The following is a 72,089-nucleotide window of genomic DNA, read 5'->3' as shown; positions in this document are numbered from 1 at the left end:
GGTTAGGAGAATGAGACCCATCATTGTTACTGGTATTTGGCATATTGAGTACGACACGGGAAGTTTGCCAGACTCTGCTGTGCAGGATCAAACAGTGGCTAAAACAAAATTTAACGATAAATATTAAAAATTTTTTATATTCAAATTGCTGTCTCCATTAATTGGTCATTTTACAACATGCTGACTTAACTATATCTAGTATTATTCCTTGTACTGAAATCCACTGTGTCTATTTCAGATTTTTTTAGGTGGGTGGTGTTGGGTTCACTCCCAACTTGCTTAGGTGGTACTCCTGGCTCTGTGCTCGGGAGCACTCTCCAGGGAGCATATGTGGTGCCTGGGAATAAACATCAGCTGGTGACATGCCAGGCAAATGTCTAAACCCTTGTTTGCATTTCCAGCCTGACTTCAGGGATTTGAAAGACAGTGTTTGCTTTTTCCACCCCCCAAATGCAGAGCTGTTCAGGCTTTCTGGTGCTGGGGACCACCAGGCCACCCCTAGATTGCTCTAGTGCTCTTGGGGCCTCCAGCATCTCACCTTGAGGTGGTCAGGGGACTCTTAAGTCTATTTAGCTCCCAGTGTTGAGGGAGGTGGATGCAGTGCTGACATCAAAGTCAGGTTCAGCACCTGCGAAATATGCACCACGGACCAATGAGCTATCATTGATTAAGAACCTAAGAAATAAGGGTCATGCTAATCCAGTTAACATCTATTGAAAATTAGGGTACCAAATAAATAAGGCCTCTAATAAAGTATTTTCTGTCCAGTCCCAATCTTTAGGAGCAGTGGCCACCAGCTGTGTACTAGCAGCAGAGCTAATGCCCACCAGCAACAGCCAAACTCAGTGTCAGCTCACTGCACAGAGGGAACAGACTCTGACCTCTGCTCAACGCGGCATTCCTTGGCTTCTGCACTGCTGGCCAGATAGTCCCCAGGATGTGACTGGGGTAGCACTAGAACTTCTCAGTCACCTGGAAATCCTCAGGAGTAGCTTCCTCAACCTGAGTGGTGAGTCTGCTGGGTTTCCTTGAAGTAAACCTGCTAAGACACACTCACACACTTGGTGAATGCAAGCTCTAAATATGACAAAAATTGGGAAATGACTGAAACATTGCTTTCTCTTCTCCTCTACTAGTAATTCACTAAACAATCCACAAAATAACGGGTTATGTTTACTTCTGATAAATATTGCCACTTATTTTGCATAAACACAGTAAGAAAGACACAAATTCCTTTCATCTAAAACTTAAACAGGGTAAAAGTTTAGAGCAGGGTGATTTTTTCTGGGGACATCCCGTCATATTCCCATACAACAGACCTACAGGTCGGCTTTGTTTAAGCTTTTCCTGTCCCATAAAGTCTTATCACTTGTTTCCTTTGAGTCAGAATCTGTTCCATGATTGTGCTCTTGACAAATTATATTTCTTCGACGACAAGTGTTCAGAAGACAAGAGTTCTCATGACAGACGACGAAGCAGTAGTAGAGAGAGAATAAAAGCAGTTGTAGAGAGAGAATCAACTATCAGTTATCTGGGAATAAAAATAACCAAGTTACTTGGGAATAAAAATATCTCCACTTTCATCGGCCACCGCCAGATCCCACGGCTGCTTCTCCCGAAAGGGAGCATAACATAAGGCCCCCATAACCGTGCCACTGGACTCCGTGCCAGGCTATTTCACACGGAGTGCCTCAGAGCGGGGCAGGTGAGAGCCCTCCCCGCCCCAAGAGACCCAGCTCCGGCAGCCAAAAAGCTCCACAACCCTACTGCCACCACGCTCAAGGTTGTTCCCTACGTGCTCAGGCGGAGACTCACATATGAGTGAACATATTCCTGTACACATCAAAAGACACCCCCTACCCAGTCTCCATAATTACCACACCACATTTGATGGGGTAGGCAACAAATCATAGCGGGAAATATATATATATATATATATATATATATATATAGTAAGGCAACAAATAGGCTACAAATAGTAGGCACATAGTAGGCAACAAATCATAGAGGGAAATATATGTATATATATATATATATTGTAAGGCGAACGCCCTACCGCTGTGCTATGAAATATATTATTTCAGTTGTGTTTGGGACAGAGATCGGGGCTTGGGATAGAAACATCCTGAATTTGGTGGTGGTACGATGTAATGGTTGTGGGAAGGGTGTTTAAATATTAAATGTAACCAAATATTGTATACTAACTTATAAAATAAAAAAAATTTAAAAAATATCTCCACTTTCTTACTGAATACCTTTAGCAAGGACTAAATTATGTACCATTGTATTTCTAACATAAAAGCTCTGTCTTAATTTTTTTATCCATGTAAACTATTTTCTCAAGTATAAAACTACAAGTACCATGAGAATAATTTTTGCAGATATTTGTAAGAATCTATTTTAGCTCTGTAAAAATACTTGCTGTTGCCAAGGGTTTCTTGTGCTCTACACTACATAGAAATTCTACACTAGAATTTTGTAGAAAATAATTATTTCTTGTGGGTGAGTAGGCCATCTCTTGTCGAAGACAGCGTAGCATAATGCTTGCTACAGGACAATGCTGTGTCTCCTTCTATTCATGCAATGCAACCTCTTCCACAAGGAGCGCATGCAATGGTGTTATGAAATAACATGAAAACCTGGTCACAAGGCCTCTCATGCCATTTACCAGATATTTGACATCATAGTTCTAATAGTAGAATAATAAATGTATTTAGAAACCTGCTTTAAGAATCACCTTTTCTCAAATTCTAACACATGCACAGACAAGACAACATTGTGGTAAATCAAGAGACAAAACCAAGTTTACAATGTGACAAAGCTTAAATCTTAAACACGGGCACAATAAATTTTGCAAATGATCAATGATTTTTACTTACAATTAAATATCTTATGATACAGAGTAAACTAGGCATAAAGTTTGCTCTGTATTGTAAATTCACCGGGATACACTCTGCAGCCTTCAAAGTTTAATTTCTAGGAAGACAAATATTGAAGGGTTTAACATTCACTTAGATAATTATAAACAAGCAAGAATTTTGGGCCGGAGCTCTAGTACAGCAATAGGACATTTACCTTGCATGTGGCTGACCCGGGTTTGAGACATTGGTGGTGGAAGATGTGCATTGGTGGAGGGATGGATGTCTGATCATTGTATGATAGAAACTCAAACAGGGAAGCTTTGTAACTCTATCTCACAGTGATTCCATAAAAAATTTTTTTTTAAAAAACAATACACATGTTCCCATCAATAAGTAAGAGATGGAGTCCAGAAAGATAGCAAACCCGGTAGGCTTGCACATGACTAATCTGTTTGATCCCTGTACCCCATATGGTCTGCTTAGTCAGCCAGGATTGTTCACTGCATACAGAGTCAGAGTAAGCCCAGAGCACCAGTGGATGTGGTCCACAAACAAATAAAAAAGAGGTTATAGAAAAGAAAATTTTTAAATAATTAAATGTTAGCTATTTAACTGACAACAGAAGAGAAACAATCACTGGATTATAGAATTTATAGAAGGACAGTAAAGAGACAAATGCAATAGTATAGAGGGTTAGGTTCTTTCTTGCATGAGGCTGACTTGGATCCAATATTCAACACCAGACAGGGTCCCCCAAGTCCACCAGGAGTGACCTCTGTGTACAGAGCCAGGAGTAAGCCCTGAGCACTGCTGGTATAGACCCCAAAGAAAAAATTAAAATAAAAAAAATCAGCAACAAACCTCCCCAAACAAAAGTACAGATCCAGAATGGATTCAGTAACATGCAACCAACCCAAATCTTCAGCACCCATATGTTTTCCCAAGCCCCAAGGTTGTCACTCACGATCACTGAGCCAGCAGGAAGACCTGAGCTCCTCTGGGAGTGACGCAAAAAAAACTAATAACCTAGAAATCAACCTAATATTCACAACAAATGTAAAAAACCTACACGAGTATTATCAGTCATTTTACAAATGAAAAGAAGAGAAATCCTGAAAATGGGAAAATATTACATGTTTCTGGATTTGAAAAAATAACATTGCCCAAATGATAATACCCAAATTATACATATTTAATGCAGTTGTTCAAGATTCTGATGACATTCATCAATGATTTAGAAATTTTTTTCCTGAAATTAATACAGTATCATAAAACTCCCTGAGAACTAAAAGCAATTCTAAGAAAAAAGGAGGTAAGTATTGCATTTCCTGACTTAACATTGTACTATAGTAAATTTTCTCATTATAGAATGTATGGTTCTCAGTGAAACCCCAGCAATACCTGAAGGGGCCAGGGGTGAAAATTAGTTAACTGGAGGAGATGGTGGTGGGGATAGCATGAGACTATAGGGTTAACCAATAAGATAGGGAGATACAGGAAGAATCAAGATTGGAAGGGGGCACATTAAAGAAAAGGTCAAAAACAATGTTGCAAAGCATAGTGATCAAAATTGTGATCCACTGAAAGAAAAACAAACTCTCAGGGCAATGGTGTAGAATTGACAACACACAGATATAACTCACATACTTATTGAAAATCTGTGACAAAGTTGCTGGGTACATAAAGTGGGGCAGGCAAGTCCTCTTCAACTAACATGTTGGGAAAACTGAAAAATAAAATGTAAAAAAATAACAAAGAAATATGTATCTCATATCCCCATAAACTTAATTCAAAGTGGATTATATGTTGAGATTGGATCGGAATCCATACAATACATTCATGAAAGCATACGCAGACCTGTCTGGGAAAGGAACCTCATGGGTGTCTGCAATAGTTTGACTTCACTGGTAAAAGAAATAAAAATACAAAGGTGATGAAAGCAAATGTACAAGTGATTACTTAGCAAAAGAAACGTGGGCTAAAATTTTAAAACTGCCATACTGAGCAGGAGAAAATATTTTCAAACATAAATCAAATGAAGGACTAATATTAAAATGTATAAAGAAAGCAAAAGCTCAACAAAACACCAATATCACATCACAAAATGAGAGGTGAGACCCATCCACAAAGAGGACATACAAATGATCAATAAGTGTATGAAAACATGTTCAGTATCAACTATTACCAGGAAATTGCAAATGAAAACAATGAGATATTATCACACACCAGTGAGAATGGCATATGTCACAAAGAGTAGAAACAACCACTGTTGGCAGGAATGTGAAAAAGGATCCCTCACTGGGGATACGATCTAGTTCAACTTCTAGGGAAAACACTCCAGAGATTTCACCAAAATGGGTAGCACGGTCCTCCCACTGTTCATCGATTTGCTCGAGCGGGCCCAGTAACATCTCCAATGTGAGACTTGTTGTGACTGTGTTTGGCATATCAAATACGTCACGGGTAGCTTGCCAGGCTTTGCTGTGCAGGAGAGACAGCTTGCCGGGCTCTCCAAGAGGGGCGGAGGAATTGGACCCAAGTCAGCCAGGTCGGCCGTGTGCAAATCAAACGCCCTACCCACTGTGCTATCGCTCCAGCCCCTATTTATAACAATATTAGTTAATTCCAAAGTGTTGGATGCCATATGTTAAGTAGTGCCAGAAATAAATATTGCCGAATCTAAGGTCACAGCTGATATTACCTGAGAAATAGATGATGTCCGCAAGTCACACGTGAAACACCATGGAAATGGGTTCAAGTATAGGTGTGCTCCATTGGGTCCTTGCATCCTAACTATGACGCTTACCCTGCCACTCTACGTGGTCCGTGGGGAAATTATTCCACTTTATTCCACTTTGTCAAAAAGTGCAATAAAATATAATTTCCATATGATTCAGAGATTTCACTTGTTGGCATTGCCCCCCTAAAACCAAAAAATATTAATTTAAAAAAGTATATGTATACCTGTGTTCATTGAAACACTAATTAGAATAGCCAGGATATGGAGACAACGCAAACGTCAATGTTGGATGAATAAAGAAGTTAGGACATACGTGCACAAAGGCAGACATACACAATGGAATTTTACTAAGCTATTAAAAAATAATGAAATCTGTGACTGGAGCTGAAATAAGTAAGAGGGATTAAGACAAAAATCACACAATCTCACTCATCTGTGATACTGGGAGTCAGAAAACAAGGAAATAGAGAGTGTCAAATAATGGCACCCTCTTGACCTTGAATTGCAAACCTGAGATTACCATGCACTTGGGGGAGGATTGGGACGAAACAAGAGGTGAAGCTGGAAGTAGCACATGGATAGTGGTGGTAAGTCTTGAGCATTTTGGTGGGATGAATTGCAATAACTGTAATAATAAACACTGTTCCCCCAACAAAGTAGTGGTTAGAACTGTTGGTTATTAATTCTATGTTAACAGGGAAGGCACACATGATCTGCAAAGATTTAAGTTAGACCTGTCACTCATCATCCTCACTTATGAGGACTTGAAATGTTACGGACTGAAGTAGTGATGGTTTCCAATGAGAAAAATTCTCTCTTGCTTTCACATGACTCACACTATGCACACAGGCTTATTATTTTAACCATCTTAGACATCCATAAACTCCTTTGGTGTTCAACCCACTTGGGAGCTAGATTTCAGTGGGTGCTGGTCTCCTGGTGTATTTAGGACACATTCAAGCCTGGAATGGGCAGAAGGGAACACAACAATCTATCTGGGGTCTCCACCTACAGAGTCAGAGTGCAAATAACCCAGAGCACAACCAACACAGCAGAGCCAGAGAATCAGAAATCAAATTTAAAGCAATGAAGGAAAAATATACATGCATACATATTTAGTACACATACACACACAGACATATATATATATATATATATAGCATTCTATGCAACACAATCCTCTCAAGTGCACATGGGACATTTGCTAGGTCTGATAATTTTTTAGACCACAAAAATTTTCTTAGCAATTTCAAGAAGATCTAAAACATGCTAAGTAACTAATGTGAACACAATGGCAAGAAAGTAGAAATTAATCATAAAGAAAAATTAGAACTATGTATATGCATGGAAATGAAACAACTCTCTGAACAGCCAACGGCACAAGAAAGAAAGTTAAGTGGAAATTAGAGGGGAATAAAATGAGACAAATGAAAATGGAAACACAGCTTTCTAAAACACGTGACATGCTGCATAGTTAAGAGAAATTTCACAGCATTGAAGGCCTACGTCAAGTCATGGCAGCCAAAAACCTCCAGAACTCAACAGCTGCCATGCTCACGGCCGCTCTTCACATGCTCAGGCTGAGCCTCGCCCATGAGTGAACCTATTCCTGGACCGTGCAGCTGCATCTCATACCTGACACCACTCACCTTCCAAGAGTGGCACACCACATTTGATGGGGTTTAAAGTAGAAGGCAACCAATCCCAGAGGGAAATATATTTTTACACATATATAAATATAAATGAATATATATATATATCACTGTCACTACCCTCCTGTTGTTCATCGATTTGCTTGAGCAAGCCCTGTAATGTCTCCATTTTGAGACTTGTTGGTACTGTGTTTGGCATATTTAATACGTCATGGGTAGCTTGCTAGGCTTTGCTGTGCAGGCGAGATACTCTCGGTAGCTTGCCGGGCTCTCCGAGAGGGAAGGAGAAATTGAACCCGGGTCAGTCGGGTGGGCCGCATGGAAGACAAACACCCTAATGCTGTGCTATTGCTCCAGCCATATATATATATATATATATATATATATATATATACACACACAAGGCTCAACCTTTAACAACATGCTCATAATCTCATAATCTCTTATAGAAGGGCTTAGTGGGTTCTGGGTGAAATACAACAATTGTCACACACTTTTCTCTAAGGAAACTTTTTTGGAGCATTTTCAACGGTTTATTCATAACAAACAATGCAAAATAAATTATTTTGGTTCTGCTTTGGAGCAGGGGTTGGGGTTTCGGGTGAAAACATCTGAAATATGGTAGTGAGAAGGTGTAATGGTGTTGGGATTGGTGATCAAATATTAAATGTAATCAAATATTGTGAACTACTTTATAAAAATAAAATTAAAAAAATAAATATAAGAATATTCTCAAATGAAAGGGAAAATTAGCCAATCTATCAGTTGGTTCTGGAATAATAAACAAAATTGAGAAGAAAAATAAATAAATAGCCTAAAATGATAAAACTTGAAAAGTGAACATTTAAACCAACATTAAAATACAAAGAAGAATACAGCTACTGTGAACAATGGTACACCAACAAATCTAACAAGATTGACTCAGGAAAAAAATACATAAGATAAAACCAGAAATAAACAAATGGGCCTACATCTGAAAGCTTATGCATGCCAAAAAAATCAGACTTCCTTAAAATCAAAATCAGACTTTCTTAAAATTAAAACATTTCCTACGAAATGGGAGAAAACATTTGCAAACCATGCTTTTGGTAAAGGGTTAAATATTATATATACATAAAGCATTATAAAGCTCAACTAGAAAAACTCAACAATTACATAAAACTGGAGATGAGTATCCATTTTCCCAAAATGGCTAAGTAAAGCCAGCAGACATCTGAAAAGATATTACTAGTCACATGTTATCTAAGAAATGCAAAGCAAAAATTAAAAATCAATGAATTTCAAGTCACATGAGTCAGAAAAACAAATATTTTTAGCTATATATAACTAAATATAACTGATATATACATAAATGTGTGAGTATATATATACATACATATATATATGAAAAACGTCTCCATTTGTCCCAGCCCTGAGATTTTAGCAACCTTTCCTTACTCGTCTTTCCCAATGATTGGAGGCTCTTTCAGGGTCAGGGGAATGAGACTCATTATTTTTACTGACTTTAGCATATCGAATACACCACGAGTAGTTTGCCAGGCTCTGCAGTGTGGGCAGGAGACTAGGATACTCTCGGTAGATTGCCGGACTCTCTGAGATATAATATATATATGTATATATATGTATATGTATATATATAAATATATATATAACTATATATATATAACAATGGGAGAACGGTGACATATATATATGTCACCGTCCTCCCATTGTTCATCGATTTGCTCGAGCAGGCCCAGTAACGTCTCCATCATGAGACTTGTTGTTACTGTGTTTGGCATATCGAATATGCCATGGGGAGCTTGCCAGGCTTTGGTGTGCGGGCAAGATACTCTGAGTAGCTTGTCGGGCTCTCCGAGAGGGATGGAGGAATCAAACTTGGGTTGGCCATGTTGGCTTCGTGGAAATGTGAATATATATACATATATATGTCATATTTGTATATATATATACATATGGGAGTGTCTTATGATGTGTTTTCCAGGAATATGTTCACTCATATGTGAGGCTTGGTCCAAGCGTCTGGAAAGCGGCCTGGAGTGTGGCAGCAGTTGGGTAGTGGAGCAAGAATATAGGTTCCAAAAGACCTAGTGATTTCACATTTGCATGTTACCACCAAAACCCCTTAATGGAAAAATCAAAATGATATATGCACTCCTATATTCACTGCAGGAAACCCCCAAATGGACACACAAACAGATAAAGTTGTAGTATAAACACACACAACAGAACACTACTCAGCTACAAGAAAAGGTAAAATCTTGCAGACTCCTGCAATTTGGATGGATGGATGGATGGATGGATGGATGGATGGATGGATGGATGGAGGGCATCCTGACAAGCAAAATAATTCAGAGAAAGGACAAATATTGTATGATCTCAGCGTGCTATTTAAACAAAAGAAGGTAGTTAAAAAATCCTGAATGAAGAGAAAGTCTTGATTTTTGATTACACTAAGAAAACCTCAGTCAAGGAAGCAGACTGAAAGTGATCTGAGAACAATGGTGGGGAAAGGCAACCAGGTCGAGAGTTACTCATGACAACATATATGCCCTTAGTTGTGCGATGCACGTATAACATGCTGAAAACTACATCCCATGAACACTACACATGTGCCTAATTTTTCAAACACTCCAACACTGGACCTTCACTCCTCAGCTACACAAAGCAACTTAAACTCCCGAAGTTGCTTGTGGGGAAATTGAAGGACACTCCTCATTCTGTGTCCTGGAGAAGAATCCATAAAAGCTTCCGTGACTAGCTACTCCCAGGAGAGAGTAGAAACAGTCAGTGAGCTGGTGCCTTGTCTGCCCAGTACACCGTCTTTCTTCCCCCTGAGATTTCACAAGTTTCTTTCCAATTGCTCTTTGCTCTGCCCTTTCAACAGCAGATATTTATCATCCTAACAAATTCTTCGTGGGATGAAGGATACTGAATTAGTTTAGTCGTGATACCAGCACCACCACCACCACAGGTTCCTCATATTTCATGGGTGACCAGCCATAGCTTGCCCTGCTGGACCCAAAATCTCACTGGCTGCTTCCTTAAGTAAACAACCTGAAATCCATGTCTTGTCATCTGGCCCTCCTACTGCTTTCTTCGAATTGGTAATCATGATGTACTTGTGAGCTGACAATGGCTGGTACACCTCTACCTGATCTCTATGAATGAAGTGTCTGTGTCCAAAAATATTACAAATGATGAATGCACATTTTAAATATTTTAAGGCATTAAAATATACAAAAACATAGTTTCACTGTCAATTTTGTAAGCTCAACTGAACCTTACATGTCTTTGTTGATATTTGCTTAATTCTTGCATCTCCTGCTAACCCTGCTACCAACTGCACAACAATTGGATGTCAGATTATGATTATTTTCATTATTTTAAGTCAAGAAAACTGTTTCACTATGTCCCACCACTGTTTTCGGGCCATGAGGGTTTCATCAGAAAAATCAGCTGTGAATTTTAAGGATGCTCCTTTGTATGAAATAAATGCCTCCCCAAAAATACTTTTCCCAGCAAGACTCTCATTCATAATAGAAGGAACAACACACAGTTTCACAGACAAACAACAGCTCAGGAACTTCATAGACTCAAAACCATGGTTAGAAGAACAACTAAATGGGCTACTTTAAGGCAAAAAAGGCCCCTCAAATCCACCAAACTTTAACAGAACAATCGGACAAAATCCCATAACGATAATCTCTCTCAATGTCAATGTGCTAAACGCACAATTAAAAGACATAGAGTGGCAGGATGGATTAGAAAATTGAACCCAACATTCTGCTGCCTGCAAGAAACGCATCTCAATAGTCAAAGCAAACATGGACTCAGAGTCAAAGGCTGGAAAATAATCCTACAGGCAAACAGCTCCCATAAAAAAAGCTGGGGTAGCCATCCTAATATCAGACCACATCGATTTCAGAGTGAAGAAGGTCATAAGAGACAGTGAAGGTCATTTCTTATTGATCAAAGGATCTGTACAACAGGAAGAACTTACAATAATAAATGTATATGCACCTAATGAGAGACCAGCAAAGTACTTAAAACAACTACTCATAGATTTGGAAAAAGACATCAATAGCAATACAATACTAGTGGTAGACTTCAACACTGCTTTGTCACCTCTTGATAGATCAACCAGACTCAAGCTTAGCAAGGACATACTTCATTTGAGGGAAACAATGGAAGAAAGGGACTTAGTAGATATATACAGGACACTTCATCCACAAAAAGCTGAATACACATTCTTCTCAAGCGTACATGGAACATTCTCCAAGATAGACCACATGCTGAGCCACAAAACATGCCTCCATAAAATCAAGAAGGTAGAGATTGTATCAACAATCTTCTCAGACCATAATGCGCTGAAAATAGAAGTAAATCACACACAAAAACAGAAAACTAAATCAAACACCTGGAAATTAAACAGTGCACTATTGAACAACGAGTGGATTAGACAGGAAATCAAAGAGGAAATCAAAAGATTCCTAGAAACGAATGAAAATGAGAACACGAGTTACCAAAACTTATGGGACACAGCAAAGGCTGTGTTAAGAGGAAAGTTTATAGCTCTACAAGCATTCCTCAGGAAGGAGGAGCGAGCACACATAAGTAACCTAACCTCACAGCTTAAGAGCTCGGAGAAGGACCAAAAAAAGGAGCACAACCCGAACAGGAGAAAGGAAATAATAAAACTCAGAGCAGAGATTAACGAGATGGAAACCCAAAAAACAATCCGAAAGATCAATGAAACCTAGAGCTGGTTCTTTGAGAAAATTAACAAGATCGATAAGCCTCTAGCAAAACTCACAAAGAAAGGGAGAGAGAAAACCCTAATAAACCGAATCAGAAATGAAAAGGGGGTCATTACAACAGAAACTACAGAAATCAAGAGGATCCTCAGGGAGTACTTTGAGAAGCTTTATGCCACGGAACATCAAAACCTCGAGGAAATCGATAAATTCCTAGACTCCTACAGACTCCCAAGGCTGAACCAAGAAGACCTGGAATACCTGAACAGACCTATCACCATCAAGGAAATTGAAATGGTAATAAAAAGTCTCCCCAAGCACAAAAGTCCTGGCCCGGATGGATTCACTAGTGAATTCTTCCAAATCTTTAAAGAGGATTATTCCCAATGCTCTTTAAGCTTTTCCACGAAATTGAAATATCAAAAACACTTCCAAACAGTTTCTACGAAGCAAATATCACACTGATACCAAAAGCAGACAGAGATACTACAAAGAAAGAGAATTACAGGCCGATATCCCTGATGAACACAGATGCAAAGATCCTCAACAAACTACTAGCAAATAGAATCCAACTACTCATCAAAAAGATCATATACCATGACCAAGTAGGATTCATCCCAGGGATGCAAGGATGGTTTAACATTCGAAAATCAATCAACATAATCCATCATATCAACAAAAGAAAAGATAGAAAGCATATGATTATATCAATAGATGCAGAGAAAGCATTTGACAAGATCCAGCACCCCTTCATGATGAAAACCCTAGCCAAAATGGGTATAGAAGGGACCTTCCTCAACATAATTAAAGCCATCTACCACAAGCCTACAGCAAGCATCATCCTCAATGGGGAAAAACTGAGAGCCTTCCCTCTAAGATCAGGGACGAGACAGGGATGCCCACTCTCTCCACTGCTGTTCAATATAGTACTGGAAGTACTTGAAATAGCGATTAGGCAAGAAAAAGATATTAAGGGCATTCAGGTAGGAAAGGAAGAAATCAAGCTCTCACTATTCGCAGATGATATGATACTCTACTTAGAGAACCCAATAACTTCCACCAAAAAACTCCTAGAAACAATAGACTCGTATAGTAAAGTTGCAGGTTATAAAATCAATACCCAAAAGTCCATGTCTTTCCTATACGCAAACAGTGAGAGAGAAGAAAGCAATATGAAAAAAACAATCCCGTTCACAATTGTGCTCCAGAAAATCAAGTACCTAGGAATCAGCTTAACTAAGGAAGTAAAGGACCTGTACAAAGAAAACTACAAAACGCTACTTCAGGAAATAAAAGAGGACATGAGGAAATGGAAAGATATCCCCTGCTCATGGGTCGGGAGACTTAACATTGTCAAAATGGCAATACTACAGAAAGTATTGTATAAAATTAAATGCAATCCCTATAAGGATACCCATGACATTCTTCAAAGAAATGGAGCAAACACTCCTGAAATTTATATGGAACAAGAAGCCCCCACGAATAGCTAAAGCAATTCTTGGGAAAAAGAAAATGGGAGGAATCAACCTCCCTAACTTCAAACTATACTACAAAGCAGTAATAATTAAAACAGCATGGTACTGGAACAAAGGCAGAACTGCAGACCAATGGAACAGGGTTGAATACACTGACATCTCCCCTCAATCATATGATCATCTAATCTTTGATAAAGGTGCAAGTAATGTGAAGTGGAGTAAGGAAAGCCTCTTTAATAAATTGTGTTGGCATCACTGGACGGCTACATGCAAAAAAAATAGGCTCAGAACTCTGCCTAACACCATGTACAAAAGTAAGATCAAAATGAATTAAAGACCTCAACATCAGACCAGAAACCATAAGGTACATTGAAGATAAAGTTGGCAAAACCCTCCATGACATTGAAGCTAATGGTATCTTCAAAGATGCCACGCCACTGGCCGAGCAAGTGAAAACAGAGATAGATAAATGGGACTATCTTAAACTAAGAAGCTTCTGCACCTACGAAGAAACAGTGACCAAAATACAAAGACAGTCTACAGAATGGGAAAGGATATTCACCGAATACACATCTGACAAGGGGTTGATATCCAGGATATACAAAATACTGGTTAAATTCCACAAGAAGAAAACATCCAACCCCATCCAAAATTGGGGCAATGAAATGAACAGAAACTTTCTCAAAGAAGAATTCTGAATGGCAAAAAAGCACATGAGAAAATGCTCTACATCATTAATCATCAGGGAGATGCAGATCAAAACCACAATGAGATACCATCTCACACCTCAGAGACTGGCCCACATTCAAAAGAACAAAAGCAACCGATGCTGGCGTGGATGTGGCGAGAAAGGAACACTCTTTCACTGTTGGTGGGAATGTCCACTGGTTCAGCCCTTCTGGAAAACAGTGTGGACGATTCTCAAAAAATTAGAAATTGAGCTCCCATTTGACCCAGCAATACCACTCCTGGGAATATATCCCAGAGAGGCAAAAATGTATAGTCGAAGTGACATCTGTACTTGTTTGTTCATTGCAGCACTCTTTACAATAGCCAGAAACTGGAAGAAACCTGAATGCCCACGAACAGATGGCTGGTTAAAGAAACTTTGGTACATCTACACAATGGAGTACTATGTAGCTGTTAGAAAAGATGAAGTCATGAAATTTACATACAAGTGGTACAATATGGAAAGTATCATGCTAAGCGAAATGAGTCAGAAAGAGAGGGATAGACATAGACAGATTGCATTCATCTGGGGGATATAAAGTAACAAAGTATGAGATTAATACCCAAGAATAGCTGAGATCAGCACCAGGAGGATTACTCCATAACTTAGAGGCCAGCCGGGTATCCTAGAGGAAAGGGCAGTTCAGATAGAGCAGGGAGCACCAAATAAAGGGTGTTTGGAGGATCCTCCCAGGAGGGGAGATGCATGTCGAAAGTAGACTATGGACTGAACATGTTTGCCACTCAATGCCTCTTTTGCAGACCACAACACCCAAAAGGAGAGAGAGAACACAGGGGTTGCCCTGCCACAGAGACAGGGGGGATGGGGGTATGGGGGTGGGGGGATATTATCCATGGTGGTGGAAAATGGGCACTGGTGGAGGGATGGGTATCTGATCATTGTATAATCGAAACCCAAGCACAAAAAATTGTAAATCTACAACTGTAAAAAAAAAAAGAAAGAAACAAAAAAATAAATAAATAAAAAGGAATATCCATTAAAAAAAAAGAAAACTGTTTCATTTATTGATGAGGGAATATTGATGGAACCTAATTGTTGGTTTCAAAACGTTTTGGCAAACAAAGGTGAAGCCTTTCTATGTATGTATTTTCACATATGTTAGAGCTTCCCATTTTCCCATTTACAACTGACCTGACTTTCTTCACGTTCAAGGGCTAATGTTTTCAATAAGGAAACACTTTATGTTTGCTTTTGCATCATAAGAAAATGTCCACAAGGTATTAGGGCTTTGTTTGTTTCTGCTCTTTTATTTTGAGATTCTTTTGTTTTGGTTTTAAGCCACACTGGTTGTGCTCAATAATTCCTTCGCACTCAGGAATTACTCTGGCCATGCTCAGGGTACCATTTGGGATGACTGGGATGGAACCCATGTTGGCCATCTTGGCCGACGGGCATCGGATATGAAGGAGCAGCAGGAGGAAGCTGGGACCTGCCCTGAGCCGGGGCTCCTGAGCTATGTGGACGAGCTCAATGAAACACCCGTACCCTCACCAGTGCCCATTCTCCACCACCAAAACCCCCAGTATACCCCCATACCACACCCTCCCCTTACCTGTGGGGCAGATGATTTCCACATTACTCTCTCTCTACTTTGATCACATTCAACATTTTGACACCAGACCCACCATTATTATTTGGGATTTTACCCCAACACTCAGATCTGCTAAAATGACAAACTTTAAATGAAAAGAGGAGACATTTAAATCAGTAACGGAAATGCAAAGGAAAATCAGGCTACTGAGAACAACTCTACACCACAGATACTGAAAAATAGATTATGGGTGAAAAAAGGATTTTAAAAGATCCATTACTTCTAAGTTTAATCAGTCAGTCATGAAAAATCTCCCAGCAAAGTAAAGCCCAATAAAAGGTAGTTTCAATGATGAATATTACCAAATATTTGGTGAGACCTGAAGCTTTACTCCTGCTGCTCAAACGCCCAGCTCTCAGTTCCACCAGCTTCCACTAAAAAAAAAATCATCTTGGAGTGAAGATCTCAAGATTAGACCAGCATCTACAAACACATTGAAGAAAACATACAGAACTATTTTGGATAGGGACTTCAGAAGTGTTATTAGTGATTCCACTGGACAAAGAAATCAAGAGCAGAAATAAACAAATGGGACCACACCAAACTAAAATGCATTTGTATAGGAAAAAAAAGGGAAAAAAGGCTAAAATTAAAAGATATCTTATTGAGAGGGAATAAAATATTTGCAACCTATGCTTTTGATAAAGAAATTGATATTCAAAATATATAAGACTAGGAGCGATAGCACAGCCGTAGGGCGTTTGCCTTGCACGCAGCCAACATGGCCGACCCAAGTTCGATTCCTCCGCCCCTCTCGGAGAGCCCAGCAAGCTACCGAGAGTATCTCGCCCGCACAGCAGAGCCTGGCAAGCTCCCTGTGAAGTATTCGATATGCCAAACACAGTAACAGTAACAAAAAACCAATAACTCCATAAAAATAAAGATTGGTCTATAGTTACTGATGGCAACATGTAAGTCCTTAGGGGTGATGCTACATGGAACACAGGATGAAAACCATATCGCATGAATACTACGCCTGTACCTCATTTGCAAACACACCCACACTGAACTTTACTTCCCCCAGTACACAGGCACCATAAACTCCTAAAGAGGCTCAGAAGGAAAATGACGGATGCTGACCCTTCACCCTCACCCTTTTCTGTGTCCTGAAAGGCAAGCAGTAAAGCTTCCGTGACTTGCTACTCCCAGGAGAGGATCACACAGTAAACTGCAGTCTTCTCTGTGCCCGTACAGCATCTTCCTCCCTGCTGGGGTTTCTCAAGACTCTTTCCAATTGCTCTTTGCTCGCCCTTTTGATAGCAGACATATCCTCCCCTGACAAAGTCCTGGTGGGGTAAAGGAACCAGAAGTAGCATTGTCCTGGTACCAGAACCACCCAACACTATGGATTCTTCTTGTTTGATGGGTTCGATGTGCTCCCCTCTAATCCAGCAGATTGCTTCCCCAAATAAACAACACAAAATCCATGCCTCTACCCACTAGCCTTTCTAGTGCTCTCTTTGAAACTAAGGTGCTTGAACTGTCAGAGGTCTGGGATTGCAGCATCTCACTCATGTGCTTGTGTGAAGCAAGGACTGAAGTGCCATTGCTCTCTGAAAAACAAGGATCTGTGTCAAACAGTATCCTGGAAAAAGAGCAAACACTTTACAAACTAACAAAATACACCAAAAGTATAGTTCCATTGTCAATTTAATTTGCTCAACTGACTCTGACCTTTTTGGATCACACCCAGTGATGCTCAGGGGTTACTCCTGGCTCTGCATTCAGGAATCACTCCTGGCAGTGCTTGAAGGACCGTGTGGGATGCCAGGGATTGAAACTGAGACAGCAGCACTCGAGGCAACACCCTACCTGCTGTCCAATCATTCCGGTCCCCAGACCTAATATTTTTATGTTTGCTTAACTCTTACATCTCCTGCCAACTTAGGTACCAACTGCACCATAATTGGGCATTCAGGTAATGATGATTTCATTACTCTTAGTCAACAAAACTGTTTCATTTACTGAAAAGTGCTGAAACACAGATGTGGGTTTCTAATTCTTTTAGGAAAAGAATAGAAAATTTATTTGAAAATAAATTGTCTTTCATTTATGTTGGGAACGGCATCTAGTTCATTCTGGAAAGCAGTGTGAAGATTCCTCAAAAAAGTAAACAAAGAACTCCCATATGACCCAGTGATTCCATTTCTTGGTATCTACCCCAGGAACACAAAAATATTAATTAAAAAATATACAGGCATACATATGTTCATTGCATTACTGAGGATAATAGCCAGGATATGGAAATAATTCAATTATCCAATAACAGATATTGGATAAAGAAAATGTGATATATGTGTATACCTCCACCCCGAGAACACAAAACATATTAATTCAAAAATATATAGGCACACCTATCTTCACTGCTGAGTACAACAGCCAGGATATGGTAATAACCCAGTTATCCAATGACAGATGATTGGATAAAGGTTGATATATGACCGATGTGGCACAAAATCAATGAAAAAAATCCTCAACAACATCTTATGAAATTGAACAATCCATATTCATGAATTGGAAGAATCAACATTGTCAGAATGACCTTTCTACCTATTGTGTGGAGTCAATGACATTGTTATACTATTACCGTTGCTTCTTTGTTGTTTCATTGAATTATTTCCTTTTAATTTGTTTTCATTTAATTTGCTCCATCTTCCCATCTATTTTTTTTAAGGGAGCGCATCAGCAGTGCTCTCCTTTGGAGAGAGTACAAAAATCCTAACAGCAATTGTTCTAATTTGTGGATAGTATCTTTTCGTTAGACCTCTCCAAAACTTTTTGGAGAGGTTTTGGCTTATTCAGCCTAGGTGTTGTAATTGTTATGTTTTCCAGGATTGACCCTGATTTTATTGCGAGATGATCTTCTTTGTCTCATGTCACCATTTTTATTGCGAAATCTACTTTACATAATATTAGTATTGCCATTTCAACTGTTTAACCCTTGCATTCCCCGTCTTGTTCCAGTTTTTAAATTTCAATTTCTACATATCGCTGCGTTTGAATTATGTAACCTGTAAGTAGCATATGGTTACATCGTGGGTTTTTTTTTTTTTTTTGCTTTTTGGGTCACACCCAGCAATGCTCAGGGGTTACTCCTGGCTTTGCCCTCAGGAATTACTCCTGGCAGTGCTTGGGGGACCATAAGGGATGATAGAACCCGGGTCGGCCGCATGCAAGGCTAACGCCCACTGTGCTATCTCTCCGGCCCTCGTGGTTCTTTTTTAATATGTTGATCTCTGATTTTAAATTGTAATGATCAGTGTATCTACTTGATTTTAGTTTTGGTTTGGGGCCCACACCCGAGGTGTTCAGAGGCTACTCCAAATGTGGGGCTTCGGGGATCCCTCCCAGCAGCGTCAGAGGGACTGCGGTCCAGGGACCACACCTGGGAACTGAAATGCAGTGGACACCGCCCTCCCGGTGTAGACACACCCCGAAGTGCGCACCACAGTCAGGGGCTCCAGACACGGGTGCGGGGTGTAGAGCCAACAGCCGGGCAATAACGCAGGGCAGAGACCCCTCCAGAGATGCACTACTTGTCTATGTGCATAAGGGACCAGGATGCCGCCCCACGAGGCCGGGTAACTGGCCTGATGTCCGTTAAGGCTCCGCGCTTGGCAGTTGTGCACGTGACATCACGCTGACTTTGAGGGGGGTGGGGGTAGGAAAGCCTTGAAGGATTCTGGGAGACGTTGGAGGGCGATTGTACCGCGAGACTGGGCACGGGGCAGACTGCAAGAGGGCCCAGGAGCTCCTGCAAGAGAGCCAAGCAACGGACTGCTGAGGGTTCCTGGGAGCTCCGGCCCTTTCACGCGAGCCTCAGTGCTGGCCCTCAAAATCAGCGCTGGTGGAAGGAGTCCTCTCGATTTTAAAATGAGAAATGCCCGTCCCACGCAGCTATCGTGAGCGTTTTGGAGCGGGCTGAGGAAAAGACACTAGCCCCAAATGGGGACAATTACTATTATGATTTTTGGGCTCAGTAGCAGTTGCAAAGGTCCCATAAAAGAACAATCCTGGCAAAAAAAAACTCTAGACCCTATAAACATTCTTAGAAAGTACATGTCTCTGACTGTATTCAGAGTTTCCCCCAAAGCATTTTTATACTTAGAGTATTACTGTGGAAAAACAGTATTTCTCTTACAGCATTTGTTTAACACTTGGAGTTTACTATGAATTCTCCTGCAACTCCTTTTAAATTCATATTCTTGTTCTTGTTTTCTTTTTCAGGGACAAAACACTTTCTAAGTACCAACAAAAGTCCCTTTCAGAGAATGTTCACTAGGAGGAATGCTCCAAATCATTCCCCTCTTCCCACAAACCCTACTTTCTGTAGTAGCTCTACTTCTGCAATATTCAAGAGGAGAAATGTCTGCCATGAGATTTGGTCAAGCTCCTCTGAATCTGAAACACCTCCCTGCCTGTATTCTTACTGCAAAACAAAAAACAAACCCACAAACATGCTTCCACATCATTGGACATCAACGATGGAAGTAGATGAAGGGGAAGATTAGAAGATGAAAGTAAGGATCAACAAGTCTCTTTAGGGGGCTGGAGCGATAGCACAGCAGGTAGGGCGTTTGCCTTGCACGTGGCCGACCCAGGTTCGATTCCCAGCATCCCATATGGTTCCCCGTGCACCGCGAGGAGTTATACCTAAGTGCAGAACCAGGAGTAACCCCTGTGCAATGCCCGGGTGTGACCCAAAAAAGCAAAAAAAAATAAAAATAAAAAACAAGTCTTTTTAAAGATTGCTACACAGATTCCATAAAGATAATATCACACACAATGATAATATGGATTCTAAAGAGCATGCATATGTGACGCCGTAAGAAAATACACTACGCTTATTAAGGACTAGCGTGGCAATACAGGGGATAAGAGTCGACTTGCATATGACTGACTCTGGTTTAATCTCTGGCGCCATATGTTCCCAAGGTAATACAGGGAGTGATACTTGAGCACAGAGCCAGGTTTGCAATGCTGGAAATGACCCCCAAAAAAATTAAATCGTGAAGAATTAACTAAATAACAAAAAAATCACTGAGAATATGAAGATGTGATTTCTCCTTCAAAGCTTTGGCTTCCTATGTGGATCAGAGATTATGTTCTGAATTTTACTAAGAAGAAGTAGACTTTGTTGAAGTAGGTCAACAGGGAGTGAGAATTTAAAGAGGTCTGAGGGCCACACAACTAGACTGGTACTAGATTGGTGAGTAAAACATTGAGGTACAGTGAAGAGCAAGTTAAACCTGTGTGCTGAGAATCTGGAAAGTTGCTAGAAGAGGCCATGTCAGCTGTGCTACCAACTGACCAGTTTGAAGGAAAGCTCTGGTTCTGGCCGTCCAATCAGAGCCCTTCACGGAATGTTTCCCCAGCCAGGCCCTCCTGGCCCTCCCCTCCCCCACGGTGGAATGTCTTGGGTCTGACATTCTGAGGTTTGAATTTAAACTTCACCCTCACCCACTTGGATCCTGAGCATCTGCGTGAGCAGTTAACCCTCTGATCCTGGTCCTGACTTTTGCCATTGTGAAGGCTGATAAGCTGCGGGGGCCCTGGCCTCATCTACATGAACGATGTCAGAAACAGGTAAGCCTGTGAGGGTGTACTTGTATGTGGTGTGTGTGTGTTTGAGAAGAAGTCTCAAACAACCTTAGATCCTCGGGATTCAAAGGGTCACACTCACTGGGGACTCCATCTTGTGAAGGTGTAAGAAGGGAGAGAGCCCTGGGCTACATGGATGTCTCACCTGTATATTGGGGAGAGCCCAGAAGAGCCTGAGCGGGATTCAGGTTCGGAGATAATAACAATAATCATTATTATTTATAAGTATTTGTTCTGTCCATGGAGGTGGGTCAGACTGACTCAGGGGAGAGTCAGAGTAAGGCAGCAGGCACATTGCTTCTTCATGTATGTGTCTGTGCATGATGGAGGGAACGGAGCAGTTTTTCATGTGTTTGTAGGAGTCTTGGTGGCTGAGTCATGATTTTAATGGTGACATAGGGAAGGCCCAAGGATGCTGAGCCGCATGACATTGCCTCAACCCCACTGTGACTGTCTAAAGTATCTCAGCTAGGGTGAGCTAGACCTGATGGTGTGTAGTGTGTCCTGTGCCCATCACCGGGAGTGTGCAGTGTGTCCTGTGTGTCTGTCACTGGAAGTGTGTAGTGTGTCCTGTGTCTGTCACTTGGAGACCTGCTGGGGGCATCTCAGCAGAGATGGTCTGAGCCAGAAAATGGTTGAGACTGTTTGTGTCCAGTTCTGCCATGAAATGTCCTCTCCGGAGCCGGGGCCTGACTCTCTCTCACTCCTCCCTTGGCCCAGGCAGCTGTCCTGGGTGGGCAGGGCTGGCAGACAGGCAACTTCAGCCTAGTTAGTAGGACTTGAAATTCCGAGTTGCTCTGGATTGTTCTCCCTTTAGAGGAAATTCACTCTTCCTGTCTAGCATCTCGTGGTGCAGTCCCAGCCTGCGTTTCAGCACTGAGGGAAAGACTGATTGAATTTCACATTCTCCGTCACAGACAGGGAACGTGTGTGTGTGTTTGTGTGTGTATGTTTGTGTGTGTGTGTGAGAGAGAGAAAGAGAGAGAGAGAGAGAGAGACAGACAGAGAGAGAGACAGAGACAGAGACAGAGAGACAGGCAGACAGAGAGACAGCGACAGAGCCAGTGGGGCGTTGGGGGGCTGATTTTCCCAAGGAAACTCTGTGAAGGCCAATTTGTTAGAGAGCAGGTGGAGTGTAACAAGGCATAAAGACCATCTTCGGCAGTAGCAGGAATGTCAGGCCGCTGTCCTGACCATGATGTCCACAGGCTCTGGGTTCTCTCCTGCTACGCTCTCCTAGGCTCCTCAGCGCATGGATGGCTGCAGACGACATTGTCTCTCCTGGCAGCTGGCTGATGCCTGGTGTTTAGTGGCCCGTGTCTGTCCCTGGGAGCTTGTGGCAGGAGATCCACAGACAGTGTCACTTCATGTCCGATCTAACATGACAAGCAGTTCCAAGGAGTGTGATGGTGTATTCTCTGGCCTTTTCCATCCCTGCTGCCATCATGGGAACCCAGGGCCCCAGAACCACTTTAGAGATCCCTCTCCTGTCAAGGGGACTTCTGAGGTCAGGAGTGACTCGGTGTCTGGGACAGTGTGGCAGTACCAGCCAGTGTGAAGAGTTTGCTGTGGGTCTGATAGCACAGGGCCGGGCAGTGAGTGGTGTGCACGTATCTGAGCCCTGGGCTCTTCCTGAGTAGGAAACATCCCCGAAGAGTCTCGTCTCCTTAGTCTGGGAAGCAGGAGGGTCAGCACTGAGCCCCAGAAACTGCCTCTCCCAGCACAGTGTTTTGGGCTCAGGGTCATGATGAATAAGAATCCAGCCGGCAGGTGAGGAATTCCACCTGGGGTCGGGGACCGAATGCTGAGGACACTGCGTGCTGCCCTGTGCCTTGTAAAAGGGCCTTAATAGGGACCATCAGGACTGATGGGCACTGGGGAGTAGAGGGACACGGGCTGCTACGCCTGTACATTCTCTCTCTCATCCCTCCTTCCTTCCATTTCCACAGCGTCTCCAGTGCTGACCCCGGAGATGACCATGGACCTTGGGGTCTCTGGCTCTGCTTTCGGTGACTTCTTGCCCTTCCTCAATCCAGGACTCCCCCAGTCACCACCCTGGGAGCTGATCCAGACGCCCCCTCTGGTGACCTCGGCCATTGCTCCTCACAACCCTCTGGTGATGTCACCTTTCCCCACAATGCCCGTGGTGGCAGGAACTGCTGGCCATGGCCCCTGCGACCCTGGACCTTGCAAGGTCATCATCCAGGTCAGTTCTGAAGGGAAGATTCTGGAGTCAGCCCAGAACCAGTCTGTCACCCAGACACAGGCTCCACCCAACCAGGGTGCAACAGAGGCTCCATCTGGGCATCCTGCACCCGTCTACTTGGCATCCTCTGTGCCAAAGACCGTTACAACCACCCCAGCTACTACTGTCACCCAGTCTGGTATGGGAGACCATCTGCCTCATGCTCCACCACCAGAGGCTCAGATAGTCCCCACTCTATTCTTATCCTCCGGTGGGATACAGCCCCAGTGGTTTTGTGGGGACAGTGATCCAGTCCCTGCTTGGAGCCAGGCCCCTCCTGAAGCCTCGCGCAGGCCCAACAGTGTCTATGAGAACTTCCAGCGCTGGAAGCTTTTGAAGGCTCTGACCCGGAGGTACCTTCCCAGGACTCCTGACACTGAAGTCCTTTCCTGCTTCCTCATGTGAGTCTTTCAGTGGTCATCGGGTTCATGGAGCTTCCCAGGAGGGGACTGGGGTGACCCCCAGGGTAGGGTCCATGGGACAGATGTTCTCAGGGATGCCATCCCGGAATTCTGGCTCAGGAGCCCGTAGTGACCAGCCATGTCCGAAAGCCTCACCTCAGTTATCTCATCAGGGTTGGTCCTGATATGTGGTCTGAGGGACAGACATTCTGTTCCTAAGACCAGACACAGCACAGATGTGCCAGGGTTCAGACAGGCCGTGACTTCTCGGCCTTGGCATCCCATGACATATCCCCAGAGCTGAGGGTATACGCCAGTACAGCCACCAGGGTAGGGTGTGGTATGCGAGGTCCACTCTGGGAGGGGAGACCAGGCCACCATTGGGGGTCAAGGCAGTCAAGGTATGGATGTGGGGCAGTGTGGCCTCCTGGCAGATGCAGACCCTGACCAAGCCTGTCCTTGTAGCCCGGTGTTTCGCACTCTGGCCCGCCTGAAGCCCACCATGAGCCTGGAGGAAGGCCTTCGCCTGGCCCTTCGGGAATGGCGGGGCACGAGCAACTATGACCGCATGATCTACTCCGACATGGCGGCCAAGTGAGTCAGGCCTGGGCAGAGAGTAGGGGTCAGGGTGGCTGCAGGCCCGAGCTTCAGGGGCTGCTCCCAGATGGCCGAGGGGCAGGGAGGGCTAGGCAGCCCCAGGAGACCCTTCCCCTGCAGAAACTTGTTCCTCCCGGAGCCGGGACACTTTTCCCCAGCCCACTCTGGGGCTCCTGACCACAGTCTGAGGGTCACAGTCCCTGACCTGCTGTGACCCTCCAGGGCCAATGTGGGGGATCGCTGGGGGTGCTGGGGTCCGTGTCCACCCCATTCTCTACCCTCCTGGGGACTGGGCCATGAGCATCCCCTGTCCCTTACTCATCCTACTCAGTCCCGTTCAACCCGACTCATCAGGGCCTGTGTTCCCCACACCAGGTTCATGGAGTTCGAGGCCGAGGAGGAGATGGAGGTGCAGAAACTGCAGTGGACGAATGGAGCGCAGGGCCTGCCACTCCCCGCCCCACCCAGGCCTGGGCCTCAGGGGGCTCCAGGCCCACTGGCAGACCAGCAGACAGGTACGGACCCTGCTCCCAGCTAAGGGCCACAGGACCTGGAAAGGCCCTCGTGGGTCTTGACCTGACAGGGAGCCTTCACTCTCCCGATGACCCCCAGACCTGTGCTCAGCGGCCCCCTGTCCACGGGTTTCTCCCTCTCCTAGCACACCCCACGCTGCCTGAGGCTTCAGACTCACCTTTGAAGTGGGATCGGAGACCCTGGGGACACACTTGGTCCCTCCTCCCGTTGAGGGCCACCTCATCCCTCATGCATCCACGGGATTCTAGGGCCCTGATCCAGCCCACTGGGACCTGTCCCCAACTCTGTGCTCAGTGCTGTGTGTCTGAGGGCATGGACACGGGGTCCCCTCACATCCCTCTCTTCTTCCTTCCTCCTCAGCCTGTGTCCCCAAGAAGGCCAGACCCCAGGCCGAGGCAGCTCACCCCAAGACACACAAACCTCAGCAGCCCCCCAAGTCCAAGGCCCCCGAGGAGATCCCTCCTGAGGCCGTGCAGGAGTACATGGACATCATGGACGAGCTGCTAAAGGCCCCCGACTCAGTCTGCAGGGCGCACCTCAGCCGACGGGCAGTGGACAGGGAGGAGCAGCAGGAGGAGGCTGGGACCTTTCCTGACCCGGGGCTCTTGAGCTATGTGTACGAGCTGTGCTCCCAGGAGGACTTTGTCACCAAGGTGGGGGATTGGGTCCTGCTGTGGGGTAGGGAGGGTGCAGGGCTGCTTCTATCCAGGGCATGGCAGTGATGTGCAGTCTTTGCTTTGAGCTCTCTGTGTAAATGCACACCTGTGTTTGCATATTTCTGCTTGTGTTTGTACGCATGTGTGCACGTGTGTCTCTCTGTGTACAAGCAGTGGCCCTTGTTTGTGCATTTCTGAGTTTGGTCAATGTGTGAATATCTCTGTGTGTCTACATTTGTGTGTAATGTGTGAGCGCTGTGCAGACACGTGCAGATACATGTACATGTACCTAGAGGAGGAAAAGAGTGTATCATTTGTATCAGGTGTGTGCTTGAATCCATGGGTGCTCACATGTGCTACTCTGTGAGAGTAGGTATATAGTCCGTGTGCCTTTGTGAGTGCGGGTGTGTACATGTCTGTGTGTGTGTGTGTGTGTGTGTGTGTGTGTGTGTGAGCGTTCCCGGCTTGTGTCTGTGTGAGACTGTGCAGCCGTCCAAGCCTGTGCAGCCGTCTAAGCCCGTGCACTGTGCTGGGGAAAGGTGTGTTTGCTTCCTCATTCCCTCCTGTTCCCTACGAGGAGCCTCACCACTGCTTCCCTCTCCCAGGTTGAGGCGATCCTTCATCCCAGTTTCCTGAAGCACCTGCTCTGCCCAGAGTCCCAGCTGGATCTCCTGGACCTGGCTGATGAGCTGGAGAAGGAGGAAGGACTCACCCCCACACAGGTGAGGGCAAGTGGACCTCTGCAGGTTTGTGTCAGGGACCGGGGCGTTCAGGTAAGGAGGTGAGCAAGGACCCTGGGCAAACAAAAAGGAGTTTTCTGGGTTGGTTCGGGGAAGGAGACTCTACGGGGAGATGGTGACTAAGCCTGGGAACTCAGATAAGCGGGGCTGCATGGGTCAAGGAGGGGCGCCCCAGAAGCGAGTCCCAGCAAGTGCGATGCCCCCCCTGCCCCCTTCATGTGAGGCTTCAGGGAGAAGAGGACATGAATACTGGGTGAAGGAGGATGATGGAGGGTGAGAAGGCTCTAAGGGAGCCACAGAGCTCAAGCATCTTCTGCTGAGAGGAGTAGGAGTCACTCTCTGTCCCACCCTGCACCCCCACATGCCCACACTGTCCCTTCTCCCCCCAGATTGTGGACAAGCGTCTGCAGGCCTCAAAGGCTAAGGAGGTCATGAAGGCTTGTCCCCAACACCAGGTGACAATAAAAGACTCCTGCCCCCCTGAGACTGACTCTGGACATGCCTCACGGCCTGGGCGGGCCGAGGCCACTGTGATGGCACCTGGAGCCTCTGCCCCCTCTCTGGGGAACCTGGAGTCCCCACCCCTGCAGGCAGGACCGGCCCCCTGTCCCAGCCTCACTGCCCCCATTCTGGACAGAAGGGCTCCCCGCATGCTGGGAGAGGCCCCTCCAGGCCGGGGTTCGCTTGGGGCAGCAGAGGGCTCCAGTGAGGAGAAAGAGGAACTGACCAGCCAGGTCTTCCTCCAAGCCTCTCACAACAGCCTGCTGCCCTGGGGCTTACCCAGGAGCCCTGGCCCAGACACTGGCCCCGACACTGGCCCCCACCTGCCTGGAGGTCAGGGGAATCCAGAGCTCCCATCCACTCGCACAAGGGCCTTCAAGTCTAAGGCCCCTACCAGGAAGAATCCTCTGTGTGGGGGCCCAAGGCGGCGTACTGCTAAGAAGACCTCCTGTCCCAGGGGGCACCCCATGGTGTCAAGTGGCTCAGCCTTGACTGTGGAGCTGGAGGGCCCCTCCCTGCCCCCCAAGAGAAAGTTCCAGCCTGCCATGGCCCAGAGGAGGGGGAGGGGGCACAAGAGACAGTAGGATATCTGGGGGCTCCTCCTGACCACCTCCCAGTGTCTGGCTGCACCCAGAAGCCTTGTACTCCCCATGATCTTCAGCTAAGCCTGCTCTGGAATGGCGGGGGCTGTACCTAGAATGGGGGGTTTGACTGGAGCAGCCTCTTTGTGTCATTGTGTAAATAGTGAATAAAGTTCAGTTCTTTGGAAACATCTCAGTGTCTGTCCTCTCACTTGTGCTCCTTGGGAGGCCTGAGACCACAAAGGGTGAGGGGAATCACAGGGGAGGGGGGAACCCTGAGAGTACTGTGCTGCCTGGAGAGTGGACGAGTCCTTCCCATCTGGAGGAAGATGTGCTCAGTCACCTGCAGGCCCACACCATCCTGAGGGCATAGACAAGGCTCACATCTTGCTGCATTAGCCTGGACCAAATAAAAAATTAAAGCTCATTGGGTATTTGCATATCATATTCTTCACTCACATAAAATGTACAATGCTTTGATTTGACATCATAGAATTTAAATGTTTTTGTAACCAGACATATTTGAACATTTGCCATCACTCTTGAAAAAAAATATGTGGGAGGGATAGTATAGCAGATATGTCGCATGCCTTGCCCATAGCCAATCCATGCACTCGATTCCCAGCACCCCATATAGCCCCCACACTGTGATAAATGAGTCTGTTCAGAGATCCAGGAGCAAGATGTGAGTATACCAGGTGTACCCCCAAAACCTAATAGGTAAAGGTAAAGGCCCTCCCATTGATCATCGATTTGCTCGAGCGGGCCCAGTAACGTCTCCATTGGAGACTTTGTTGTTACTGTGTCTGGCATATCGAATACTCTCGGTAGCTTGCCGGGCTCTCCGAGAGGGCCGGAGGAATCGAACTCGGGTCGGCCATGTTGGCCGCTTGTAAGGCGAACGCCCTACCCGCTGTGCTATCGCTCCAGATCGCTCAAGATGGGAGATGTGTGCTGAAAGTAGAAAACCAAATAATCATATAATAATTATAAAGGGGGCCGATTTAATGTACTTATTTAATTGTTAAGTGTTTTACCATTTAAATATGGTCCTGGTACCTGTAGAGAAGGTGTTTGAGAACCATTCTTCATTTTCAGTGACAAGATATTTGAAACTCAGGACCTTAGAGATTCTCAGGGAATTAGACTACTAGTTTTTAAAAACTAGTTGCAACTCTAATTATTGAGAAACAGTAGGAAAACAACTCTTCAGTGTTAAACATTTTAATTCTCTGCACTTATCACTATTAACGGGCTGGAGCAATAGCACAGTGGGTAAGGCGTTTACCTTGTAGGCGGCCAACATGGCTGACCCGGGTTCGATTCCCCCGCCCCTCTCGGAGAACCCAGCAAGCTACCAAGAGAATCTCGCCCACTGGGCAAAGCCTGGCAAGCTCCCCATGACGTATTCAATATGCCGAAAACAGTAACAACAAGTCTCACAATTTGTTGTGAGACATTACTGGTGCCCGCTTGAGTGAATCGATGAACAACGGGAGGACAGTGCTACTATTAATGAGGGCTGGAGCAATAGCACAGCGGGTAGGGTGTTTGCCTTGCATACAGGCGACCCAGGTTCGATTCCTCCGCCCCCAGTAGAGTCCGGCAAGCTACCGAGAGTATTTCGCCCACATAGCAGAGCCTGGCAAGCTCCCCGTGGCACATTCGATATGCCAAACACAGTAACAACAAGTCTCACATTTGTTGTGAGACATTACTGGTGCCTGCTCAAGCAAATCGATGAACAACGGGAGGACAGTGCTACGGTGCTATTACTAATGAAAAGTTAAGCATAAAATGTGTTTCTTAAAATATTTAGTGAATTTGAATTCACGTAAAATTACATTGCAGAGAGGGAAGGGACAAACTTGAAATGACAAAAAGGCAGTGGCAGAGGTGTTTGGACACGTTAGTGGGGATGAAAGTGAATAACATGTACCCCCCAAACAGAATTATTAAAACAATTTGGGGGCAGTTGGGTCACACCCAGAAGTGCTCAGGCTCCTCATGGCTCTGTACTGAGGAGTCACTCTTTGTTTCTGTTTGTTTATTTGTTTGTTTTCTGTTTGAAGGAGAGGAAGCTTTTTGGGTCTGACACGGCCATGCACAGGGGTTACTCCTGGCTCTGCACTCAGGAATCACCCCTGACGGTGCTCAGGTGACCATATGAAATTCTGGGAATCGAACCCGGGTTGGCAAACGCCCTACCCGCTGTGCTATTGCTCCAGCCCCGCTGAGGAGTCACTCTTGACTGCTCCAGTGAACATACGCTGTCCCGGGGACCAAACTTGTGAGCTTACCCTGCACTGGTGCTAAACCCTGGCAGACGTCTGGGGCCTCCTGGGGCCTTATTGCCTCAGAAGGTGCCCGGCTGCTGGCCCATACAGGACTGCCCCTCGGCCTGAGTAGACAGTCTGTCCTTTAGACTCTGTTGTCATGGGACCCTGTAGGTGCTGAGCACCTGTGGTGCGGCTGGTCCAGTCTCTGTGACTGACCCTGCAGGGTCTCTTGCCAACATACCAGTGTGTCCAGGTACATGTTGGGAAGCTCCAAAGAGGCTGGAGGGCAGGGTGTGAGAGGTCAGTGTGATCAGCATAGAGGCCATCCCAGGACACAAGGACCCTGGCCTTAGGATCTCCACAAAGCATAACCCAGTTGGAGGGGAAGGATGGCCTGTGTCAGGGACTCAGGGCTGAGACAGGGCATGCCGCCTCATTCCCATCAAAGGGCCTGATCTAGAGATGGTTGAGCCAATGAGGCACCACTGCTCCCTGCACCATCCCCCTCTCATTCCCCCTCCCTCCTCTCCACAGAGTCTTCCGTGGTGCTCCCAGAGATGACCATGAACCTTGGGGTCTCCGGAACTGCTTTCAGGGTCTTGCCCTTTCTCAATCCAGGGCCTCCCCCAGCCACCACCCTGGGAGCCGATCCAGATGCCCCCTCTGGTGACCTCGGCCAGCGCGCCTGGCATTCCTCTGGTGCTGTCACCTTTCCCCATGATGCCCGTGGTGGCAGGAGCTGCCGGTCCTGGCCCCCACAACCCTGGACCTTGCAAGGTCATCATCCAGGTCAGCCCTGAAGCAGGGCTTGTGGAGTCATCCCAGAACCAGCCTGTCATCCTGACACAGGCTCCACTCAACTGGGGGGCCGCAGAAGCTCCTACTGCGGTGGCCGGGCATCCTGCACCACTCTACTTGGTGTCCTCTGGGCCGGAGACAATTATGCCCACCCCAGCTACTACTGTCACCCAGGCTGGGACAGAAGACGATCGTCCACAGGCTCCACTGCCAGTGGCCCAGGTGGCCCCCATCATCCTCCCATCCAGCAGTGGGACACTGACCCAGTAGGTTTGTGGGGACAGTGGTCCAGCGACCACCCGGAGCCAGGCACCGCCTGAATGCTCCAGCAGCCCCAACAGCGTCTATGAGAACTTCCGGCGCTGGCAGCGCTTCAAGGCCCTGACCCGGAGGTACGTTCCTCAGACTCCGGACACTGAGGCCCTTTCCTGCTTCTTCATGTGAGTACCTCGGGGTCCTGGAGCTAATGGGAGCTTCCCAGGAGGGGACTGGGGTGACACCCAGGGTAGGGTCCATGGGAGAGCTGGAGGAAGGATGAGGACCCTGTGCCCAGGGATAGCACATACAGAAATCACCCTCAGTGCATCATGGCCTGTAGGACCGGTGGCCACACTGCCCAGCACCTCAGCACAGCCCCACTCACTGGCTGTACTCAGGAATGCCATCCTGGGGTTCCGGCTCAAAGGCCCGTAGCGACCAGCCATGCCCTAAGCCTCACCTCAGTCCCCTGATCAGGGTTGGTCCGACCTGTGGTCTGAAGGACAGACATTCCGTTCCGAAGACCAGACACAGCACAGATGTACCAGGATTCAGACAGGCTATGACTGCTTGGCCTTGGCGTCTTATGACGGATCCCCAGAGCTAAGAGTGGATTCCAGCACGGCCACTGGACTGGGGTATAGGAGGCAAAGTCCACTCTGGGAGGGGAGACCAGGCCGACATTGGGGGTCAAGGCACGGGTGTGGGGCGGCGGGGGCTCCCGGCAGACGCAGACCCTGACCGAGCCTGTTCTTGCAGCCCGGTGCTGTGAACCCTGGCCCACCTGAAGCCCACCATGAGCCTGGAGGAAGGCCTGCGCCGGGCCCTGCGGGAATGGCAGGGCAAGAGCAACTTTGACCTCATGATCTACTACGGCATGGCGGCCAATTGAGTCAGGTCTGGGCAGAGAGTGGGTGTGTAAACACACAAAAATAAAAAGGCCGGCGGTCAGGCCGTTTCCCCACTCCACGGAGATCGATGGCGATGGTCAGGCAAAGGAAGGAAACGAGGCCAAGCTGGCTGGTCTTAGCAGCCGTTTATTACATGGAAGAGATGTATGTCATGGAGGCCTCAGGGATCCTCAAGCATGTGCGCCTTTGTTCTCTCAACCTGTCCTCAGCCCCATCTTCCCAGGTTCTCTGATGCCCGTGACCCCCAGAGAGCCCTGAAATCTCCCTTATATAGATCATAGTACCTCCAAAGGTCGCAATATAGTGTTGTCATCAAAAGGAGTTACAGAAAGAACATTGAGGGGGCAAACCATACATTGTTTCTTTACATCCACATTGTTTCTTTACATCAGCAGGCCAGGAATCCTGGCCTCACCTTTACAAGCACTTGGATTTGCATCCCAAAGACCAGCCTGGCCAGAGCTGGAAATCTACATCCCAAAGATCAGTCCTGGCTAGCACCTGAGATCTGCATATCCAAGACCAGCTAGGTTTCTGTGGAAAAGGGAAGCTGCTTCATTATACTGAAATCATTTACTGAAGGCAGTTTGGAGGGGAGAAAGTTCAGTCTCATCCAAGCTAGTCAGGACACATAGGAAAACTGCTTCTAGGACGTGTTTCTCCTCTCCTGGTCCAACCAACATAAGCACACATAATATTAATCATTTTGTATGGACACAGTAAGAAATACCTTGAGCTTATAGAATTGCTCTCCCAGGGCCATCTCAATCTCAGACTGTCGTGCTCAGGCCAGATATCTTTCCTATTCCTAGCAGCAGGGTCCTAGTCTCGTCGTTACTTTTGGATCATGACAGCATTTGCCTATGATCAAACTCTTAACTTATAGTTAAGAATCGTGGCACCTTGGCCTGGCCCATCGCGATGCCAGGGTAGCACATAACTTACCGGCTTGCCCTGGTTCCATCCAGTCCCACGTCGGGACCTGCCCTTGGAGTGCTAGGAAGTGAGGGCAACTGAGGCTTAAGTTGAGAAGGCAGATGCCAGGAGTGAATAATATCCAAAGCCAATTAAATCCTAAGTTATAAAGCATAATATTAATTAATTGTCTTCCTGTATCTATACAAAAGGACACTAAATTAAAGTAAACTGCTCAAAAGACATAAGGAGAGGAGAAAGACAATATTAACTTACAGTACAGCCTCAGTGTCTAAGCAGGATGAGACCTTACAAATTGGTGGGGGAAGAGACCATAGACGAGGTTACAGACAGGCAAAGTAATGGGAGTGACTCGGGAGCACTGTGATGGGTGCAACCTGATAAACCTAAGCTCCGTGTACTCCAACATCTCACCCTTTTCTGTTTACAAAAACACAAAAATTTGAAATAGACAAAGGAACAATTCCAATCACAAAACAGTCTCATATGTAGTAGTAGTAAAACTTCAGTCCGCCCCTGAACCCAGAGCAGTGCTTGTTGTAAAGTGTCCAATAATCCTGCACTGTTCAAGGATAATCAGAGTCATTTAGTTGCTTTTTGAAGAAATGAGGTGTGCAGATCACAATTTGAAGAGTTGTTTTTGCAACAGCAGCAGTAGTAGTCACAGCAATGAGTCCCAGAGAAACAACTGTTAAAGAGTCCTATGAACTTCAGGAAGCACTGGATCAAGCAGGGAGCACTGGAACAGGAGCATCACAACTTCTGTCAGGAGCTCTTCAGCAGGGGAATGCAGCCATTCTCTGTTCAGGTTCACGGCAGTCATAGATGTGAAACCTAGCTTATGTGTGGAAAAAACACTTTTTAAAAGTTATCAGAGGCTTTGAGCATTGGGGTTTGGTTCATCTCCATGTCTGGGGGTAGAGAAAGAGGCAGGGGGAAACTCCGGGAGAAACAGTTATCCTAGAGAGAAATTAAAAGGTGTTCCTATTAAAAGTTTTTCCTTCCTCCTTCAGGAGATGAGGCACCTGTGAATTCCAAGGAGAAGGTAAAATTAAAGAATTGTTAATCCAAAATATGGGGTCCAGGCATTGTCAACCCACAACCTATAAGCGAAGGGTATAAGGAATACTCTTAATTTGATCTCATGATATGTTAAAGGCCATTGCTTCAGGCCTTCTGATGCTGGCTCCTCTGATTTCCTTGTGAATTCGAGGTGAAATCAGCTTGGCGATGGCTTGGAGCTGGAATTTAGAGAGTTGTAAGACTGCAAAGGTCTGAAAGTTAATGCAGGTAGATGAATTCGGCTCCTGATGAAATGCAATGGGACCCAAAGTTTCTTAGTGGAGTTATCTGTTGAAAGAAAAATATAGCCTTTTCCTCGAATGAGGTGTCTCCCTGCTACCCTGTCTTTGTCAATTTTTAATCAAATTAGGAGAAAGTTAATAATTTTCTGAGACTGTGTATCTTCCTGAAAATGCTTTTCAGCTGCTGTATGACTCCCCTTGAGGTAAATTCAAAAAATTTTAAAGAAAACAATGTCAAAGAATAGGAGTCAAATGGGGCATTCCTCCTTATTTATTTATTTATTTATTTATTATTAAATATGCCCGATTCATAGGTCCGGGAGGACCAGAATGAGATCTGATATCAGTAATAAAAACAAGTTCAGAGCCCTTTTGTAAAAGAGCCTGTTGCTGCTGAAGCAATTGTTGAGCTATATAGCATTTGATGATGTACTTAGAAACTCAGTCACAATACCAGGGAAGAGACCAACATAAACTGAATCTGAGATGATATTAGTAGGCCCTGGTACATGGGCCAGTGAAAAAAACCAATGTGGCAAGTTATAGCCTTCATTGGAAGCTCTTTCCTGATATCAAAAATAACCTGCTTCATAACCATACACACACACACACATGAACATGCAGAAGTATCCTAGCGACAATGCCTTCTGTCCCTCACCAGACTCAGCATCTGTGATGGCTCAGTGGGTGAGCACCCAGGAATGAGGCGTCTCTGTGCCTCCTGGGTCAATAGGCAATGGCTGAGTGGGAGAATAACCACGTACCCATTGGCCCTGAAGCCGTTTTCCCAGAGGCGGCATCTCACAAACTAGAAGTAGAAGTTCACTTTCCCAAAAGTAAAACTGTACCAGCCTGAATCTTTGAATAACCTTCCTTGGAACTAGCACCTCACCATTGGTTCTGTTAAAAAACCTGAGAGTCGGTTGTCCAGACTGAGCTCCTGGCAGATATTCTTGGGAATCAAGACTAGAAACTAGAGAAGGCTTTCTCCACCTCTGACCTGACTGAGGTCTCTCAGGGAAGCTGAGCCCTTTTACACAAAGTTCTGCTCGGTTTGCAAGCGCAAATTCACCATAGACACAACGCTTTGATTCCAAAGTTTCTCACTTTTTTCCTGGCTCAAAACCTGATGCACGTTAGGTGCAGAACTCAGCTCCGCATGTCCCATACACGGGATAGCTTGTTCCCTGAACTCAACCGCTTGTCGGTGAGCCTCTAGATACGCTCCTTGAGGAACAGAGTCAGGGATCGGAGATGCCTTTTCCTTCCCTTCCAGACAACCATGAAAACCTGATGTGCTGCTTGTAACGTTTGCTTGAGCAAACTCCCTTTCTACCTGGGGGTTCCAATCTTGTCCCGTTGCACCAGAATTTAATCTGCAGGGACTCTGGGTGAGAGAAATGGTGACTGTATCAGAGCAGGGAATCTTCAAGGCGGCACTCCCTGCTGTGGCTGGTAGCAGTGAATCTACTGACTGGAGCTCTGAAGCTCCACACTGGGGAGAAGGGCTGCAGCTGGGAATGTCCCCTGATTTTGCGGGGCCTGAGGCTGGCCCCACTACAAGTTTCCCGAAATGGGGTCACCAGCTACGCCAAGATTGGAGGGGCAATCTCTGACCCAATGGTTTCCATTATGGCATAGTGGACAAGGTCCAGGTGGTCGTCTCACAATTGCACGTTTGGGAGGTGCCCTGTAATCCTTACGGAGGTGGCCTGACTTCCCACAATTAAAACATTTGGCCTGAATACGCCTCTGTATGGCATAGGCCTCGACAGCATTAATACGTGCCTGATGTTTGACAGAACCAACATTCCGACATGCCTTCAAGTACCCCATTACGTCCTCCTTCTCTGTAATGGGGTGCAGAATGGCCTGGCAATCCTCAGTAGCATTTTCAAAAGTCAATTGTTTGGACAAAATCTCCTGCGTTTCCTTACCCTTAACCTGTCTTTCAATGGCTTCCATCAACCTTCCTATGAAGTCTGCATAAGGCTCTGTGGCACCCTGAATAATCTTTGTATAGCTTCCCTTGAATTCAGCATTTGCATCAATCCTCTCCCAGGCCCACAGGGCGGCGTCATGGACATGAGCAAAAACAGCACGAGGCAAGGTGACTTGCTTCTTAGGGTCGTGCCATTTACCTTCACCTATTAACATCTCATAAGTCAATTTAATCCCTGAAAATTTCCATCCAGCATGGCCTAGGCTCTGAAGTTTTGCCTTGGCCTCATCACTGAACCACATCCTCCACTGGATGTACTGAGAAGGGCTTAAGCACGTCTTAGCAACCACATGAAAATCTTGAGGTAGCCAGTGAGCCTTTTTATTCCAGCCTGTAAGATACTCCTTACAGTAGGAAGATGTAGGTCCGTAAAGGGCACAGGCCTTTTTGAAATTACTGAGTGAATCCATTCTTCACCCTTCATAAGACGGAGACTGATTCTCCTCCAGCTGGATGGGAAAAAAGAGACGGAGCTCATGGGGTCTGGGTGGGATTGACCACTTACAGTCGAGAGGTTTCAGCTGTAAGCTTCTATCGGGAGCGTGTCCTGAGCGGCCTGGAGGCCTCTTGGCTGAGGAGCGGCGGCTCCTATGAGAAGCCTCCTGTACCAAGCCGCTCTCAGACTCAGAATCTGAGGAAGTGGTAGCTGGCTCATCATATGCATCACTTTCCTCTGACGCACTAGAAGTGGAGTCAGACAGAGGAGGTGGGGGTCTCTCTGGCTTGATATCAGTAGGGAACGTTAATTCATCAGTGGCAGAGAGATTTTTGCTCTGAGAACGTGTTTGTACTGGAAACGCCTTGAGCTGCTTTCGGGGCTTGGGTACAGGAGCAGTCAAACATTGCGCATCAGGCTTCTTTCTAGGCTTAGGTATGGGAGGAGCCAAGGGTAAGGCTCTCTCAGTAGTGGGAACTTTCTTAATTTCATCCTTAATCTTAAAATCCTCTCTGTTTAGCTCCTGAGGAAAGCCTTCCATAGTATATCTAACATCCTCCTCCTTGGAGCTATCTTCCAAAGCCTTAAGAACGGAATAGACAATTTCCCAAGTTACCCAGAATTGTTTAGGGATTTGAGCCCCTTCCTTAAATTCCCTGAAGACATTACCTTTAACCTTTTCCCAAACCTCAGGCGCCAAAGTACCCTTATCTGGAAACCAGGGATGAAATTTATAAACAGTTTTTAGGCAGGACCGGAGTTGGTCCCGAGAAACACTATGTCCAGTTCTATTTGCAAAATGCTTAATCTATTCAATAAAAAAATGGCCACGATCAGTTTGGCGTGAAGAATTTTTAGAGGAATTCACGCGACTCTGTTTTTGTCCCATCTTAGTGGAGGAGTACAGCTAGCAGTTTAATTCACCGCACCACAAAATCTAAGTTCTCCCACTGAACTTTGCTAGAGTGGGGGTGTACCAAGCGCTGTTCTTACCTTTAGTTGTGCACCGGTTGGAGGCTCGTGCCGGCCCAGGAACGCCAGTTGTGTAAACACACAAAAAATAAAAAGGCCGGCGGTCAGGCCGTTTCCCCACTCCACGGAGATCGATGGCGATGGTCAGGCGAAGGAAGGAAACGAGGCCAAGCTGGTTGGTCTTAGCAGCCGTTTATTACATGGAAGAGATGTATGTCATGGAGGCCTCAGGGATCCTCAAGCATGGGCACCTTTGTTCCCTCAGCCTCTGTCCTCAGCCCCATCTTCCCAGGTTCTCTGATGCCCGTGACCCCCAGAGAGCCCTGAAATCTCCCTTATATAGATCATAGTACCTCCAAAGGTCGCAATATAGTGTTGTCATCAAAAGGAGTTACAGAAAGAACATTGAGGGGGCAAACCATACATTGTTTCTTTACATCCACATTGTTTCTTTACATCAGCAGGCCAGGAATCCTGGCCTCACCTTTACAAGCACTTGGATTTGCATCCCAAAGACCAGCCTGGCCAGAGCTGGAAATCTACATCCCAAAGATCAGTCCTGGCTAGCACCTGAGATCTGCATATCCAAGACCAGCTAGGTTTCTGTGGAAAAGGGAAGCTGCTTCATTATACTGAAATCATTTACTGAAGGCAGTTTGGAGGGGAGAAAGTTCAGTCTCATCCAAGCTAGTCAGGACACATAGGAAAACTGCTTCTAGGACGTGTTTCTCCTCTCCTGGTCCAACCAACATAAGCACACATAATATTAATCATTTTGTATGGACACAGTAAGAAATACCTTGAGCTTATAGAATTACTCTCCCAGGGCCATCTCAATCTCAGACTGTCGTGCTCAGGCCAGATACCTTTCCTATTCCTAGCAGCAGGGTCCTAGTCTCGTCGTTACTTTTGGATCATGACAGCATTTGCCTATGATCAAACTCTTAACTTATAGTTAAGAATCATGTCACCTTGGCCTGGCCCATCGCGGTGCCAGGGTAGCACATAACTTACCGGCTTGCCCTGGTTCCATCTAGTCCCACGTCGGGACCCTGCCCTTGGAGTGCTAGGAAGTGAGGGCAACTGAGGCTTAAGTTGAGAAGACAGATGCCCAGGAGTGAATAATATCCAAAGCCAATTAAATCCTAAGTTATAAAGCATAATATTAATTAATTGTCTTCCTGTATCTATACAAAAGGCCATTGCATTAAAGTAAACTGCTCAAAAGACATAAGGAGAGGAGAAAGACAATATTAACTTACAGTACAGCTTCAGTGTCTAAGCAGGATGAGACCTTACAAATTGGTGGGGGAAGAGACCATAGACGAGGTTACAGACAGGCAAAGTAATGGGAGTGACTCGGGAGCACTGTGATGGGTGCAACCTGATAAACCTAAGCTCCTTGTACTCCAACAAGTGTGGGTCAGGGTGGCTGCAGGCCCGAGCTTCAGGGGCTGCACCCAGATGGCCGAGGGGCAGGGAGGGCTTGGCAGCCCGGGAGGCCCTTCCCCTGCAGAAACTTGTTCCTCCCGGAGCCAGGACACTTTTCCCCAGCCCACTCTGGGGCTCCTGACCACAGTCTGAGGGTCACAGTCCCTGACCTGCTGTGACCCTCCAGGGCCAATGTGGGGGATCGCTGGGGGTGCTGGGGTCCGTGTCCACCCCATTCTCTACCCTCCTGGGGACTGGGCCATGAGCATTGCCTGTCCCTTACACATCCTGCTCAGTCCCGTTCAACCCGACTCATCAGGGCCTGTGTTCCCCACACCAGGTTCATGGAGTTTGAGGGGGAGGAGGAGATGGAGGTACAGAAACTGCAGTGGACGAATGGGGTGCACGGCCTGCCACTCCCCGCCCCATCCAGGCCTGGGCCTCAGGGGGCTCCAGGCCCACCGCCAGACCAGCAGACAGGTACGGACCCTGCTCCCAGCTAAGGGCCACAGGACCTAGAAAGGCCCTCGTGGGTCTTGACCTGCTAGGAGCCTTCACTCTCCCGATGACCCCCAGACCAGTGCTCAGCGGCCCCCTGTCCACGGGTTTCTCCCTCTCCTAGCACACCCCATGCTGCCTGAGGCTTCAGACTCACCTTTGAAGTGGGGTCGGAGACCCTGGGGACACAGTTGGTCCCTCCTCCCGTTGAGGGCCACCTCATCCCTCACGCAGCCACTGGATTCTAGGGCCCTGATCCAGCCCACAGGGACCCGTCCCCAACTCTGTGCTCAGTGCTGTGTGTCTGAGGGCATGGACGCGGGGTCCCCTCACATCCCTCTCTTCTTCCTTCCTCCTTAGACTGTGTCCCCAAGAAGGCCAGACCCCGGGCTCTGGCAGTCCGCCCCAAGACACACAAACCTCAGCAGCCGCCCAAGAACAAGGCCCCCAAAGAGATCCCTCCTGAGGCCGTGCAGGAGTACAGGGACATCATGGACGAGCTGCGAAAGGCCCCAGATTCAGTCTGCAGGGTGCCCCTCGGCCGACGGGCATTGGACAGGGAGGAGCAGCAGGAGGAGGCTGGCACATGCCCTGAGCCGGGATTCCTGAGCTATATGGATGAGCTGTGCTCCCACAGGCCTTTGTCACCAAGGTGGGGGTTTGGGTGCTGCTGTGGGGTCGGAGGGTGCAGGGCTGCTTCTGTCCAGGGCTTGGCAGTGATGTGCGGTCTTTGCTTTGAGCGCTGTGTGTAAGTGCACACCTGTGTTTGCATATTTCTGCTTGTGTTTGTGCGTAAGCGGGCAGAGGCCACTGTGAAGGCACCTGGAGCCTCTGCCCCCTCTCTGGGGAGCCTGAAGTCCCCACCCCTGCAGGCAGGGCCGGCCCCCTGTCCCAGCCTCATTGCCCCCACTCTGGACAGCAGGGCTCCCCGCATGCTGGGAGAGGCCCCTCCTGGCCTGGGGAAGCTTGGGGCAGCAGAGGGCTCCAGTGAGGAGAAAGAGGAGCTGACCAGCCTGGCCTTCCTCCAAGCCTCTTACAATAGCCTGCTGCTCTGGGGCTTACCCACGAGCCCTGGCCCTGACACTGGACCCGAAACTGGCCCCCACCTGCCTGGAGGTCAGGGGGATGCCGAGCTCCCATCCACTCCCACAAGGGCCTTCAAGTCTACTGACCCTTCCAGGAAGCGTCCTCTGTGTGGGGGACCAAGGCAGGGCACTGCTGAGAAGACCCCCTGCCCAGGGTGCACCCCAGGGTGTGTAGGGGCTCAGCCTTGACTGTGGATCAACAAGGCCCCTCCCGGCCCCCCCAAGAAAAAGTTCCAGCCTTCCGTGGCCGAGAGGAGGAGGAAGGGGCACAAGAGACCAAAGGATGGCTGCAGGGGCTGCTCCCAGATGGCTAGGGGAGAGGAGGGTTGGGAGGGACTTGGCAGCCCAGGGAGGCACTTCGCCTGGGGAAGCTTGTCCCTCGGGGAGTCGGGAGGCGTGTCCCCATCCCGCTCTGGGTCTCCTGACTACAGCCTGAGGGTCAGAGTTCCTGATCTGCTGTGACCCTCCAGGGCCAATGTGGGAGATGGCTGGGATTGCTGGGGTCTGTGTCCACCCCCTTCTCCACCCTCCTGGGGGCTGGGCCATGAGCATCCCCTGTCTCTGCCTTATCCTGGCACTCTGCTTGGACCCGGGCAACTCAACTCAGCGAGGCCTGTGCTCCCCACACCAGGTTCAAGGAGTTTGAGAACGAAGAAGACATGGAGGTGCAGAAGCCAAATGGGGTGCAAGGCCTGCCGCCCCACACCCCGCCCAGGCCTGAGCTTCAGGAGGCTCCAGGCCCACCGCCGGCCCAGCAGCCAGGTACCGACCCTGCTCCCCAGCTCAAGACCACAGGCCCTGGGAAGGATCTAGGGGTCCTGGCCCTGCAGCGAGTCTACACTCTCCCGGGGACCCCAAGGCCTGTGCTTAGTGGCCCCCTGTCCCCGGGTTTCTCCCTCTCGCTGCATACCCCACGCTGCTCAGGGCATAAGATTCACTTATGACTAGAGCTCAGAGACCATGGGGACATGCTGGCCCCTCCCCCATTGAGGGTCCCCTCGTCCCTCACGCAGCCACGGGATTCTAGGGCCCTGACCCAGCCCACTGGAACCCGTTCCCAAATCTGTGCTCAGTGCTGTGTGTCTGAGGGCATGGATGCGGAGTCCCCTCACGTCCTTCTCTTCTTTCTTCCTCCTCAGCCTGTGTCCCTAATACGGACAGCCTCTGTGCCCAGGAAGCTCACCCCGAAACACATGAAACGCAGCAGTCCCCGGAAACCAACGCTGCTAGAGATCCCCCCTGAGGCCGTGCAGGAGTACATGGACATCATGGAGGAGCTGCTGAAGGTCCCCGACACAGTCTGGGGGGTGCCCCAAGACCAATGGGCAGCGGGCAGGAAGGAGCAGCAGAAGGAGGCCGGGACCTGCTCTGAGTAGGGGTTCCTGAGCTACGTGGACGAGCTGTGCTCCCAGGAGGCCTTTGTCACCAAGGTGAGGGTGCGGGCCCAGGGCATGCCCGCACCAGGGCTGCTCTTGTCCAGGCCTTGGCAGTGAGGCCTTGGCAGTGACATGCAGTCTTTGCTTTGAGCTCTGTGTGTGTATGCACACCTGTGTTTGCATGTTTTTGCTTGTTTTTGTGTGCACGTGTGCACGTGTGCACGTGTGTCTCTCTGTGTACAAGCAGTGGCCCTTGTTTGTGCCTTTCTGAGTTTGGTCGATGTGTGAACATCTCTGTGTGTCTACATCTGTGTGTACTGTGTGGGCTCTGTGCAGACACGTGCAGAATCATGTACACGTACCTAGAGGTGGAAGAGAGTGTATCATTTGTATCAGGTGTGTGCTTGAATCCATGTGTGCTCACATGTGCTACTCTGTGAGAGTAGGTATATAGTCCATGTGCCTTTGTGAGTGCGGGTGTGTATGTGTCGCTGTGTGTGTGTGTGTGTGTGTGTGTGTGTGTGTGTGTGTGTGTGAGCGTTCCCGGCTTGTGTCCGTGTGAGACTGTGCAGCCGTCCAAGCCTGTGCAGCCGTCTAAGCCCGTGCACTGTGCTGGGGAAAGGTGTGTTTGCTTCCTCATTCCCTTCTGTTCCCTACGAGGACCCTCACCCCTGCTTCCCTCTCCCAGGTTGAGGCGATCCTTCATCCCAGCTTCCTGGAGCACCTGCTCTCCCAGGAGTCCCAGCTGGATCTCCTGGCCCTGGCTGAGGATCTGGAGAAGGAGGAAGGACTCACCCCCACACAGGTGAGGGCAAATGGACCTCTGGAGGTTTCTGTCAGGGACCAGGGAGTTTAGGGAGGGTTCAGGTAAGGAGGTGAGCAAGGACCCTGGGCAAACAGAAAGGACTTTTCTGGGTAGGTTCGGGGAAGGAGACTCTATGGGGAGACGGTGACTAAGCCTGGGAACTCAGATAAGCCGGGCGGCATGGGTCAAGGAGGCGCGCCCCAGAAGCGAGGTCCCAGCAAGTGCGATGGCCTCCCTGCCCCCTTCATGTGAGGCTTCAGGGACAAGAGGACATGAATACTGCGTGAAGGGAGGATGATGGAGGGTTAGATGACCCTGAGGGATCCATAGAGCTTAAGTATCTTCTGTTCAGAGGAGTAAGAGTCACTCTCTGTCCCACCTTGCAGCCCTACATGCCCACACTGTCCATTCTCCCCCAGATTGTGCAAAAGTGTCTGTAGAACTCACAGGATAAGGATGTCATGAAGGCTCGTCCCCAACACCCGGTGACCCTAAAGGACTCCAGTCCAGCCAAGACAGCAGCAGGCCACGGCACCCCAACACCAATGTGGGGCCACAGGCCAGGGACCAGCACTGAGTCCTGCCCGCCTGAGACTGACTCTGGACATGCCTCACGGCCTGGGCGGGCCGAGGCCACTGTGATGGCACCTGGAGCCTCTGCTCCCTCTCTGCGGAGCCTGGAGTCCCCACCCCTGCAGGCAGGACGGGCCCCCCGTCCCAGCCTCACTGCCCCCACTCTGGACAGCAGGGCTCCCCGCATGCTGGGAGAGGCCCCTCCTGGCCGGGGGAAGCTTGGGGCAGCAGAGGACTCCAGTGAGGAGAAAGAGGAGCTGAGCAGGCTGGCCTTCCTTCAAGCCTCTCACAAGAGACTGCTGCCCTGGGGCTTACCCAGGAACCCCGGCCCTGACACAGGCCCTGACACTGGCCCACACCTTGCTGGAGGTCAGGGGGATCTCAAGCCCCCATCCACTCGCACAAGGGCCTTCAAGTCTACTGCCCCTTCCAGGAAGCGTCCTCTGTGTGGGGGACCAAGGAGGGGCACTACTGAGAAGACCCCCTGCCCCAGGGGGCACCCCAGGGTGTGTAGGGGCTCAGCTTGACTGTGGAGCTGGAGGGACCCTCCCTGCCCCCCCCCCAAGAGAAGGTTCCAGCCTGCCATGGCCCAGAGGAGAAGGAGGGGGCACAAGAGACTAAAGGATGGCTGCAGGGGCTGCTCCCAGATAGCTCGGGGGGGGGGGGGGGGGTGTGGGGAGGATCTTGGCAGCCCTGAGAGGCCCTTCGCCTGGGGAAGGTTGTCCCTTGTGGGGTCGGGACGCTTCTACCCACCCCGCTCTGGGGCTCCTGACCACAGATGAGGGTCACAGTCCCTGATCTGCTGTGACCCTCCAGGGCCAATGTGGGAGATGGCTGGGATTGCTGGGGTCTGTGTCCACCCCATTCTCCACCCTCCTGGGGGCTGGGCCATGAGCATCCCCTGTCTCTGCCTCATCCTGGCACTCTGCGTGGACCCGGGCAACTCGACTCAGCGAGGCCTGTGCTCCCCACACCAGGTTCAAGGAGTTTGAGAACGAAGAAGACATGGAGGTGCAGAAGCCAAATGGGGTGCAAGGCCTGCCGCCCCGCACCCCGCCCAGGCCTGAGCTTCAGGAGGCTCCAGGCCCACCGCCGGCCCAGCAGCCAGGTACCGACCCTGCTCCCCAGCTCAAGACCACAGGCCCTGGGAAGGATCTAGGGGTCCTGGCCCTGCAGCGAGTCTACACTCTCCCGGGGACCCCAAGGCCTGTGCTTAGTGGCCCCCTGTCCCCGGGTTTCTCCCTCTCGCTGCATACCCCACGCTGCTCAGGGCATAAGATTCACTTATGACTAGAGCTCAGAGACCATGGGGACATGCTGGCCCCTCCCCCATTGAGGGTCCCCTCGTCCCTCACGCAGCCACGGGATTCTAGGGCCCTGACCCAGCCCACTGGAACCCGTTCCCAAATCTGTGCTCAGTGCTGTGTGTCTGAGGGCATGGATGCGGAGTCCCCTCACGTCCTTCTCTTCTTTCTTCCTCCTCAGCCTGTGTCCCTAATACGGACAGCCTCTGTGCCCAGGAAGCTCACCCCGAAACACATGAAACGCAGCAGTCCCCGGAAACCAACGCTGCTAGAGATCCCCCCTGAGGCCGTGCAGGAGTACATGGACATCATGGAGGAGCTGCTGAAGGTCCCCGACACAGTCTGGGGGGTGCCCCAAGACCAATGGGCAGCGGGCAGGAAGGAGCAGCAGAAGGAGGCCGGGACCTGCTCTGAGTAGGGGTTCCTGAGCTACGTGGACGAGCTGTGCTCCCAGGAGGCCTTTGTCACCAAGGTGAGGGTGCGGGCCCAGGGCATGCCCGCACCAGGGCTGCTCTTGTCCAGGCCTTGGCAGTGAGGCCTTGGCAGTGACATGCAGTCTTTGCTTTGAGCTCTGTGTGTGTATGCACACCTGTGTTTGCATGTTTTTGCTTGTTTTTGTGTGCACGTGTGCACGTGTGCACGTGTGTCTCTCTGTGTACAAGCAGTGGCCCTTGTTTGTGCCTTTCTGAGTTTGGTCGATGTGTGAACATCTCTGTGTGTCTACATCTGTGTGTACTGTGTGGGCTCTGTGCAGACACGTGCAGAATCATGTACACGTACCTAGAGGTGGAAGAGAGTGTATCATTTGTATCAGGTGTGTGCTTGAATCCATGTGTGCTCACATGTGCTACTCTGTGAGAGTAGGTATATAGTCCATGTGCCTTTGTGAGTGCGGGTGTGTATGTGTCGCTGTGTGTGTGTGTGTGTGTGTGTGTGTGTGTGTGTGTGTGTGAGCGTTCCCGGCTTGTGTCCGTGTGAGACTGTGCAGCCGTCCAAGCCTGTGCAGCCGTCTAAGCCCGTGCACTGTGCTGGGGAAAGGTGTGTTTGCTTCCTCATTCCCTTCTGTTCCCTACGAGGACCCTCACCCCTGCTTCCCTCTCCCAGGTTGAGGCGATCCTTCATCCCAGCTTCCTGGAGCACCTGCTCTCCCAGGAGTCCCAGCTGGATCTCCTGGCCCTGGCTGAGGATCTGGAGAAGGAGGAAGGACTCACCCCCACACAGGTGAGGGCAAATGGACCTCTGGAGGTTTCTGTCAGGGACCAGGGAGTTTAGGGAGGGTTCAGGTAAGGAGGTGAGCAAGGACCCTGGGCAAACAGAAAGGACTTTTCTGGGTAGGTTCGGGGAAGGAGACTCTATGGGGAGACGGTGACTAAGCCTGGGAACTCAGATAAGCCGGGCGGCATGGGTCAAGGAGGCGCGCACCAGAAACGGGGTCCCAGCAAGTGCGATGCCCTCCTGCCCCCTTCATGTGAGGCTTCAGGGACAAGAGGACATGAATACTGCGTGAAGGGAGGATGATGGAGGGTTAGATGACCCTGAGGGATCCATAGAGCTTAAGTATCTTCTGTTCAGAGGAGTAAGAGTCACTCTCTGTCCCACCTTGCAGCCCTACATGCCCACACTGTCCATTCTCCCCCAGATTGTGCAAAAGTGTCTGTAGAACTCACAGGATAAGGATGTCATGAAGGCTCGTCCCCAACACCCGGTGACCCTAAAGGACTCCAGTCCAGCCAAGACAGCAGCAGGCCACGGCACCCCAACACCAATGTGGGGCCACAGGCCAGGGACCAGCACTGAGTCCTGCCCGCCTGAGACTGACTCTGGACATGCCTCACGGCCTGGGCGGGCCGAGGCCACTGTGATGGCACCTGGAGCCTCTGCTCCCTCTCTGCGGAGCCTGGAGTCCCCACCCCTGCAGGCAGGACGGGCCCCCCGTCCCAGCCTCACTGCCCCCACTCTGGACAGCAGGGCTCCCCGCATGCTGGGAGAGGCCCCTCCTGGCCGGGGGAAGCTTGGGGCAGCAGAGGACTCCAGTGAGGAGAAAGAGGAGCTGAGCAGGCTGGCCTTCCTTCAAGCCTCTCACAAGAGACTGCTGCCCTGGGGCTTACCCAGGAACCCCGGCCCTGACACAGGCCCTGACACTGGCCCACACCTTGCTGGAGGTCAGGGGGATCTCAAGCCCCCATCCACTCGCACAAGGGCCTTCAAGTCTACTGCCCCTTCCAGGAAGCGTCCTCTGTGTGGGGGACCAAGGAGGGGCACTACTGAGAAGACCCCCTGCCCCAGGGGGCACCCCAGGGTGTGTAGGGGCTCAGCTTGACTGTGGAGCTGGAGGGACCCTCCCTGCCCCCCCCCCAAGAGAAGGTTCCAGCCTGCCATGGCCCAGAGGAGAAGGAGGGGGCACAAGAGACTAAAGGATGGCTGCAGGGGCTGCTCCCAGATAGCTCGGGGGGGGGGGGGGGGTGTGGGGAGGATCTTGGCAGCCCTGAGAGGCCCTTCGCCTGGGGAAGGTTGTCCCTTGTGGGGTCGGGACGCTTCTACCCACCCCGCTCTGGGGCTCCTGACCACAGATGAGGGTCACAGTCCCTGATCTGCTGTGACCCTCCAGGGCCAATGTGGGAGATGGCTGGGATTGCTGGGGTCTGTGTCCACCCCATTCTCCACCCTCCTGGGGGCTGGGCCATGAGCATCCCCTGTCTCTGCCTCATCCTGGCACTCTGCGTGGACCCGGGCAACTCGACTCAGCGAGGCCTGTGCTCCCCACACCAGGTTCAAGGAGTTTGAGAACGAAGAAGACATGGAGGTGCAGAAGCCAAATGGGGTGCAAGGCCTGCCGCCCCACACCCCGCCCAGGCCTGAGCTTCAGGAGGCTCCAGGCCCACCGCCAGCCCAGCAGCCAGGTACCGACCCTGCTCCCCAGCTCAAGACCACAGGCCCTGGGAAGGATCTAGGGGTCCTGGCCCTGCAGCGAGTCTACACTCTCCCGGGGACCCCAAGGCCTGTGCTTAGTGGCCCCCTGTCCCCGGGTTTCTCCCTCTCGCTGCATACCCCACGCTGCTCAGGGCATAAGATTCACTTATGACTAGAGCTCAGAGACCATGGGGACATGCTGGCCCCTCCCCCATTGAGGGTCCCCTCGTCCCTCACGCAGCCACGGGATTCTAGGGCCCTGACCCAGCCCACTGGAACCCGTTCCCAAATCTGTGCTCAGTGCTGTGTGTCTGAGGGCATGGATGCGGAGTCCCCTCACGTCCTTCTCTTCTTTCTTCCTCCTCAGCCTGTGTCCCTAATACGGACAGCCTCTGTGCCCAGGAAGCTCACCCCGAAACACATGAAACGCAGCAGTCCCCGGAAACCAACGCTGCTAGAGATCCCCCCTGAGGCCGTGCAGGAGTACATGGACATCATGGAGGAGCTGCTGAAGGTCCCCGACACAGTCTGGGGGGTGCCCCAAGACCAATGGGCAGCGGGCAGGAAGGAGCAGCAGAAGGAGGCCGGGACCTGCTCTGAGTAGGGGTTCCTGAGCTACGTGGACGAGCTGTGCTCCCAGGAGGCCTTTGTCACCAAGGTGAGGGTGCGGGCCCAGGGCATGCCCGCACCAGGGCTGCTCTTGTCCAGGCCTTGGCAGTGAGGCCTTGGCAGTGACATGCAGTCTTTGCTTTGAGCTCTGTGTGTGTATGCACACCTGTGTTTGCATGTTTTTGCTTGTTTTTGTGTGCACGTGTGCACGTGTGCACGTGTGTCTCTCTGTGTACAAGCAGTGGCCCTTGTTTGTGCCTTTCTGAGTTTGGTCGATGTGTGAACATCTCTGTGTGTCTACATCTGTGTGTACTGTGTGGGCTCTGTGCAGACACGTGCAGAATCATGTACACGTACCTAGAGGTGGAAGAGAGTGTATCATTTGTATCAGGTGTGTGCTTGAATCCATGTGTGCTCACATGTGCTACTCTGTGAGAGTAGGTATATAGTCCATGTGCCTTTGTGAGTGCGGGTGTGTATGTGTCGCTGTGTGTGTGTGTGTGTGTGTGTGTGTGTGTGTGTGTGTGTGTGAGCGTTCCCGGCTTGTGTCCGTGTGAGACTGTGCAGCCGTCCAAGCCTGTGCAGCCGTCTAAGCCCGTGCACTGTGCTGGGGAAAGGTGTGTTTGCTTCCTCATTCCCTTCTGTTCCCTACGAGGACCCTCACCCCTGCTTCCCTCTCCCAGGTTGAGGCGATCCTTCATCCCAGCTTCCTGGAGCACCTGCTCTCCCAGGAGTCCCAGCTGGATCTCCTGGCCCTGGCTGAGGATCTGGAGAAGGAGGAAGGACTCACCCCCACACAGGTGAGGGCAAATGGACCTCTGGAGGTTTCTGTCAGGGACCAGGGAGTTTAGGGAGGGTTCAGGTAAGGAGGTGAGCAAGGACCCTGGGCAAACAGAAAGGACTTTTCTGGGTAGGTTCGGGGAAGGAGACTCTATGGGGAGACGGTGACTAAGCCTGGGAACTCAGATAAGCCGGGCGGCATGGGTCAAGGAGGCGCGCACCAGAAACGGGGTCCCAGCAAGTGCGATGCCCTCCTGCCCCCTTCATGTGAGGCTTCAGGGACAAGAGGACATGAATACTGCGTGAAGGGAGGATGATGGAGGGTTAGATGACCCTGAGGGATCCATAGAGCTTAAGTATCTTCTGTTCAGAGGAGTAAGAGTCACTCTCTGTCCCACCTTGCAGCCCTACATGCCCACACTGTCCATTCTCCCCCAGATTGTGCAAAAGTGTCTGTAGAACTCACAGGATAAGGATGTCATGAAGGCTCGTCCCCAACACCCGGTGACCCTAAAGGACTCCAGTCCAGCCAAGACAGCAGCAGGCCACGGCATCCCAACACCAATGTGGGGCCACAGGCCAGGGACCAGCACTGAGTCCTGCCCGCCTGAGACTGACTCTGGACATGCCTCACGGCCTGGGCGGGCCGAGGCCACTGTGATGGCACCTGGAGCCTCTGCTCCCTCTCTGCGGAGCCTGGAGTCCCCACCCCTGCAGGCAGGACGGGCCCCCCGTCCCAGCCTCACTGCCCCCACTCTGGACAGCAGGGCTCCCCGCCTGCTGGGAGAGGCCCCTCCTGGCCGGGGGAAGCTTGGGGCAGCAGAGGACTCCAGTGAGGAGAAAGAGGAGCTGAGCAGGCTGGCCTTCCTTCAAGCCTCTCACAAGAGACTGCTGCCCTGGGGCTTACCCAGGAACCCCGGCCCTGACACAGGCCCTGACACTGGCCCACACCTTGCTGGAGGTCAGGGGGATCTCAAGCCCCCATCCACTCGCACAAGGGCCTTCAAGTCTACTGCCCCTTCCAGGAAGCGTCCTCTGTGTGGGGGACCAAGGAGGGGCACTGCTGAGAAGACCCCCTGCCCCAGGGGGCACCCCAGGGTGTGTAGGGGCTCAGCTTGACTGTGGAGCTGGAGGGACCCTCCCTGCCCCCCCCCAAGAGAAGGTTCCAGCCTGCCATGGCCCAGAGGAGGAGGAGGGGGCACAAGAGACTAAAGGATGGCTGCAGGGGCTGCTCCCAGATAGCTCGGGGGGGGGGGGGTGTGGGGAGGATCTTGGCAGCCCTGAGAGGCCCTTCGCCTGGGGAAGGTTGTCCCTTGTGGGGTCGGGACGCTTCTACCCACCCCGCTCTGGGGCTCCTGACCACAGATGAGGGTCACAGTCCCTGATCTGCTGTGACCCTCCAGGGCCAATGTGGGAGATGGCTGGGATTGCTGGGGTCTGTGTCCACCCCATTCTCCACCCTCCTGGGGGCTGGGCCATGAGCATCCCCTGTCTCTGCCTCATCCTGGCACTCTGCGTGGACCCGGGCAACTCGACTCAGCGAGGCCTGTGCTCCCCACACCAGGTTCAAGGAGTTTGAGAACGAAGAAGACATGGAGGTGCAGAAGCCAAATGGGGTGCAAGGCCTGCCGCCCCGCACCCCGCCCAGGCCTGAGCTTCAGGAGGCTCCAGGCCCACCGCCGGCCCAGCAGCCAGGTACCGACCCTGCTCCCCAGCTCAAGACCACAGGCCCTGGGAAGGATCTAGGGGTCCTGGCCCTGCAGCGAGTCTACACTCTCCCGGGGACCCCAAGGCCTGTGCTTAGTGGCCCCCTGTCCCCGGGTTTCTCCCTCTCGCTGCATACCCCACGCTGCTCAGGGCATAAGATTCACTTATGACTAGAGCTCAGAGACCATGGGGACATGCTGGCCCCTCCCCCATTGAGGGTCCCCTCGTCCCTCACGCAGCCACGGGATTCTAGGGCCCTGACCCAGCCCACTGGAACCCGTTCCCAAATCTGTGCTCAGTGCTGTGTGTCTGAGGGCATGGATGCGGAGTCCCCTCACGTCCTTCTCTTCTTTCTTCCTCCTCAGCCTGTGTCCCTAATACGGACAGCCTCTGTGCCCAGGAAGCTCACCCCGAAACACATGAAACGCAGCAGTCCCCGGAAACCAACGCTGCTAGAGATCCCCCCTGAGGCCGTGCAGGAGTACATGGACATCATGGAGGAGCTGCTGAAGGTCCCCGACACAGTCTGGGGGGTGCCCCAAGACCAATGGGCAGCGGGCAGGAAGGAGCAGCAGAAGGAGGCCGGGACCTGCTCTGAGTAGGGGTTCCTGAGCTACGTGGACGAGCTGTGCTCCCAGGAGGCCTTTGTCACCAAGGTGAGGGTGCGGGCCCAGGGCATGCCCGCACCAGGGCTGCTCTTGTCCAGGCCTTGGCAGTGAGGCCTTGGCAGTGACATGCAGTCTTTGCTTTGAGCTCTGTGTGTGTATGCACACCTGTGTTTGCATGTTTTTGCTTGTTTTTGTGTGCACGTGTGCACGTGTGCACGTGTGTCTCTCTGTGTACAAGCAGTGGCCCTTGTTTGTGCCTTTCTGAGTTTGGTCGATGTGTGAACATCTCTGTGTGTCTACATCTGTGTGTACTGTGTGGGCTCTGTGCAGACACGTGCAGAATCATGTACACGTACCTAGAGGTGGAAGAGAGTGTATCATTTGTATCAGGTGTGTGCTTGAATCCATGTGTGCTCACATGTGCTACTCTGTGAGAGTAGGTATATAGTCCATGTGCCTTTGTGAGTGCGGGTGTGTATGTGTCGCTGTGTGTGTGTGTGTGTGTGTGTGTGTGTGTGTGTGTGTGAGCGTTCCCGGCTTGTGTCCGTGTGAGACTGTGCAGCCGTCCAAGCCTGTGCAGCCGTCTAAGCCCGTGCACTGTGCTGGGGAAAGGTGTGTTTGCTTCCTCATTCCCTTCTGTTCCCTACGAGGACCCTCACCCCTGCTTCCCTCTCCCAGGTTGAGGCGATCCTTCATCCCAGCTTCCTGGAGCACCTGCTCTCCCAGGAGTCCCAGCTGGATCTCCTGGCCCTGGCTGAGGATCTGGAGAAGGAGGAAGGACTCACCCCCACACAGGTGAGGGCAAATGGACCTCTGGAGGTTTCTGTCAGGGACCAGGGAGTTTAGGGAGGGTTCAGGTAAGGAGGTGAGCAAGGACCCTGGGCAAACAGAAAGGACTTTTCTGGGTAGGTTCGGGGAAGGAGACTCTATGGGGAGACGGTGACTAAGCCTGGGAACTCAGATAAGCCGGGCGGCATGGGTCAAGGAGGCGCGCACCAGAAACGGGGTCCCAGCAAGTGCGATGCCCTCCTGCCCCCTTCATGTGAGGCTTCAGGGACAAGAGGACATGAATACTGCGTGAAGGGAGGATGATGGAGGGTTAGATGACCCTGAGGGATCCATAGAGCTTAAGTATCTTCTGTTCAGAGGAGTAAGAGTCACTCTCTGTCCCACCTTGCAGCCCTACATGCCCACACTGTCCATTCTCCCCCAGATTGTGCAAAAGTGTCTGTAGAACTCACAGGATAAGGATGTCATGAAGGCTCGTCCCCAACACCCGGTGACCCTAAAGGACTCCAGTCCAGCCAAGACAGCAGCAGGCCACGGCACCCCAACACCAATGTGGGGCCACAGGCCAGGGACCAGCACTGAGTCCTGCCCGCCTGAGACTGACTCTGGACATGCCTCACGGCCTGGGCGGGCCGAGGCCACTGTGATGGCACCTGGAGCCTCTGCTCCCTCTCTGCGGAGCCTGGAGTCCCCACCCCTGCAGGCAGGACGGGCCCCCCGTCCCAGCCTCACTGCCCCCACTCTGGACAGCAGGGCTCCCCGCATGCTGGGAGAGGCCCCTCCTGGCCGGGGGAAGCTTGGGGCAGCAGAGGACTCCAGTGAGGAGAAAGAGGAGCTGAGCAGGCTGGCCTTCCTTCAAGCCTCTCACAAGAGACTGCTGCCCTGGGGCTTACCCAGGAACCCCGGCCCTGACACAGGCCCTGACACTGGCCCACACCTTGCTGGAGGTCAGGGGGATCTCAAGCCCCCATCCACTCGCACAAGGGCCTTCAAGTCTACTGCCCCTTCCAGGAAGCGTCCTCTGTGTGGGGGACCAAGGAGGGGCACTACTGAGAAGACCCCCTGCCCCAGGGGGCACCCCAGGGTGTGTAGGGGCTCAGCTTGACTGTGGAGCTGGAGGGACCCTCCCTGCCCCCCCCCCCCAAGAGAAGGTTCTAGCCTGCCATGGCCCAGAGGAGAAGGAGGGGGCACAAGAGACTAAAGGATGGCTGCAGGGGCTGCTCCCAGATAGCTCGGGGGGGGGGGGGGGCGGGTGGGGGGAGGATCTTGGCAGCCCTGAGAGGCCCTTCGCCTGGGGAAGGTTGTCCCTTGTGGGGTCGGGACGCTTCTACCCACCCCGCTCTGGGGCTCCTGACCACAGATGAGGGTCACAGTCCCTGATCTGCTGTGACCCTCCAGGGCCAATGTGGGAGATGGCTGGGATTGCTGGGGTCTGTGTCCACCCCATTCTCCACCCTCCTGGGGGCTGGGCCATGAGCATCCCCTGTCTCTGCCTCATCCTGGCACTCTGCGTGGACCCGGGCAACTCGACTCAGCGAGGCCTGTGCTCCCCACACCAGGTTCAAGGAGTTTGAGAACGAAGAAGACATGGAGGTGCAGAAGCCAAATGGGGTGCAAGGCCTGCCGCCCCGCACCCCGCCCAGGCCTGAGCTTCAGGAGGCTCCAGGCCCACCGCCGGCCCAGCAGCCAGGTACCGACCCTGCTCCCCAGCTCAAGACCACAGGCCCTGGGAAGGATCTAGGGGTCCTGGCCCTGCAGCGAGTCTACACTCTCCCGGGGACCCCAAGGCCTGTGCTTAGTGGCCCCCTGTCCCCGGGTTTCTCCCTCTCGCTGCATACCCCACGCTGCTCAGGGCATAAGATTCACTTATGACTAGAGCTCAGAGACCATGGGGACATGCTGGCCCCTCCCCCATTGAGGGTCCCCTCGTCCCTCACGCAGCCACGGGATTCTAGGGCCCTGACCCAGCCCACTGGAACCCGTTCCCAAATCTGTGCTCAGTGCTGTGTGTCTGAGGGCATGGATGCGGAGTCCCCTCACGTCCTTCTCTTCTTTCTTCCTCCTCAGCCTGTGTCCCTAATACGGACAGCCTCTGTGCCCAGGAAGCTCACCCCGAAACACATGAAACGCAGCAGTCCCCGGAAACCAACGCTGCTAGAGATCCCCCCTGAGGCCGTGCAGGAGTACATGGACATCATGGAGGAGCTGCTGAAGGTCCCCGACACAGTCTGGGGGGTGCCCCAAGACCAATGGGCAGCGGGCAGGAAGGAGCAGCAGAAGGAGGCCGGGACCTGCTCTGAGTAGGGGTTCCTGAGCTACGTGGACGAGCTGTGCTCCCAGGAGGCCTTTGTCACCAAGGTGAGGGTGCGGGCCCAGGGCATGCCCGCACCAGGGCTGCTCTTGTCCAGGCCTTGGCAGTGAGGCCTTGGCAGTGACATGCAGTCTTTGCTTTGAGCTCTGTGTGTGTATGCACACCTGTGTTTGCATGTTTTTGCTTGTTTTTGTGTGCACGTGTGCACGTGTGCACGTGTGTCTCTCTGTGTACAAGCAGTGGCCCTTGTTTGTGCCTTTCTGAGTTTGGTCGATGTGTGAACATCTCTGTGTGTCTACATCTGTGTGTACTGTGTGGGCTCTGTGCAGACACGTGCAGAATCATGTACACGTACCTAGAGGTGGAAGAGAGTGTATCATTTGTATCAGGTGTGTGCTTGAATCCATGTGTGCTCACATGTGCTACTCTGTGAGAGTAGGTATATAGTCCATGTGCCTTTGTGAGTGCGGGTGTGTATGTGTCGCTGTGTGTGTGTGTGTGTGTGTGTGTGTGTGTGTGTGTGTGAGCGTTCCCGGCTTGTGTCCGTGTGAGACTGTGCAGCCGTCCAAGCCTGTGCAGCCGTCTAAGCCCGTGCACTGTGCTGGGGAAAGGTGTGTTTGCTTCCTCATTCCCTTCTGTTCCCTACGAGGACCCTCACCCCTGCTTCCCTCTCCCAGGTTGAGGCGATCCTTCATCCCAGCTTCCTGGAGCACCTGCTCTCCCAGGAGTCCCAGCTGGATCTCCTGGCCCTGGCTGAGGAGCTGGAGAAGGAGGAAGGACTCACCCCCACACAGGTGAGGGCAAATGGACCTCTGGAGGTTTCTGTCAGGGACCAGGGAGTTTAGGGAGGGTTCAGGTAAGGAGGTGAGCAAGGACCCTGGGCAAACAGAAAGGACTTTTCTGGGTAGGTTCGGGGAAGGAGACTCTATGGGGAGACGGTGACTAAGCCTGGGAACTCAGATAAGCCGGGCGGCATGGGTCAAGGAGGCGCGCACCAGAAACGGGGGTCCCAGCAAGTGCGATGCCCTCCTGCCCCCTTCATGTGAGGCTTCAGGGACAAGAGGACATGAATACTGCGTGAAGGGAGGATGATGGAGGGTTAGATGACCCTGAGGGATCCATAGAGCTTAAGTATCTTCTGTTCAGAGGAGTAAGAGTCACTCTCTGTCCCACCTTGCAGCCCTACATGCCCACACTGTCCATTCTCCCCCAGATTGTGCAAAAGTGTCTGTAGAACTCACAGGATAAGGATGTCATGAAGGCTCGTCCCCAACACCCGGTGACCCTAAAGGACTCCAGTCCAGCCAAGACAGCAGCAGGCCACGGCACCCCAACACCAATGTGGGGCCACAGGCCAGGGACCAGCACTGAGTCCTGCCCGCCTGAGACTGACTCTGGACATGCCTCACGGCCTGGGCGGGCCGAGGCCACTGTGATGGCACCTGGAGCCTCTGCTCCCTCTCTGCGGAGCCTGGAGTCCCCACCCCTGCAGGCAGGACGGGCCCCCCGTCCCAGCCTCACTGCCCCCACTCTGGACAGCAGGGCTCCCCGCATGCTGGGAGAGGCCCCTCCTGGCCGGGGGAAGCTTGGGGCAGCAGAGGACTCCAGTGAGGAGAAAGAGGAGCTGAGCAGGCTGGCCTTCCTTCAAGCCTCTCACAAGAGACTGCTGCCCTGGGGCTTACCCAGGAACCCCGGCCCTGACACAGGCCCTGACACTGGCCCACACCTTGCTGGAGGTCAGGGGGATCTCAAGCCCCCATCCACTCGCACAAGGGCCTTCAAGTCTACTGCCCCTTCCAGGAAGCGTCCTCTGTGTGGGGGACCAAGGAGGGGCACTACTGAGAAGACCCCCTGCCCCAGGGGGCACCCCAGGGTGTGTAGGGGCTCAGCTTGACTGTGGAGCTGGAGGGACCCTCCCTGCCCCCCCCCCCAAGAGAAGGTTCTAGCCTGCCATGGCCCAGAGGAGAAGGAGGGGGCACAAGAGACTAAAGGATGGCTGCAGGGGCTGCTCCCAGATAGCTCGGGGGGGGGGGGGGGGGGGCGGGTGGGGGGAGGATCTTGGCAGCCCTGAGAGGCCCTTCGCCTGGGGAAGGTTGTCCCTTGTGGGGTCGGGACGCTTCTACCCACCCCGCTCTGGGGCTCCTGACCACAGATGAGGGTCACAGTCCCTGATCTGCTGTGACCCTCCAGGGCCAATGTGGGAGATGGCTGGGATTGCTGGGGTCTGTGTCCACCCCATTCTCCACCCTCCTGGGGGCTGGGCCATGAGCATCCCCTGTCTCTGCCTCATCCTGGCACTCTGCGTGGACCCGGGCAACTCGACTCAGCGAGGCCTGTGCTCCCCACACCAGGTTCAAGGAGTTTGAGAACGAAGAAGACATGGAGGTGCAGAAGCCAAATGGGGTGCAAGGCCTGCCGCCCCGCACCCCGCCCAGGCCTGAGCTTCAGGAGGCTCCAGGCCCACCGCCGGCCCAGCAGCCAGGTACCGACCCTGCTCCCCAGCTCAAGACCACAGGCCCTGGGAAGGATCTAGGGGTCCTGGCCCTGCAGCGAGTCTACACTCTCCCGGGGACCCCAAGGCCTGTGCTTAGTGGCCCCCTGTCCCCGGGTTTCTCCCTCTCGCTGCATACCCCACGCTGCTCAGGGCATAAGATTCACTTATGACTAGAGCTCAGAGACCATGGGGACATGCTGGCCCCTCCCCCATTGAGGGTCCCCTCGTCCCTCACGCAGCCACGGGATTCTAGGGCCCTGACCCAGCCCACTGGAACCCGTTCCCAAATCTGTGCTCAGTGCTGTGTGTCTGAGGGCATGGATGCGGAGTCCCCTCACGTCCTTCTCTTCTTTCTTCCTCCTCAGCCTGTGTCCCTAATACGGACAGCCTCTGTGCCCAGGAAGCTCACCCCGAAACACATGAAACGCAGCAGTCCCCGGAAACCAACGCTGCTAGAGATCCCCCCTGAGGCCGTGCAGGAGTACATGGACATCATGGAGGAGCTGCTGAAGGTCCCCGACACAGTCTGGGGGGTGCCCCAAGACCAATGGGCAGCGGGCAGGAAGGAGCAGCAGAAGGAGGCCGGGACCTGCTCTGAGTAGGGGTTCCTGAGCTACGTGGACGAGCTGTGCTCCCAGGAGGCCTTTGTCACCAAGGTGAGGGTGCGGGCCCAGGGCATGCCCGCACCAGGGCTGCTCTTGTCCAGGCCTTGGCAGTGAGGCCTTGGCAGTGACATGCAGTCTTTGCTTTGAGCTCTGTGTGTGTATGCACACCTGTGTTTGCATGTTTTTGCTTGTTTTTGTGTGCACGTGTGCACGTGTGCACGTGTGTCTCTCTGTGTACAAGCAGTGGCCCTTGTTTGTGCCTTTCTGAGTTTGGTCGATGTGTGAACATCTCTGTGTGTCTACATCTGTGTGTACTGTGTGGGCTCTGTGCAGACACGTGCAGAATCATGTACACGTACCTAGAGGTGGAAGAGAGTGTATCATTTGTATCAGGTGTGTGCTTGAATCCATGTGTGCTCACATGTGCTACTCTGTGAGAGTAGGTATATAGTCCGTGTGCCTTTGTGAGTGCGGGTGTGTACGTGTCGCTGTGTGTGTGTGTGTGTGTGTGTGTGAGCGTTCCCGGCTTGTGTCTGTGTGAGACTGTGCAGCCGTCCAAGCCTGTGCAGCCGTCTAAGCCCATGCACTGTGCTGGGGAAAGGTGTGTTTGCTTCCTCATTCCCTTCTGTTCCCTACGAGGACCCTCACCCCTGCTTCCCTCTCCCAGGTTGAGGCGATCCTTCATCCCAGCTTCCTGGAGCACCTGCTCTCCCAGGAGTCCCAGCTGGATCTCCTGGACCTGGCTGAGGAGCTGGAGAAGGAGGAAGGACTCACCCCCACACAGGTGAGGGCAAATGGACCTCTGGAGGTTTCTGTCAGGGACCAGGGAGTTTAGGGAGGGCTCAGGTAAGGAGGTGAGCAAGGACCCTGGGCAAACAGAAAGGACTTTTCTGGGTAGGTTCGGGGAAGGAGACTCTATGGGGAGACGGTGACTAAGCCTGGGCACTCAGATAAGCCGGGCTGCATGGGTCAAGGAGGCGCGCCCCAGAAGCGGGGTCCCAGCAAGTGCGATGGCCTCCCTGCCCCCTTCATGTGAGGCTTCAGGGACAAGAGGACATGAATACTGGGTGATGGAGGATGACGGAGGGTGAGAACGCTCTGAGGGAGCCACAGAGCTCAAGTATCTTCTGCTGAGAGGAGTAGGAGTCATTCTCTGTCCCACCCAGCACCCCCACATGCCCACACTGTCCCTTCTGTTCTGTAGCCAGAAACTGGAAGAAACATGAATGCCCAAGAACAGATGATTGGTTTAAGAAACTTTTGTACATCTACACAATGTTGTACTATGTAGCTGTTAGAAAAGATGAATCATGCAATTTACATACAAGTGGTTCTACATGGAAAGTATCATTTTAAGCAAAATGATTCAGAATGTGATGGATAGACACAGAAATATTCCATTCATCTTGGCAACATAAAGTAACAATATAGGAGACTAACATCCAAGAGTGGCCGAGATTAGTACCAGGAATTTTGCTCCATGACATGGAGGCCAGCCACAAGTGCTAGGGGAAAAGAAAGCTCACATTAAGAAATGAGCACCAAATAAAGGGTGTTAAGAGGATCCTCCCAGGATAGGAGAAGCATGCTGAAAGTAGACTACAGACCAAATATAATTGCCACTCAATGCCTCTCTGGCAAACCACAGCACCCAAAAGGAGAGAGAGAGAACAAAAGGCAATGCCCTGCTACAGAGGCAGGGTGGGCCGGGGACGGGGGGGATGGGAGGGATACTGGGAACCCGTGGTCGTGAAAATTGGGCACTGGTGGAGGGATGAGTTCTTGATCATTGTATAACTTAAACCCAAGCACAAAAATTTGTAAGTTTATAACTGTACTTCAAGGTGATTTACTAATTAAAAAAAAAAGAAATAAAGGCATTTGGGGGCTGGAAGGGATTTGTCTTTCACGCGGCTGACCCACGTTCGATTCCCAGCATCCCATATGGTCCACCGAGCATCGCCAGGAATAATTCCTGAGTGCAGAGCCTGGAGCATCCCCCTGAGCATTGCTGGGTGTGACCCAAAAAGAAAAAAATTGTAAGAAAGAAAGAAAAAAAGACAGACAGACAGACAAAAGAAAGAAAGAAAGAAAGAAAGGAAGGAAGGAAGGAAGAAAGAAAGAAGACAGAAAGAAAGAAAGAAAGAAAGAAAGAAAGAAAGAAAGAAGGGAAAATTCAAAATACTGGTGGTGGGAAGGTGTATGGAGGTGGGATTGGTGTTGGAATATTTAATGTAATAAATTATTGTGAACAACTTTATAAAAATTAAAAAAATGTAAAATGCAAATAAATATTTCCTTTTCCCTAATCAGTATGCCATCATCATTTCACTAAAGTATAAACATACTTCTCTGAACAAGTTCACGTTTATACTCAATGTTTATATTTCTCATTTAACTGAAAACCCCCACAAAGTTTTGCCCTGTATTCACCCTATATCTCCATTCACCTAACAAATCCAAGAGGCAGATAGGAGACACAGGTTAGGAGAAGAACAAAACTTGGGTGATGGAGCTGAGATAATTTCAGGCCATGATCGATCTTCCCCGAGGTTCTTCAAGAGCTTTTTTGTTACTTTCACGTATTCCTTCTGGAGCGATAGCACAGTAGTAGGGTGTTTGCCTTGCACGCAGCCAACATGGCCGACCCGAGTTCGATTCCTCCGCCCCTCTCGGAGAGCCCGGCAAGCTACCGAGAGTATCTCATCCGCACGGCAGAGCCTGGCAAGCTCCCCGTGACGTATTCGAATATGCCAAACACAGTAACATCAAAGTCTCCAATGGAGACGTTACTGGGCCCGCTCGAGCAAATCTTGAACAATGGGAGGGCCTTTACTTTACTTTACGTGTTCCGTCTATGGCCATGGAAAAATTAAGGTATTTCACAGTAGACAGAGAAACACTCAGACAAATTCAATTGACAAAGTCATGTGTGATTTACATCACATTGAAATATTAGAACCAAGGGGCTAGAAGATAACAGAAGTGAGAATACATGCTTCTCACAAAATCATTGCCAGTCATATCTCTAGCATGACATGTTCCCTGATCATCAAGATAAAGCCTTACAGGCCCTTGAGCACAACCAGATGTGGCCCAGTGGTTTCCCCAGCATCAGTGGCGTGGCCTGCAGGATCTAACAACACTGCACCCTCAAACTGAGCAGGTAGGTCATACATCACTGAGAGGAGTTCTCAGGCCACCTAAACAGCATTTTTGAGAAACCCTAAATCAATTAATTTATCAGTTAAATTTGGACACCCAAACCAGAGAAACTTTGAGATCCAGATTCCTGACTCCAAAAACCAAAGGACCCCAGAATTTCAGTGTCTTCAACTTGAGTAAATTTGAAGCTTTCAGAAGGACACATATTTCACAAGAGGAACTAGAAGAGTCCAGCTCTCTGGAAATGAGGCACAGAGGGACAAGGTCCACTGGCCTCCATGCTAATTAGAGATTTTGATGAGCTAGAATCCCATTCCCCATCTCCCACCCACACCCACACCATAGCCACTCACTGTTCTCGGTGAGCTTTCCCCAGCCAGTTATCCAACAAGATGTGCCAAGGGGCAGCTCCATGCCAGGGGTTGGAAGGCAGACAGGAATGATATAGGAGCTGAAGTTCACAGGTTGGTGCAGCTGTAACACCGTTGCAAAATGGTGGAGCTTCTTAAAGTCTGGATGGATGATAATGCGGCTCACAGTCACCCTCCTGGCGTATTGGGTGTCCTGGTAGAGCTGCGTACTTCCCCCAAACACCCAGTAATCTGCAGGGGCATGAGACTTGCTGCAGGAGGGAAGGTGACAGTCATTATCTTCTGCATATGGCAGCTTGCGCCTCTACACCATCATCTGACCCCAGCACTGCCTTGTCTGCACCACCCCACATGACTCTCCCTTTCTGTCAGCCCTTCTCTCTGGAGTACAGCAGCAGTTTTAATCACAACTCAGCACACGCCCACTATTGGAGGAAGGGATCACGGAGGACTGGAGGCCCCCATGAGGCTAGACAATCCTGACCTTCCTTGGGCACATGCAGAGAGCCCTGGCTCCGTCTTGGCTCTTGACCCGCCTTATGACCAAACTGCTCTAGCACCACTCCTTTCTTTCACTTCCTTCTTTTTTATTTTTATTTTTATTTGCTTTTTGGGTCACACCCGGCAATGCACAGGGATTACCCCTGGCTCTGCACTCAGGAATTACTCCTGGCGGTGCTCAGGGGACCATATGGAATGCTGGGAATCGAACCCGTATTGGCCACGTGTAAGGAAAACGCCCTACCCACTGTGGTATAGCTCCAGCCCCTCACTTCCTTCTTGGTACTCACCTGTTCTAAAATTGCACAAAATCATTGGTCAATGGGAGACCATGCGTGCAGGATGTCCTATGTTCTGACCATGAGGGATGAAACATCCCACCTTCCCAGTCACCACCTGGAAATTCCTCCCCACACAGTCGGTGACCAAATTCTTGCTTCCACAAGCTGACCTATGCCCACAGGACTACCCATCTGACTTCCACACTCCAATGGTGTCAGCTCTGCTCATCCACAGAGGGAACTTTGGCTCTGACTAAATGGAGACACAGTCAGGTAGGTAAAGCCAACCTAATCCATAGTGGGTCTCAAGTGGGACATAGCACAGAGCAGATGTTTGTGGTTCTGTGTATGTACCGAAGATCCAGCTCCTGGTTACTACCCCTCCCAAACCTATGGGAACACACAACCAGACCCAGGACAGAGAACAGCTCTGTTCTTCTTCAAGGTCCATGCAGCTGGCCAATAGACATGTGGTGAGCAGAGACCCCAGGCCAGAGACTTGCAGAACACCAGCATCTCCCCCTGCATCCCAGGTTCCAGCCTCTCTCTGCCAACCAGGAGTGCAGGGACATTGAGGGAAGCCCTGGTGTGAGGTGACAAAGAGCCAGCTCTCATTGCACCTGGGAGGCAGGATGAACACTGCCATCTCGGGGGCATACCTGTGTCGGGGGAAGGCACAGGGATGAGGATGGAAGATGAGCCAAGTCAGGTGAGGAGTGAGGACAATAAAGGAGAGGACAGGTCACAGGCAGAAAGACTTGGACTAGAAGGACACAGATTGTCCCAGCACACAGCCTTGAGGAGGTGGAAGCTCTAATCTCTTAACCCTCTCCCCCTGCCAGCCCAGCTGCAAGGAGCCAAGAGACAATTCACTTTGTAAATCAGTGGGCGGTAGAGAACACCCAGTGGGAATTAATGAGCACAGCTCCACAGGGATGAATGCCCCGGTACTGCAGGCTGGCCTGCCATGGCCACTGGCCCTCCACGGCCTCCTGGCCACCAGTGATCATCCCTACGCCCCTGGGCTTCCCGCACACTGTGGAGACCAGCCCGATGCCGTGTGGGAAACAGGGAGGTCCCCGTTTCCTCTCCGGTAGACCCTTGACCACTTCTCGGTGGGAAAGCCAGGAGCAGGGCTCAACCAGCCCCAGAGCCACAGGGCAGCTTGGTGTCTGATGTCCCTGCCCGCTGCCTGGGCAGCAAGAACGTGGACAGCAGAGCGCGCGTTAGCAAGCCCCGTGGGAGGACGCGGAAGGGATGTGGTGGCCACAGCTGGTTCCAGCCGCATCCCGGCGACCCCATGCCCACAGCGCCCCCACCCCACTCCCACCCCGGGCCCAGACACCAGCATTGTGTGCGGGGCTGCCCTAGTATCCCGCCTCCACCTCCCTGCTGTCTCGGGAGGGGCGGTGGTGGGCCGTGGGGCCTGGACAGGGCGGGCCGGGTGCCCCAACCGCGTGAACGCAGTGGCTGGCTGCCTGTACGAAGACTGGGGAACACCGAGAGGGAAAAACAGGCTGGGCCAGTCCACTCCAGTCTGTTCCCTGCCCACCGGCCATCCGCTCACCTGCACCCAGGGCGCCCCAGGCACCTCCTGGGCCCGGGGGCTTTGGGGGCGGGACTTCCTGCCAGGGGCTTCCTGGTTCAGTGCCAGGGCCAGAGTGGCCCCGCCCCTCTGTCCTCTGACCCCACCCTGACCCTAAAACATACATGACCTCTCTAATCCCATCCTCCTCCTTGGACACAGCTCTCTCCTGAGCCCTCCTTGACCTTGGACCTGCCCCTGCGCTGTCCCCGCCCTGGCCGCGCCCTGACCCCGCCCTAATCCTGTTGGACCCAAGCTCTCACACCCCGCCTTGACCCCACTTTGACCAGGTCAGGCCCTGGAGAGTTGGAGCAGGGTCCACGGAGCAGCTGAGTGCTTCTGCTCACTCAAGGGAGGGACCTAGGGACTCCAGGTGGCTTTTGGAAGAGTCTGGGCTGGAGAGGTCGAGCTCCGAGTTGAGTAGGGGCCTCAGGCGCAGCTGGAGCTGCGGGAGTGGATCCATCCTGAGATGAGAACGTTGGAGCAGAACGGGAGACCCCAGGAGCGAGCCGAGAGGAGGGACCCAGGGAGGCAGGATTGTACGGGGATGCTTCAACCCAGGAAGGGCAAGCCACCCCGCTAGATAAGGGGTACGCTTCTTAGCTTGTTACAGAGTTCAACTGAGATAGAATTCATGTCATAAAATTCACCCATTAGGAGGGACAATTCCATAATTTTCAGTATCATTTAGAATTTTTCAGTAATGACTTTCATTGGAAATAATCTGAAAGATCCTCAGTGAGTGAATCATCAGGGAAAATAGTATAATCCGTTGTAACAAATACTAACATCCAGTATAAAAAAGATTGATTCTATCACAGGATGTCAAGTGGATTTTGCTCAGTCATTTAGTGAGTAGTCATTTCTATAACATTTCATTTTCATAGCATGTATAGTCCCTTTTGGAGAATATCATTCTCAATAAGACGAAGTTGTAAAGATGGAAAACTGTGGCGTGGTGATCACTTGCCATGAAAACCATCTTACTCAAACTATGAGATTTAAATATTGATGAAGTTCAGTTTATTCATTTGTAAGCTTATTAATCTGGTGTTTTCTATCATCGTTAAGAATTTTAGTTTTGCACCTTTGTCAAAACTGATTTTCTTTTTCTGTTTATGTGTCTGGGATTCCCGGAGCGAACAGATGCCATTGGGCTACACTAGCACACGACAGGGACAAATGGAGACGTTACTGGGGCCCACTCGAGCAAATAGACGACTAACGGGAAGTTAAGTGATTAAGTGATTAAGTGTCTGGGATTGGCAGAAATTTCTTATAAATTGCTAAGTCTGGTAATTAGATTCTTCCTCCTGGGTTTCTTGGCTTACTGTAGTATTTTTTCCTCCCCTTTTCAAATCCACAATAATATATATGCTGATTTGGAGAGTTTTCCAATTTGTTGTTGATTTTCTGTCGCAAAGCCTATTCCTTGTCGTGTGTGGTCAGTGATGTTTCTGTTCTTTACTTCATGTCCTCCCTGTGTCCATCTGAGCTCTCAGCTCCCTGAGACCCATTATAACACTAGTGAACAAGAGACAAGAAAATGTAATTCACATTTTCCTCTGCTGTGAAATGTCTCTTCTGTCAGATGAACCTACAGGAGAGATCAGAGGCAGCTGATGTCAGAAACACCCTGTCTTTCATCTTCTCTGCCAAAACCGATGTTAAAACGCAACGAAGTGGGGCTGGAGCAATAGCACAGCAGATAGGGCGTTTGCCTTACACGTGGCGTGGCTGACCCGGGTTCGATTCCCAGCATTCCATATGATTCTCTGAGTACCGCCAGGAGTAATTCCTGAGTGCATGAGCCAAGAGTAAACCCTGTGCATCGCTGGGTGTGACCCAAAAAGAAAAAAAGAAAAAAAGAAAAATGCAAAGAGAGCCGAGATAGGTACAGAGGTAAAGGCTTGCATGTGACTAAATCCTGCTTTGATCCAGGAAACATTTATGGTCCTCTGAGCACTGTGAGGAATAATTTCTGAGCACAGAACCTAGAGTAGCCCGTGAGCACCACTGGGTGTGTTCCAAAAACCAAAAGGGAAGAGAGAAAAATAACAAAAAAAGTAAAGAGAGAATATCTTATAAATCTACAGTCAAAGGCCTTACTTTGTCATTTATGAGTTCCTAGAAAAAGAAGAATGCCTGAGATAGAATTTCTTTCTGCATCACACCCACCAGACACCTTAGGAATGAGATTCAAATAATTTGGACTCCTATGTCATTTTAATTTTTGTTTATTTATAATCAAGGTCCTATCATTTCCTTCTGCTAATTTTTTCTTTCCATCTCCATATTCTTCACATGTGACCTCAAATTGATTATTTGAATCTTTCTTACTTTTTCTTTTCTTTTTTTAAAGGTAGGCCTGTATCGCTTTGATCTTCCCTCATTCCGATCACTTTCTTTGCTGCATGTCCTAGTTTATTTTTACTTTGTCTCCTGTTAATGTTCATATATCTTATGTATTTCCTCATTGTTTCAAGAGCTATTCAGAAGAATCTTGTTCTGCTTCTGTTTAGTGTGATTCTTTCTGTTTGCTTTTGGGTTGATTTTTTTTTCCTTCATAGCTTTGTAATGGGAAAAGATGCTTAATTTCACTTAAATGTTTATATTATTATTGATACTTTTGTAGAGATCTATGATTGAGTTGAACTGAACAAAGATCCACATGCACTGAGAAAAACGTGAGTGTTTCCTCATAGGTTCATTCTCTTGAAGCCTTTGAAGCTTGTGATTTCTAAATCGCCGCTTTTTCCAATACCAGAAGGTGTCGCTGTGACCTTACTTCTGGGTTTCTTTTGGGTCCTGGTTGGAGGAGGGGAAAGGCAAGCCAGAGACAACTTCCCTTAGCCACCCACAGCCCTGGGCACATGAACTATTCACCTACTCTCACAGAGAAGCACGTGTGAACAAACATGGATTCAGGCACACACCTGACATAAAGACACACACTCTTCCACCTCTAGGTACGTGTACATGTATCTGCACATGTCCGCTCAGAGCCCACACAGTACATACAGATGTAGACACCCAAAGATGTTCACACATCGATCAAACTCAGAAATGCACAAACAAGGGCCAATGTTTGTACACAGAGACACACATGCACACATGCACACAAACACAAGTAGAAATATTCAAGAACAGGTGTGCATACACACACAGAGCTCAAAGCAAAGACCACAAGTCACTGCCAAGTCCTGACAGAAGCAGCCCTGCACTTTCCCACCCCACAGTAGCGCCCAAACCCCCACCTTGGTGACAAAGGCCTCCTGGGAGCACAGCTCTTCCACGTAGCTCAGGAGCCCCGGCTCAGGGCAGGTCCCAGCTTCCTCCTGCTGCTCCTTCTTATCCAATGCCCGTCGGCCGAGATGGCCAACCTGGGTTCCATCCCAGTCATCTCAGATGGTACCCTGAGCATGGCCGGAGTAATTCCTGAGTGTGAGGGAATTACTGAGCACAGCCAGTGTGGCTGAAATCCAAAAAAAAAAAGAATCTCAAAATAAAACAGCAATAAAACAGCAGGAGCAAACAAAGCCCTACTATCTTGTGGACATTTTGTTATGATGCAAAAGCAAACATAAAGTGTTTCCTTATTGAAAACATTAGCCCTTGAACGTGAAGAAAGTCAGGTCAGTCGTAAATGGGGAAAATGGGAAGCTCTAACATATGTTAAAATACATACATAGAAAAGCTTCACCTTTGTTTCCCAAAACGTTTTGGAACCAACAATTAGGTTCCATCACTATTCCCTCATCAATAAATGAAACAGTTTTCTTGACTTAAAATAATGAAAATAATCCTAATCTGACATCCAATTGTTGTGCAATTGGTAGCAGGGTTAGCAGGAGATGCAAGAATTAAGCAAATATCAACAAAGACATGTAAGGTTCAGTTGAGCTTACAAAATTGACAGTGAAACTATGTTTTTGTATATTTTAATGCCTTAAAATATTTAAAATGTGCATTCATCATCTGTAATATTTATGGACACAGACACTTCATTTATAGAGAACAGGTAGAGGTGTTCCAGCCATTGTCAGCTCACAAGTCCATGGGTGTAATGATGCAATCCCAGATCTGTTTGAGTTTAAACATCATGATTACCAATTCCAAGAAAGCAGTAGGAGGGCCAGATGACAAGACATGGATTTCAGGTTGTTTACTTAAGGAAGCAGTCAGTGAGATTTTAGGTCCAGCCGAGCAAGCTACGCATGGTGACCCATGAAATATGAGGAACCTGTGGTGGTGGTGGTGCTGGTATCACGACTAAACTAATTCAGTATCCTTCATTCCACGAAGAATTTGTTAGGATGATAAATATCTGCTGTTGAAAGGGCAGAGCAAAGAGCAATTGGAAAGAAACTTGAGAAATCCCAGGGGGAAGAAAGACGGTGTACTGGGCAGAAAAGGCACCAGCTCACTGAGTGTGTCTACTCTCTCCTGGGAGTAGCCAGTCATGGAAGCTTTTATGGATTCTTCTCCAGGACACAGAATGAGGGGTGTCCTTCAATTTTCCCACGAGCAACTTCGGGAGTTTAAGCTGCTTTGTGTAGCTGAGGAGTGAAGGTTCAGTGTTGGTGTGTTTGAAAAATTAGGCACATGTGTAGTGTTCATGGGATGTAGTTTTCAGTATGTTATATGTGCATCACACAACTAAGGGCATATATGTTGTCATCAGTAACTCTCGACCTGGTTGCCTTTTCCCACCATTGTCCTCAGATCACGTTCAGTCTGTTTCCTTGACTGAGGTTTTCTTAGTGTAATCAAAAATCAAGACTTTCTCTTCATTCAGGATTTTTCAACTACCTTCTTTTGTTTAAATAGCACGCTGAGATCATACAATATTTGTCCTTTCTCTGAATTATTTTGCTTGTCAGGATGCCCTCCATCCATCCATCCATCCATCCATCCATCCATCCAAATTGCAGGAGTCTGCAAGATTTTACCTTTTCTTGTAGCTGAGTAGTGTTGTTTTGTGCGTGTTTATACTACAACTTTGTCTGTGTGTCCATTTGGAGGTTTCCTGAGTATTGTACTTAGCATTGCAGTGAATATAGGAGTGCATATATCATTTTGATTTTTCTATTAAGGGGTTTTGGTGGTAACATGCAAATGTGAAATCAGTACGTCTTTTGGAACCTATATTCTTGCTCCACTACCCAACTGCTCTCATACTCCAGGCTGCTTTCCACACGCTTGGGCCAAGCATCACATATGAGTGAACATATCCCTGGAGAACACATCATAAGACACATATATATATACATATATATACATATATATATATATATGTATCCACGAAGCCAACATGGCCAACCCAAGTTTGATTCCTCCGCCCCTCTCGGAGAGCCCGGCAAGCTACCGAGGGTATCTCGCCTGCAAGGCAAAGCCTGGCAAACTATGGAGTATTCGATATGCCAAACATAGTAACAACAAGTCTCATGATGGAGACATTACTGGGCCTGCTCGAGCAAATCGATGAACAATGGGAGGACCATGACATATATACATATACATATATATATATATATATATATATATTTATCAGAGAGTCTGGCAATCTACCGACAGTATCTAGTATCCTGCCCTCACTGCAGAGCCTGGCAAACTACTCGTGGTGCATTCGATATGCTAAAAACAGTAAAAATAATGAGTCTCATTCCCCTGACCTTGAAAGAGCCTCCAATCATTGGGAAAATACGAGTAAGGAAAGGCTGCTAAAATCTCAGGGCTGGAGACGTTTTTCATATGTATATATATGTATGTATGTATGTATGTATGTATATATACTCACACACATATATGTATATATCAGTAATATTTAGTTATATATAGCTAAAAATATATGTCTTTCTGACTCATGTGACTTGAAATTCATTGATTTTTAATTTTTGCTTTGCATTTCTTAGATAACAAGTGACTAATAATATCTTTTCAGATGTCTGCTGGCTTTACTTAGCCATTTTGGGAAAATGGATACTCATCTCCAGTTTTATGTAATTGTTGAGTTTTTCTAGTTGAGCTTTATAACGCTTTATGTATATATAATAGTTAACCCTTTACCAAAAGCATGGTTTGCAAATGTTTTCTCCCATTTCGTAGGAAGTGTTTTAATTTTAAGAAAGTCTGATTTTGATTTTAAGGAAGTCTGATATTTTTGGCATGCATAAGCTTTCAGATGTAGGCCCATTTGTTTATTTCTGGTTTTATCTTATGTATTTTTTTCCTGAGTCAATCTTGTTAGATTTGTTGGTGTACCATTGTTCACAGTAGCTGTATTCTTCTTTGTATTTCAATGTTGGTTTAAATGTTCACTTTTCAAGTTTTATCATTTTAGGCTATTTATTTATTTTTCTTCTCAATTTTGTTTATTATTCCAGAACCAACTGGTAGATTGGCTAATTTTCCCTTTCATTTGAGAATTTTCTTATATTTCTTTTTTTAGTTTTATTTTTATAAAGTAGTTCACAATATTTGATTATATTTAATATTTGATCACCAATCCCAACACCATTACACCTTCCCACTACCATATTTCGGATGTTTTCACACCAAACCCAAACCCCTGCCCCAAAGCAGAACCAAAATAATTTATTTTGTATTGTTTGTTATGAATAAACCGCTGAAAATAGTCCAAAAAAGTTTCCTTAGAGAAAAGTGTGTGACGATTGTTGTATTTCACCCAGGACCCACTAAGCCCTTCTATAAGAGATTATGAGATTATGAGCATGTTGTTAAAGGTTGAGCCTTGTGTGTGTGTATATATATATATATATATATATATATATATATATATATGGCTGGAGCAATAGCACAGCATTAGGGTGTTTGTCTTCCATGCGGCCCACCCGACTGACCCAGGTTCAATTTCTCCTTCCCTCTCGGAGAGCCCGGCAAGCTACCGAGAGTATCTCGCCTGCACAGCAAAGCCTAGCATGCTACCCATGACGTATTAAATATGCCAAACACAGTAACAACAAGTCTCAAAATGGAGACATTACTGGGCCTGCTCAAGCAAATCGATGAACAACAGGAGGGCAGTGACAGTGATATATATATATATATATATATATATATATATATTCATTTATATTTATATATGTGTAAAAATATATTTCCCTCTGGGATTGGTTGCCTTCTACTTTAAACCCCATCAAATGTGGTGTGCCACTCTTGGAAGGTGAGTGGTGTCAGGTATGAGATGCAGCTGCACGGTCCAGGAATAGGTTCACTCATGGGTGAGGCTCAGCCTCAGCATGAGGAGAGCGGCCGTGAGCATGGAACCTGTTGAGTTCTGGAGGTTTTTGACTGCCAGGGCTTGACATAGGCCTTCAATGCTGTGAAATTTCTCTTAACTATGCAGCATGTCACGTGTTTTAGAAAGCTGTGTTTCCGTTTTCATTTGTTTCATTTTTTCCCCCTCTAATTTCCAGTAAGCTTTCTTTCTTGTGCCGTTGGCTGTTCAGAGAGTTGTTTTATTTCCATGCATATATGTAGTTCTATTTTTTCTTTATGATTAATTTCTACTTTCTTGCCATTGTGTTCACATAAGTTACTTGGCATGTTTTAGATCTTCTTAAACTTGCTAAGAAAATTTTTGTGGTCTAACAAATGACGAGACCTAGCAAATGTCCCATGGCACTTTAGAGAAGATTGTGATGCATCGAATGCTATATATATATATATATATATATATATATATATATACACATATATATGTACTAAATATGTATGCATGTATATTTTTCCTTCATTGCTTTAAATTTGATTTCTGATTCTCTGGCTTTGCTGTGTTGGTTGTGCTCTGGGTTATTTGCACTCTGACTCTGTAGGTGGAGACCCCAGATAGATTGTTTTGTTCCCTTCTTCCCATTCCAGGTTTGAATGAGTCCTAAATACACCAAGAGACCAGCACCCACTGAAATCTAGCTCCCAAGTGGGTTGAACACCAAAGGAGTTTATGGATGTCTAAGATGGTTAAAATAATAAGCCTATGTGCATAGTGTGACTCATGTGAAAGCAAGAGAGAATTTTTCTCATTGGAAACCATCACTACTTCAGTCCCTAACATTTCAAGTCCTCATAAATGAGGATGATGAGTGACAGGTCTAACTTAAATCTTTGCAGATCATGTGTGCCTTCTCTGTTAACACAGAATTAATAACCAACAGTTCTAACGACTGCTTTGTTGGGGGAACAGCGTTTATTATTACAGTTGTTGCAATTCATCCCACCAAAATGCCCAAGACTTTCCACCACTATCCATGTGCTACTTCCATCTTCACCTCTTGTTTTATCCCAATCCTCCGCCAAGTGCATGGTAATATCAGCTTTGCAATTCAAGGTCAAAGGGGTGCCATTATTTGACACTCTCTATTTCCTTGTTTTCAATATCACAGATGAGTGAGATTGTGTGATTTTTGTCTTAATCCCTCTTACTTATTTCAGCTCCACTCACATATTTCATTATTTTTAATAGCTTAGTAAAATTCCATTGTGTATGTCTGCCTGTGTGCACGTGTGTCCTAACTTCTTTATTCATCCAACATAGATGTTTGCGTTGTCTCCATATCCTGGCTATTCTAATTAGTGTTTCAATGAACACACGTATACATATATTTTTTCCAATTAATACTTTTTGGTTTTAGGGGGGCAATGCCAACAAATGAAATCTCTGAATCGTATGGAAATTATATTTTATTGCAATTTTTGACAA

General features: G+C 49.4%; 1 protein-coding gene across 1 annotated transcript; it reads left to right on the top strand.

Moving 5' to 3' along the window:
* Positions 1 to 21,400: 21,400 nt before the first annotated feature.
* Positions 21,401 to 42,759, top strand: LOC130036153 (NUT family member 2G-like; the record flags this gene model as incomplete). Its single annotated transcript, XM_056128137.1, has 7 exons — positions 21,401 to 21,413; positions 23,465 to 23,634; positions 23,896 to 24,074; positions 24,540 to 24,668; positions 25,047 to 25,149; positions 25,580 to 25,858; positions 42,658 to 42,759. Coding segments are annotated over exons 1-7 (975 nt in total), but the record flags the coding sequence as incomplete, so codon positions are not given.
* Positions 42,760 to 72,089: the final 29,330 nt, after the last annotated feature.

Source organism: Sorex fumeus, unplaced genomic scaffold (genome assembly GCF_029834395.1).
Source record: "Sorex fumeus unplaced genomic scaffold, SorFum_2.1 ptg000063l, whole genome shotgun sequence".
NCBI lineage: Eukaryota > Metazoa > Chordata > Mammalia > Eulipotyphla > Soricidae > Sorex > Sorex fumeus.
Note: the sequence above shows the minus strand (reverse complement) of the source record. Positions and strands in the feature narration are given on the sequence as shown.